This window comes from Canis aureus, chromosome 6 (genome assembly GCF_053574225.1).
Source record: "Canis aureus isolate CA01 chromosome 6, VMU_Caureus_v.1.0, whole genome shotgun sequence".
Lineage (NCBI taxonomy): Eukaryota > Metazoa > Chordata > Mammalia > Carnivora > Canidae > Canis > Canis aureus.
Window position 1 is genome coordinate 79,271,808 of NC_135616.1, and position 62,500 is coordinate 79,334,307.

The window sequence follows — 62,500 nt, forward strand, 5'->3', positions numbered from 1 at the left end:
GGGCCGTGCGTAACCTGAGCCCCTCAGATTCCTCTTGTGCCCAGAGAGGAGGGCTCACCCCGTGAGACAGTGAGACACGGTCGGAGGAGGAATTCTGGAGGTCAGGTGGCTTCCCAATAGCACAGGGCCTGGAATGTGCTTTGAAATTCCTCACTCCGGGCAATCGCCTCCCTAGGTATTTGCTCCGCCGGCCCAGGGGAAGCTGAACATCAAGCCGGGGCAAGGTCTGTCCCTACAGGGCCTGCTGCGGAGACAGCGGGGGCACGGGGCAGCTGGACGCGAACCCCCGCAGCTGGCCTCACACCCCATGAGAGGCTCTTATCCAGGCATCTCCCCGTCAGCCCCCCAAATGCTGCCTGGCGGCACGTTTTCCCTGGGGAGGGAAGTCCGATGAAGGTCCCCCGTCCGCCTGCAGAGGTGCCCGCGGCCCCTGCCTGCCTCTGCACAGGTGCCCTTCTCAGGGCTTCCAGGACACTTTCCAAATTGGGGGAGTGGCGGGGATGAGAGCTGCACCAGCACCATCGTGACTGATAGGAACACAGCCGGGCTGGGCTCGGAAGTCAAACAAGGACCTGCCTGGAAGGTTCAGGGGGCCCTGGGCCTGGACGTGAGGGGTGGGACCCGACAATCCGGGGGAGACCCTGTTGGTTAGAGCTTCGCCGTCTTTAGAGCACGCAGGGGCCCGGCACCCACCTCGTCCGTCCTACGGGTGAGGAAATTGAGGCCCAGGGAGGGGAAGGTTCTCACCCAAGACTTTCCAGCCACGCGGTATCTTTAGTGGCAGGTCTGGGGCTCCAACTTAAGTCTCTAATCTCCAGCACGGGCCGCTGCAGCCCTACTGTGTTCGTCTTGGGAGTCCGATCCCTGCGACGCCGCCTCTATAGGGCGGCCTCTTCTCAGGGGGAAGGCGGACGGCTCGCAATTCTGGTGTGGACTCAGGCAGGCTGTGGGCACAGGCCGGTCCCCACCTCACTGCTCTCCCCGTCCCGAGCCTTACCTCCAACCGGGAGCCACCGCGATCCACTGAGCCTCAGCAGGGACTGGGCGAGGGCAGGGGACCGAGAGGCTTTAAGCAGGCCTGTGGGCTGGGCCCGGTGAGCCAACCCGCGGTGGGAGGAATGTGCGGCGGGACGAGTGGGGGCGCGGGGGGTGTTGGCTGCTATTTTGGCAGGTGCCGGGGACAGGGCTCAAGGAACATGCACCCCACGCCATATAAGCCCATGTGGTTGTCCAGCTGCTCAGATAAGCTATTTAAAACTGGAGCAGATAGGCAGGAACGGAGTGGGGAGCAGGCATGTAACAGAAGCCAGCTGTCCCTCTCGAGAATCCCGATAAAGCAGATGCCAGAGGCGCAGTCCTGGGAAGGCAGGCTGGGAGCGGGCCGGGGCACCGGGCAACCCCGAGGCGCCTCACGAGTCCCCGGGCCAGGCTGTGGGGCACACGGAAGGGCGACCTGCACCTCCACTTACGATGACGCTGCGGGGAGGGCGTCTTCCAGGCTCCTGGCTGCTTCCCTGGGCCGAGCGGCCTTGCCCAGCGGGCAGGCTCCGCAGGCCTCAGTGGGGACACGCGCCACGTGGGTCTTCTGCACGCCCCCCAGAGCCAGGGGACAAGCCCTCTCCTCCCTGGGAAGGGGCTAGGGCTGCCACAGAAGGTGAGATACAAGTAGAACTTCTGGGCAGTTTGAGGGGCCATGAGGACTGGTGAAGTTGGCTCCCCCTTGCAGCTGTCCGTAGGCCTGAAGACGAGCCCTATGGGACCATGATGTGCTGTAGGATCCGCAGGCCAGGCCCCGGGGGCTTGTGGTTTGCTCGCACGTTTATGTCCACAGCCCCTGGCACGGTGGCCCGGATGTCGTGGGGCGCGATACGTGATGGAAACGGAGGGGGAAAGTGGGTCGGAGCTGAGCCTCCCCCTCAATGTGTCCAAGTCTTCGAAGCCTCTGTCCCACCTCCGAAGAAGGAACGCCCCTCCTCCGGGCCCGCCACGCCGCCCCGCGCCCCCAGCTCGAAGCCCCGGCCCCCCACATCTTGCCCATCAGGGACACACACCCCTGTTTCTCCATGGGTGAAGAGGGCCAGCCTCCCCATTCCTCCTCCTCTCCCCTCCTGACCCCGTACCCACGCCCCCCCGGTCCTGGACGGCCCTCAGGTGCCCGCCGCCACCATTCTGGACAGAAGGCAGGACTTCCACCTTCTGCTGCCACGCTGCCCCGTGGGCTCAGCTGAAACCGTCCCCCCCACCACGCTCCCAGTGGCCGCCTCCGGGCTCATCCCCCATGTGGTCCTCCACGTTGTGGCACATGCAACAGGGCAGGCTGAGGCCCCATGTCTACCCTCCCGTGGCCTGGGGGAGGACCACCCTGCAGCCTCCGTGGGGGAGGACCACCCTGCAGCCTTCCTGGGGGAGGACCACCCTGCAGTCTTCCTGGGGGAGGACTGCAGACAAGCAGAGAGGAGGCGGAGAGGGGCAGGTGAAGGGAGCAGATTGACAGAGGAGCAGAGGCAACTAGGCGGTCCCGAGAGAGATGGAGGAAAAGCATTCTGGTCCCGCTCTCCCGTCTAGCCCACCGGGGTGCAGCCTTGCTTGGTGTCCTGGCCTGGAATCTCCCGCAATTTAGCAACGGCCTGTCTTAGACCTTCCCTTAACTTGAGCCACTTCCACTGGATTATGGTTCTTTGTAAGCCCAACAATCCTTCAAACGGGCCGTCGTTTGCACAGCTGCCTGGGAGGTCCCCGGGCACCTAAATCACCACAGAGCCCGAGAAAAATCCCGTAGGTTCTTGACGCTCTTGGACCATGTGAGGCTTTTACCAACTGTTCCAAAGCAGGGATTTAATGCAGATTAGAGTCCAGCCACTTCCCACAGTCACACCTGGACAGGGCAGGGTTGCTCCCATCCTGTCACGGGTGCTGGGTCCTTGCAAATAGCTCGAGTTACCTCCTAGTGCTAACGGTAGAAGGGAAGAGAAAACGGAGATGGTGCTCGCCCCGGGTCTTACTGGAAGCAGTACACACTGGAAGACTGCCTACACGTTTAAGGACCCACAGAGAGCAGGGCACATGTGGGTCCCAAGGACATCAGGACAGCAGGGTAGATGGGGCAAGCAGTGGTCGGTATCAGGGTAGGGGGACCTGCTCTGTCTCCAGAGGGTGCTCAGCATCACCTCCTCCCAGAGCCCACCCCTGCCCACGAAGCCACCCAGTCGCCACCCTGCTGCACTTGGTCCTCACACTGGTCCCCCGTGGAGATCATTGTGTGCACGGAATTGTCTCCTTGTTGCGTGAGGAATGAGGTCAAGGCCTATATGGGGGATGCATGAATGCAAAGGGCAGGGAGTCACGGGGTCCCGTCCCCAACACCACCCTGCAGCCTGTCCTTGGTCACCCCCGGGGCGGGGGGGGGTGACGCAGGCATGAACCTGTGGAAGCAGCTGCCAGGACACCCCAGACACCCAGGACCGAGCCAGCCATGCTCTGGAGGAGGGTTTCTGGGAGCCTCTCCCCAGAAAGGTCTATGTGAGGACATTGCCTGCAGAACAAGTTCACCTGCCAGGGGACTTTCCAAAGTTTAGAACACGAGCACCCAAAAGTCCTAGTCCTTGTTTGAACCCTGAGTTCCCAGCAGGCCCTTTTAAGTCTCTGGGCAGTGCTCATCACACTCCTCCCCCTGCCCCTGGTTTTGTCCTCAAATTCTAGGAGTGGAGCACTGGCAAAAGCTCCAGGCCTTGGGGGAGTCCGTGGGGTGCAGGGTGGGGCCTCCAGGTCCCACCGTCTGTTGCTCAGCACAGGCAAGGGACCAGAGACAGGAGACCCACCAGCCGAAGATGGGCCAGCCTGGGGTCACTGTGGGGCCTGCACCAGTGGGGTCCTAAGGGCCTTCTGTCCCCTGGACCCAAGGACCAAGACAGGAGCCTCGCTGTCCATCACAGGGGCTGGGATGAGGCTGGTCGTCGCCCAGAAGTTGGGGAACTGAGACCTGGTGATGCCCTTCAGGGCTATGTTCTGAGAAACTCTGGGGTTTTCCAGGTAAACCTGGGGACGGGGGACAAAGGGGAAGTGGGCAGGGCTCTGATTCTCCCCTACGTCCCCAGCTGGCTCTGGGTAAAACCAGAGCAGTCAGTTAGGAAGGAAAGTTCTCAGGACGCCTGGGTCTGCTTCCCGAGATGCAGATATTGAGCGTCTGCCTTCAGCCCAGGGCGTGACCCCGGGGTCCCGGGATCGAGTCCTGCATCGGGCTCCCCACAGGAGCCTGCTTCTCCCTCTGCCTGGGTCTCTGCCTCTCTCTGTGTCTCTCATGAATAAGTAAATAAAATCTTTAAAACAAAAAAAAAACAAAAAAAGGAAGAAATGTTCTCATCAAATTCAAATGGGAAAAAAATGCATATGTGTGTGTAATAGAGCATATACGTGTGCAGGGGTATAGACTGTATCTGTGCGTGATGGACATACAGGACGCATACACATGTACACATACACACGCACACACACACAATTTACTTTTTGTTCTTTTGATTACAGCACTAAGGGGTGGCACCAGACTGACTGACTTGGGTTTGTCCTAGATTCTCATAAAGCTCAGCATCCTCCACGCTCACATGGGCCATGACCTCGGGGGGTACAGGAGGGCCGTGGGGAGAAGGCACTGGGGGAGCGCGGCAGGCGCGTGGCCCTGTGCAGTCACCCTGCCGGGATGGAGGGCAGCTCACCTCCACGTGATCGAAAGAGGGGGCTGACCCTCCCCCCCCCGCCGTCCAGTCACAACCATCGTCCTCACACGCCCCCGATGACCCTGCTGGAAAGCAAATCCCCAGGCAGGATGCAGTGAATGAGTTTATCAGCTCTTTCCTGAGAACAGCTTTTGCAGCAGGAGGGTGAAGGGGTGCACAGAAAGGGCCCCACGCTCCGGGCCTGAGCCGCAGCCCAAGACGGGAGAGGAAATCAAAGCAGGGCTCCGGGGCGCAGGGCAGGTGCAGGGGCTCCCGTCCGCCGGGCGGCCCGGGGCCCAGGTGTGCACGCCCAGGCCTCGGTGAGGCAGCGACGTCACAGGCACGGGGAGGCACCTGCTGGGAGGCCGCAGAGGGGACCCTGAGCTCAGGGAGACAGCAGTGCACGGCCCTGGATGAGCAGGTCCCGGCAGCCACCTCGGCCTGGTGCGGAGGCCACCCTGGGTGCTGGGCCCTGCGCCAGCCTGGGTCCCGGATGTGCCGGTGCAGAGGGGCGAGGGGGCGCTCGGCCAGGAAGGAGGCGTTGGCCACCCCCGACACTCCTGGCCCTGGGCCAGAGGCAGAGAGGGAGCAAGGCGGCGGGGGGCAGGCTCGCGGGGTCTGTCCTGGCAGCGCCCATCACACCTGCGGGGCAGACGTCTGTCAGGAAAGACAAGGGGGTCTCTGGGCAGGACGGCCTCCCTGGGCCCCGGCCCACAGCCGCGCTGGCCAGAAACCCCAAAACCCCTTGTTGAAGGGGCTTGGGGCTTTGCAGAGTTGTGGGGAAAGAGGGGCCGGCCCGGGGGTTCAGCCAGTGTCCCCGAGGTTGGGTCCAACCAGCTGGAGAGCAGAAGCAGGGCATTCTGGGTCCCGGCATGACGCGCCCGGGCGGGGGGGTCTCCCCAGGGCAGCCCCCCTCTGCCCCTCACCTCGGCGTCCAGGGACGAGTCTGCTTTCCGTCCCCACTGGGTCCTCTTTGTTACCACCGACTCTTTCCCCACCTCCTGGTTGGGGACATCAGTGTGGGTGGGAGGGCGGCAGCCTGAGGCAGCGTGCAGGGGGCCTTGGGGTCCCCAGCCCCACTCCTCCTGGCAACAGCCCCAGCCCCCCAACTCTCCATGGGCTCCCTGCCTGGGAACCCCCGCCCACCCCCCCAGACCCAGGTTATGATGCCGAGCAGGGCCCGTGCATGAGGCTCAGGGAGGGACAGGGTACCTGGGGGTCCTGCTCTCCAGACTCCTGGGTCCTGCTGATCCACAGGTTGAGCCTCGATGTTACCACCCCCGAGAGCTTCAGGTTCTCCTGAAGAGAAAGGCTCATGTCTCAGGGCTCGGGGCTCACGTCTCAGGGCTCGGGTCTCAGGGTTGGGGCTCACGTCTTGGGGCTCGGGGCTCAGGGCTTGGGGCTGCCGGCTACAGCAGGGCGCTCGGGAGGCCCGGGTGCAGGGACGTGATTCTCCGTCACTCCCAGGCCCACTCAGCACGGGCCACGAGTGTCCGGGAACCCCCCCGACCAGCGCTGCGCCCGCAGCTACGGAGACGAACCCCCCAGGGTCCGGCTCTGCGTCGGGAGGCCCGAGGGCGCACCTTCCGGCCGGAGGCCACCTCCGCGCGGCCCTGGCCCAGCAGCTCCTTCTCAAAGAGGTGGCGCTTGCTGGCTACGCCCACGGGTGCCACAAAGAACTCCGCGCGGGACGAGCCCGGAGACTTGACGGATTCGGATCTCTGGGAAGAGAGGACACAGACGGCTGACCGGGCAGGAGAGGCGCTCGGGCCTCGGCGCCCAGGCTGCTCGGGCCCCCCGGCGCCCCCACAGAGCCCTGCCCACCTGGACAGCCGTGTGGTATCTCTCCAGCTTTTCCCCCAGCTTGGCCGTGCCAGCCGGGAGCCTCATGCTGGCGCTGCGGGACGGAGGACAGAGGACAGGGCAGCTGAGACCCCGGCCTCAGCCCGCCCCGAGCCCTACCCACCCGGCCTGCGGCCACGCAGAACACGGCCCCCGTCACCGAACTGGACTACGGTGACTCGGACCGGAACGCCCGGAGACCTTTCCTCCCCTCCCCAGAGACGCCTGCCATCCCCCCCCTGGTCCGGGCACTTCAACCTTCTGTCTCCCGGACCCCGCCCTCCCCAGCACCGCCTGCCACCCCAGGCTCTCCCCACACTGCCACCAGGCCACTCAGGCCCCAGACAAGCCCATCCTGTCCTTCCAGCTCAAGGCTCTCGGCCCCAGGGCAGGGACCAAACTCCCAGGCAGGGCACAGGCTCCCGCGGCCTGGTTCCCGCCTCCCTTCCCGACACCAGCGTCCCCACCGCCGCGGCCTGGTTCCCGCCTCCCCTCTCGACACCAGCGTCCCCACCGCCGCGGCCTGGTTCCCGCCTCCCCTCTCGACACCAGCGTCCCCACCGCCGCGACCCCTTTCTCCACGTGCTCACGGCCAGTTAGCCAGACACCTCACGCTTTTCACACCTGTGCCTTTACTTGTGCTCTTCCCCCTATTTCAAGTCCCAACTGGAAGTCAATCGCTTCGGCTCCCGCAGGCTGGGCTTTTTGCAGCCACTTCGGGGCCACATTCCTGTCCCTGTACCTCCCTGCTGGGTTGGGGCGGGGGTGAGGGATGGGGGGGCTCCTGCATGATTAACCATCTGATGTGAGGTGCTGGAAAGTGGCAGCCACGTCTCCTTCGTCTGCGTACCCCCTGGCCGCCCCCATCACCCCAGCCCTCGCCCGGGACAGTCCGCCTCCACAAACATTTAAGGGCAGATGGGACACAGCACGAGTGCATGAAACTCCTAATACACGAGCACAACTGCTTTTCAGGCCCTATTTCCTTTTTTCTTCTTCTTCTTTTTTTTTTTTTCCAAAACACAGTCCTCAAACTACTTGCATCAAAATTATGGGGCACAGGGGTGCTCCTGGAACATGCAGATTCCCAGGCCTGCTAAAGCAGAGGCTTCCCCCTCCCCCTCCTGCAGGGCTCTGCACCCCGACTCCCTCCGCCTGCAGAGCCCCCCACCCAAGCCCTGCCTCCTTCCAAAAGGCTCTCCTCTCCCTCCCTGTTCATCTCACTGGGCCTCCATCCCCGCGTCAATCCCATCGCCCTGCAGACCCGGAGCCCTGGCCAAGGACGGCGCCTTCCCCTCAGGTGCCCTGTGGCACCGCCCGGAAGGGCACGTAGCAGGCGCTCAGCAAACACAGGCTGAACGTGACCAGACCAGGCCAGAGCCTCCCGGTCACTGACCTGCGGGTCAACGTTGTTTCTGGGTTGTCTCTCCTGGGGCTCATCTGAAACAAGAAGGAAAGGCTGTGATGAGTGAGACTCCCGAGGAAGCCAGGGCCCTGCACCAGGGAAGGGCTCAGCTCTCTGAATACGCCTCCTCCACCTCCTCGTCCTCCTCCTACCCCCCAACCAAACCTCCTCCTCTTGTCCGGGGAGACACAGGCCCCCACCCAGCAGGCTGGGTCAGAAGCCCTCCGTGGCCCCACCACCAGCTCCACGGCACCCAGCTGTCTCCCCGCCTGCCTCCCCGCTGCAGGGACCAGCCCTGGTCAACGGCAGGCCCCCCACTTCCTCCCCAGGGCCTGGCGCACGACAGCAACACAAGGCACAGTCAGCCGCAAACCAGACACTGAGCATGAACCCCAGAGGGTGAGCGGAGAGGCCCGGCCCGCACAACGGGGACCCCTGGGGCAGAGGCAGAGCAGGGAGGTGCAGGCGGGCCCCGCCGCTCCAGCGCCCACCCTTCGCCTGCGCCAGCCTTCCGGATGGGATGGGGACCCGGTGAGGGCAGGCCTGGCCGCCCCTGAGCCCCGCTGAACCTGCCGGCCCCCCTCCTGCAGCTCGGGCCCTGCCCACTAGGTGGGGCTGCTCGGCCCTCTGAGCGCCGAGTCCTGGACTCTGGGCCTCCCAAGGCCAAAGCCCCTCTCCATCCCAAGGACCCACCTGCCACCTAACCTAGGGCCCTGATGCTGCAACAAACGCTGGTTCCCCGGCCTGCCCTCCAGCGCCCCGGGCGCTCACCCGGAAGGAGATGGTCCTGGGGCTGGAGCGTCTGAGGGAGCTGCTGTAGGTAGCCTGGGTGGGCGAGAGAGTGTCCACCTCTCCCTCCTTGCTGGGGATTTTCACCTGGGCGGGGGGAGGGAGTGTCACACGGGAGGTCCCGGTAGCCCAAAGCCCAAGCTGCCAGGGGAACCCCATGAGGCTCGGCTCGCCCCAGGAACCGCAGGAGGGAAGGGGGGAGACAACGGTCCTATGCCTTCCCCTGCTGCCTCCTGGCCCTCCGCCTCTGCGGTGGGGGTGACGGACACGCATCTGTGGGGCCGGGCCACCACACAGAGCTTTCCAGCAGAACTTCTGCAAGGACCTGAGGCTTCCCAAAAGGCTGCTGGAGCCCTGAAGTCCAGGCCCTGGATGATGGCTGGGTGCGGGGTGCAGGGGTGCGGGGTGCAGGGTGCAGGGGTGCAGGGTGCAGGGGCTCTATCACACAGCTGAGGCTCTTCCCAGCTGCCTGCAGCCTGGCCCCGCCTCAGGGTCCCCTATTCTGACAGTGACCAGAGGCAGGGAGGGAGAGGAAACTGCCCGAGCTGGCGTCCTGGAGAGAGGACAGGAAACAAGGGCGCCAGGGCGCCAGGGCCCGCCTGCAGCGGAACGCGAGGGGCAGGGGCATCGCCAACCTGCAGTGTGATGGGCGGGAGGCGCGAAGAAGCCGCGGTCGGAGGCTCGGGCGCCCGCTGCTCCCCCTGCTCGGCCGAGGACGGGGGGCTCTCGTCGGGGAGGGCCCTTCCCCGCTGCCCCGCAGGCTGGCACCCCCCCGAGGCCGGCTGCCCCCCTGCCCTCCTCGGCGCCAGCTTGCTCCCGGCGGCCGGGGTCTTCTCCGACGCCAGAGACTTCTCAAAGAGCGACGCTTTCTCAGAAACCAGTCTCCTTTCCGGGTCTGAGGTCTTCCCTGGGGCTGGCGGCTTCTCTGGGACACCTGTTCTTTCTAGAAGGGGCTTCTTCTCCGGGGTGGCTCTCTTCTCGGGCGCAGACGTCTTCTGGGGGCCCAGGGCCTCCTGTGAGCGGCTCGCTTCCGCCGAGACCAGTCTCTCTGCAGGTGCTAACGTCTTCTCTGGCAGAGCCGGCTTCCCCGAGACCTCCTCCTTCCCGCCTGCTGAGCCCCGGCCCCCCGGGCTCTCGTCCTCCCCGGCCCGGGGGCCCCGCTGCTCCCCGCTCGGGCCGAGGGGCTGCTGCTTGGCCTGCCCCGGGCCAGAGGGCTCCCTTCCCGCTCCTGCCTCCGGCTGGCCAGGGGCCTGGGCCGCCTCCACCGCCTGCCGCCTCTGCCTCCGCTCCCGCCGTGTCCGGAGGATGGCCTGGACGTCCTCGTCCTCATCCTCGTCCTCGTCCTTGGAGACGGAAGTTCGTGGCTTGGGCACCTCTGCTTCCTCTACGCTCGGCAGCCTAGGCCGGAAGGTGGGAGACGGGGGCGAGGTAAGGCTCAGAGGCCACCAGAGGCGGGAGAGACGCTGCCAGGGCGGCCGGGCCCGGGGGCTCCCCGGCCAACCACCACTTGACTACACGTTGGGCTCCCGGGAAACCCCCCGGACAAAGCACGCCGCGCTTTGAACGAGTTTATAAACCCCCACAAGGCCCAGCCCATCCACGCTCAGACCCCAGCAACCAACACTGACCCATTGGCTGCCTCCCAGGCGTCAGGCCCCACGCTGGGCGCTGGAGGTCGGAAGGAATAAACGCCCCCGCCCTTGGCCCTTAGAGCTCAGCTCAAGACCAGACACTTCGGGGATGTGCCAAAGGTCACACAGATAGCGAACTGGGAGGAGAACCCAAAGCCCTGACATAGCACCCTGCACTGCGGTCATGTGGCTGCTGGCCCCAGAGGCCAGCCCAGCCACCCACCTGCTCCCCCTTCTCTCGGGGACCCATGGGAGCAGGCGCAACATGGGGAGACCGTCCAGAAGCCGCAGCACTCGGCCTCCAGGACATTCTTTTCCTCCCTCACCACCCTGCCCTCCATGCGATTTGCTGTCTGGGCCTCAACTTCCACATCTGCAAGCTGGGTGAAATGAGACTCCTTCTCCGTGAGTGCCCAGCCCAGTCCCCTGCACACAGGGGACTTCTTTTCCCTCGTAACCCTTGAAATCTAGGTGGCAAGAGTAGCCCCGTGTCCCTGCCTCAGCAGGGTTGACGGGGGTCGGGGTCGCAGGGAGGCAGCCTGTGCAGAGCGCTGAGCCACAGGGCAGACAGATGGGGACAAGGCCGGGCCCTGCCTCCGAGCTCCGTGCCACCTCTCGGAGCTGTACCTCCCCCTGCAAGGTCGCTTCAGGCCTCTCCCCGAGTCAGGGGTCCTGCGAGGACCGGCTCATGGCTGCGCCACCGTCCGGCCTGTTCCGCTCCCCGGAGGGTGGCGGTGGCTGCGTGGCGGCGGCTCGGGGGGTGAGGAGCTCCCTGCCGGCCAAACCCCTTGTCCTTGGTCTGTCTGGGCAGCTGGGTGCGTCCTGGCACCCAGGGTGGGGAAGTGGCGCCTCGTCCCGCCCCGCCCCGAGCACCTCTCGGCCGCCGGCGAGTCTCCGTTCTGGGTGAGCCTGGGGGCCTCGTCGTCCGTGGCGGAGCTCAGGGTACGGTGCCGCCGCCGGCGCTCGCGCTCCTGCTCCTCCTCATCTTCTAGAGTCCACTGCCTGGCCAGGCTGCGGGGTGGGGGACAGCGTCAGGGCAGCCCACGCAAGACCTCGGGGCCCCCCTTCCCAAGCGGCCCCTGCGGAGCCAGGAGGAGAGAGCCAAGGTTCCTGGGCCGGGGCCGCGGCTGGGCTGAGCCGGGTGTGCTCCAACACACGCATGTCCCCAACACCCAATACCAAAGACACTGCAAAACATCTCATTAGGAATTCTGCATTTGGGGCACCTGGGAGGCTCAGTCGGTTAGGCGGGTGGTGATCCCAGGGTCCCCTGCCCCCAGGGGAGCTTGCCCTCCCCGCCCCCTCCCCGGTCCCTCCCCTGCTTGTGTTCGCTCTCTCTCTCTCAAACTCTCTCTTTGGAATCAATAATTTTTTAAAAAATTTTTTAAATAAAAATAGTAATTCTGCATGTGGATTACACATTGAAATAATATTTTGGGTATACTGGGTAAATGAGATATTATTAAAATTGATCACCTGTTCCTTTTCACTTTCTTAGTACGTCATCTACAGAAAGTTGACAATTTTTTTTAAAGATTTTACTTATTTATTCACGAGAGACCCAGAGAGAGAGGCAGAGACACGGGCAGAGGGAGAAGCAGGCTCCATGCAGGAAGCCCGATGTGGGACTCGATCCTGGGACCCCAGGGTCACCACCTGAGCCCAAGGCAGATGCTCAACCACTGAGCCACCCAGGGACCCGAAAATTGACGATTTTAAATGTGGTTCGCACCTGTGGTTCACATTACATGCCTATTAAATTTCAGCTAAAGGTACTAAAAGGATTTGGATTGGACCAGGGCTCCTCATCCTGGGCATCACTGACATTTCAGGCCGACAACTCCACATGCAGGGGCTGTGCTGAACGGCACCCCAACCTCTACCCACTGGACCCCTGAGCACCAGCCTAACCCCAGTTGTGACAACCAAAAATGTCTCCTGACTTTGCCATGTCCCTGGGCAGGGCAAAACCACTTCAGATGACAACCCCTGGGTTAGACTTAACCGTGAAATCCAAAGTGGGAATGTGGGGCCCCCTCTCTAGGGGTGCCTAGGAACACGGGAGGGTGGGCACAGTTCTGCCTTGACAAGTTCCTTTTTCTTTTTGGTCTTGGATTCTTAGGTAACATCCATCAATGGACAATCAGAGAGAAACTTTCTCCGAGTTTCCCAACAACCCATGGGATTTCTCGGCGGCTCAGAGGGGGAGAACCCACAAATAAGACCAATCACACCCGGAGAAGATTCCAATACCTGCCTCCCATCTCGGGAGCTCTTTGAGCCTCTCTAACCTTCTAGAACCAGCTTTCACTTGTGGGGGAGCGAGGGGATGCCGTACACTCTACTATGGGTTCCTCTTCCTAGTCACTCTGCATTCACAGGACCAGTTGGGGACTCCACGGCCAGGCACCCACTGGTTTCCCTCCTTCCCCACTCATCCAGCCACTTGTCCATCCAAACACTATCACTCCCCGCCATTTCCCTGCCCAACCCCACCCACCCATCTTTTTGTTTTTTGTTTTTAAAGATTTATTATTTGAGAGAGAGAGCAAGCAACCAGGGGGAGGAGCAGAGGGGGAGGAAGAGGGACAAGCAGACTCTACACTGAGCATGGAGTCCAGCGTGGGGCTCGATCCCAGGACCCTGAGATCATGACCTGAGCTGAAACCAAGAGCCGGACGCTCAACTGTGAGCCACTCAGGTGCCCCCCACCAATCATCTTTAGCCACCTGCCCTATCATCCTCCCATGCACCCGGCCACCAGCCCACCCCACCCTCCATCCACCCGCCCTTCCACCCTAACCAAAGAGCAAATACATCGTTGCCAAGCAACTGCAATGGGCCAGCAAGTCAGGAACTGGGGGTTCACAGAACAAAGTGGGGTCCCTGCCCTAAAGACCCTATGGCCTAGTGAGAAAGAGGAGCGTGTCCCCCAGTAACTCCCCCAACCAAAGCACAGAAATTGCTCTGCAGGAGGGAGAATGCTTACTGCAAGCCAAGGTTATCAAGAAAGGCTCATGGAGACGCACCCAGGGCTGGGTCTCGGTGGGCAAACGGGATTTCAACAGAGGTGATGGGGGGCGGGGAGAAACTGGCAGTCCAGGCGGAAGGGAGGGCCCAAAAGCCTGAGGCCAGAGGTGGGGGTGGGGGCAGCCAGCACCCTGGGAGAAAATTTGGGTTGGAAATAGCACCCCTCGAGAGTCAGCAGAAGAGCCCTCTCTGGAGCCCTCCTGCGACTCCCCCAGGGGTTCCTGGGGCCTACAGATAGGAAGAGTCTCTAAAAGGCCTCTTCGTCCCTCCCAGAGTTACTGTAAGGCCGTCCCTGCGCCACTGCCAGGTGTCAAACCTGCTCGCCCAGCCAGTCCTGGCCCAGCCCTAGCCCCCCGGGCCTCTTCCCCTCCTGCACAATATCGCCCTGCAACCAAGCCCCAATTTAAGGAACAGACATGTTTCTGGAGGAAAAAAAAACCACCACGTGAAAACCCAGGGATTTTACCAACAGAACTGCATATGAAATGCATCTATGGGGCCTCCAAGGAAAGGTTCCTCCAGGCAGCGTCTTGTAAAGCAGCCTACTCCCCCTGCCCTCAAGCCCATCCCGGCTTTTCCTCTTCGCCCGTTTTCCTTCCTAAAATGAGAAGGATGAACCACACAATGGCTCCGATCTGGTTTTCTAGGTCGGACGTCACGCTGATCCAATATTCACCAAACAAATATTTTTTGAGCCCTGACTACGAGCCGGACACAGTTCCTGGGACGCAGCAGAGGAAGCTGGCAGGGCCCTTCCCGTCGTCGAGAAGCACAAATCGCAGGGGGTGGGTGTGTAGTCAGTGAGCCAGGAAATGGGTGCGTGAGCAAAAGGATGTCAGGAAGTGACACAAGGGCAACAGAACCAGGTAAGGGGTAATGTGAGAGACAGTGCCTGGGAGGGGAGGCCTCCCGGAGAGCTCTGAGAAGGAGCCCGATCTGGGAGCAGGGGGTCCCAGGAGGAGGGCACAGCAAGGGTGAAGCCCTGGGTGCAACAGCTGGGTGTTCAGGGAAAGGGAAGGCCAAGAGCCACAGCATGGCCCACAGGGGGCTTGGACGGGGAGGAGGCCAGAGAAAAAGGCCTCATGACCAGGGGAAGAACCTGGGTTTTATCCAGGTGTGCTGGAGAGCCACTGGATAGTTTCACATAGAGGAGGGACCCGATAGAATGTAGGACTACTATGATTTAATCTCTCTGGCTACTGAAGGAAGAAGAATTGAGGGGGGCAGGGGGCAGGGGACACAGAGCACCTCCCATCAGGAGGCCCGGCGAGACCTCCATTGGCCTGAACTGCGGTGGTGACCGAGAGGAGGAAAGAGAGATGGATTGGGGACACATTTTGAAGACAAGAGCCGAGAAGTTGCAGATGGACTGCATGGGGATGAGGGTGGAGACAAAGAGAAGAAACAAGGAAAATTTCCAGACGTCTGGCCTGAGCAATTCCTGGAGCTGTAAGTCAGACGGGAAGGATCGGGGAGGAAGGAGCTTGGGGAGATGTCGGCAGTGGGGGTGGGTGGGGGGAGAAAAAGTTCTGCTTCTGGCTGTTCAGGGTGAAAAGACACCGGCGCAAAGGAGACCAAGGTCCTGAGTCAGAGAGACCAGAGGAACCCCGCCGGGGGGAGGAATGAGGTCGGGTCCAGGACCGTGGGTGTGGGGGGCCAGGTTGGCGTAGTGAACACAGAGGCACCTGGTCCCCCCCGGGAGCAGCTCAAGGGCTGGGCCGGAGCCAGGCCAGATGAGCGAGGGGAGCATGGGAGTCAAGACGGAGGAACCCCTGAGCACCAGCAACTCTTTGGAGAAGTTTTATCAGAAGAGAAGCAAATAAAATGCGACGGTACCTAGAGCAGAATTTGGAATCAAGGAACGGCTTTTCCGTTGAGGTATAACTTACGTACAATAGACACACACGAGGTTTTGTTTTCTTCTTCAAGGAGCGCAAATGAAGGAGAGTGGAGAGGGTGTGAGAAGCCTGCAAGCAAAGCGTGAAGATGTCGTGCTGCGGGAGAGGAGGGCCCACAGGGGAGGCCGGCTCTCATCTCCAGCATCCCCCGGCGCCTGGCACAGCCGAGCGCCAACGGTGGAAGGAGCAAGTGCGACTCTCGGATGTGCAGGGCTCCCTCCTCCCTGGGGAATCACTAACCCCAGCCTTGCCCAGGAGGAGCAGGAAGCAGGGGGAAATCGGGGCTCCCCCAGAGCAGTCCGCCCACCTGTTAGGGGCCAGGCTGATGCCTCACCACTGCTCGGCTACCGCCGGCTCACGAGAGCTCATGGATTCGTGTGCTGAACGGGCGAATGAATGAATGACCGGTCTCCATATACACGGAGCTCACGGGGGCATGTGAGGGCCTACGGGAATCACGTTTAAGGTCTGCGGTCGGGCAGCCCAGGTGGCTCAGCGGTTTAGCGTTGCCTTCAGCCTGGGCCGTGATCCTGGAGACCCGGGATTGAGTCCCGCATCGGGCTCCCTGCGTGGAGCCTTCTTCTCCCTCTGCCTGGGTCTCTGCCTCTCTCTCTCTCTCATGAATAAATAAATAAAATCTTTTAAAAAAAATAATAAAATAGTCTGCGGTCAAGATCGTGGGGCCTCAATACGAGCCCTTCTCCATCAGCCTGGGAAATGCCAGCTTCAGCGGGCTTTCATCGGAGCCATCTTTTCGGTTCTCTTTGTCCGGACTGACCCCCTCCCCCTTTGTACAGTCTGGGGCCAGCGCTTGCCCTCCAAAGTTGAGGGGTCCCTCCACTGGGTAAAGTGCCCCACAAAGCCGGAAGCTCCTCTCCCCTGACCACACCCGGCTGGGCCGGGCTGGAGCCTCCAGGATTCCTCCGTCCTGAGCAACCCCGTTCCCACACGCTCCTCTCAGCCCTGGGGGAAGCAGCTTATTTGTTTATCCTCCAGTGGGGCCATATATGGAGTATGACCTGCCAGGGCCTGGTCTCCTCGGAAATGACTCACCCCCCTCACTCCCCAGGCCAGCACCAACCCTCAGGGGTCTTCAGGGCTGGATCGGCAGGAGGCGAGGCCCAGGTGTCCTTGAACGTCCACCAGCTTTAGGCCATGACCCCACAGTTCAGCCAAGATGACTTGGTCACTCCCCTGCTGCCCAGGAATCACGGGGCTGCTTTCAACCCCCGGTAGAACTTGACTCACTTCACCTCCACCGCCTTTACCACCACCCCACCCTGGGGAAGGAAGGTTCTTGCCAAGAACTCTTGCTTATAAGATGAGGAAACGGCTAGAACTGCAGGGGCCGGAGGAGCAAGGGTCAGGCTCCAAGAGGGACCTCAGCAGGTGCAGCTGGTGAAACCCCCATAATAAATAAATAAGCACGGGCTTTAGAACGGTGCTGAACACTCAGGAGCACGCTGGGGTTTGTTGAACACGGTAGTCAATAAATTAAAGAGTCAAGACGTGAGGCCACTAACGCGTGAGAGCTTGCCGTGAGGCCGGCACTGTTTGAAGTATTTTACAAATAACAGTGACGTGAAACCTCCCAACCACCCCTGGAGGTAGGTGGCGTTAGCCCCAGTTCACAGGTGAGGAAATGGAAGGTCACAGGGGCTAATCACCATCCCAAGATAGCACAAGTAATCAAAAGAAACAAAAGAAGATTCCACCCGAGGTCAGCTTCTCAAGAGCCATCCCCTCCACAATTCCAAGCGCCAGGACGGACTCCCGGGAGGGCTGCCCCAAGCCAGGGCGAGGCCCACCTCCCCGACAGCCCAACAGCAGGGGTTCAGAGGAAGCAGAAGCGGAGCCTGGGGAGGGCCTCCAACCTTGTGGGACTCCCCACCCCAGGACAGGCCAGAGCTCGGGGCGCAGCCTGGGCGAGAAGAGGTTTGGGGAAGCCCAGTGGTCCGCTCACCGGCCGAAGCCTCGCCGCTCTCACCAGCGGATGCCACAGCCCTAGGCGGCACCTAGCCCCCCACTCCCTCCTTGCCACCAATCCTCTCCTCTACCTCCAGGCCTTCACTTGGCAACCACACCCCTCTCTTCGCCTCCATGCATGGTTGCTGTGCCCCCCAATTCTGCACTCACACAGCTGCGGGAGAGAAGTTAGATCCAAGGAAGAGCCCCCCTACGGGAGACCTCAAAACAAGCTCGAGAAACAGACCGAGACTCAGCCGCTCTGGTCAAAGTAGGTGAAGGGTGGGAAGGCTCTCCCAGAAGCATCTGTGGAACCCTGGGTCTCAGGGAGCAGGATCTGCGACTTTTTGAAACAAAGAACAGACAAGGGAGCCCAGCTCTGCCGGGCCGTATGACCTTGGGCCAGTCTCCGGCCCCTGCGGGACACGGGTCCCAGACTCCGCTTCTACACAACGAGGGGTCACGGTGAGGAGTGACGGAGTCCCTTTCAGCCCTGCCGGTCTCGGGACAGGCGTGGGGACCGGAGAGCAGCGCAGGGAGGCAGGACGGCTGCCCGAGGCCCAGGCAGGGCAATGATTAACCACAGGCTGCTCAGTCCCAGGCACCCTCAGACCCGCCCCTCACCCCCTGCAGACAGGCCCGGCCCAGCCTCACCCTCACCTGGCCGGCCCGGGAGGAAAGGGACAAGGCCGCTGACCAGGGCACCCTGCCAGCCAGCTGCCACCACCACCCCTCCCGGAGCCGGAGCGTCCGAATGTCTACTTCACGCCGAGGATCCGAATGTCTACTTCACGCCAAGGATGGGCTGCAGGCTGGCCCCCCGCTCCCCACCTGCGCCCTGCCGGGGGCCACACGGTCACACCCTCATCACCGTCCTCCCCAGCCTGGGAGACTCGGTTGACAGTGACTCACAGCCCTTTCCCTCCTGCCCGCTGAGGCTTGTCGTTCCGCCGGGAGCCGAGCGGGAGCGGTCCTCTGCTCCAGGTGCCTCATCCCGGCGCCTGTTGGCAGCAGCTGCGTCTGCCCACGGGGCTCTGCGGGGGCTGGGGCCGCCGGGGAGGGCAGGCCGGGGGCTCCCGTGGCAGGACTGGTTCCCCAGGGCGTTCCTGGCCCTCACCCTGGCCGTCCGTGGGAACCCGGCCCCACCCCAGCAGCCACATGTCCACCCGAGCCGTGGACAAGCTGTGACCAGACCCGTTCTCATTTTTAAAGTTCTCCGGCCCAGCTGCCCACCCAGCACACACACCCTGTACGTATCCAGGCTCGCTCTCAGACACAAGGTCACACGCGTCCCGCCGGCCTGTGAGCTCCTGACCACCGAGTGTGTGGTTTGCATTTTTCTCCCAATGCCCTCCACGGAGGGCTTCAATAAACACTCACAGCAAACATCCTCGGCCTCCCACGGCCCAGACTCAGCAACGTAAGAACCTGCCACCCACACAGGCCACAAACGCGCTCACCCGCACATACACCTGCGCACACACATGTAAACACACATCCACGGGCGCAGATAGGCCCACACCTACGAGCAAACACACTCCCACGTCAACCCCTCCTGCACACACCGATCCACATGCAGAGTCCAAGGTCTGGACCCCCGGCCCCACCCTCAGCGCAGACCTTCCCTGGGGTGTGTCCGGCCTCCCTGGCAGCCCAGGTTCCTTCTTCCAGGGCACCGAGTTCCTTCCATCCTTGGGGCTTACTTTATCCCCTCTAGAGCCCCTGGGCCCCCCATGGGGGAGACCAGGCAGCCGTGCCTCAGAGCAGAGTGAGGTCCTGAGGGTCTGAGGAGGTGCCCCCCCACCCCCCGGGCCCCGGGAGGATGAGACTGAGACACTGGAGGAGCTCTGAGCCCTTCTGGAGGGAGCGGGGGAGATCCTAGAGCCCCAGAGAATGCCTGAAAGCTGCCCTGATGGGGAAGGCCTGGGGAGGGTGCCACTGTGCCCGCCCGTGGGGAGCACCCTGGCCTCCAAATGCCCACCTGCGAGGGGCGAAAAGGACAATTTCTACTTGGCTTAACCCTGGGGCTCAAAGGAGCAGGAATCCGGCTCTGAGCTACTGCGCGGGCCTCAGTTTCTTGGAGGGCAAAATGGGTGTATATGGCAGGGATGGTGGGGGATGAGGAGATGAAGATGCTCCCCGGAACACGTCTGAGGGGAGGTGCGGGTAGCTCCAGGAGGAGTCCCCGGGGGCCCCCAGCCACAGTGGGGGTGCTACCACCAGGGCAGTCCCCCCACACCCCAGGCTCCTCCAACCCTGACAGAATGTCCGGCGGCAGGGATAAGATGCCCAGGGTCCCGACCCTTTGACAGACCAGCCTACAAAGACTGAAGCACGGGGGGTGGGGGGGGGGGGTCAGCAGCCGCCCTGAGGTCGCCCAGCCCAGACGCAGCACTCAGTGTGAGCCCCCTTACTGGGAGGGGGCCTGTTGCCCAACGGCCCCTATTCACTGACCCCTGTTGCGACCCCACCCCGGGGGGCCCGCACCCCTGCTCCTCCCCAGAGCGGCTGAGCCCCCCTCTCCAGCCGCCAGTGTGGCGGGCAGGGGCTGCCCTCGGGCCGGGCCCCCACCCTCCCCTCGCCCCCACCCCCCCCGCAGGCCCCTCCGGCCGCCCCCAGCGCCGCGGGGGCCTCCGTCCGAGCCCCGGGGAGGGACAGGCGGGGCGCTCACCTGGACAGCGCCGACCAGTCCTTCCTGCCGCCAGCCATGCCGCCGCCGCCCGCGCCGCACCTGCGCGCCCTCCCCGCCGCCAGGTGGGCTCGCGGCCCCGCCCCGCCCCGCCCCGCCCCGCCCCCTCCGGGAGGGGTCCCCGCCCACCAGCGGCCGGGGCGGACGGACCGACGGACGGGGCGGCGCGGGGTCGCGGGCGAGGGCGGGGCACTTCCTGCTCCAACCCGTCGGACCAGCTCGGCGCCGCCTCCTCGGGCAGGGGTGCGGGGAGCGAGCTCGGGGCCGCCCACCTGGGCCCAGAAGGTCGGAGCGCCGGGCCTGGGCACCCCCACCCTGGGCCTGGGCACCCCTGACGGCTGGGCCCCCCACCCCAGGGCTGGGCACCCTTGATGGCTGGGCACCCCCACCCTGGGCACCCCCCACCCCAAACCTGGGCACCCCCACCCTGGGCCTGGGCACCCCTGATGGCTGGGCCCCCCACTCCAGGCCTGGACACCCTTGATGGCTGGGTACCCCCATCCCGGGCCTGGACACCCCCAACAGCTAGGCACCCCGCCCCAGGCCTGGGCACCCTTGATGGCTGGGCACCTCAACCTCGGGCCTGAGCACCCCCACATCTGGGCACCCCCACCCTGAGCCTGGGCACCCCCAATGGCTGGGCACCCTGGTCAGCTAGGCACCACCAACAGCTGGGCACCCCCACCCCGGGCCTGGGCACCCCCCCACCCCGGGCACCCCCCGCCCCAAGCCTGGACACCCCAGGCCTGGGCACCCCCACCCTGGGCCTGGGCACCCCTGATGGCTGGACCGCCCCACCCCGAGGCTGGGCACACTCAATGGCTGGGTACCCCCATCCCAGGCCTGGACACCCCCAAAAGCTGGGCACCCCCGCCCTGGGCCTGGGCTCCCCAACGGGATTCCTAGATTCCACTCAGCACATATGAACCCCAGGATGTCAAAGGCGCTGTCCTCACTCTGGGTACTGGCTGGGGGCTGCCCAACGGGCAGGTGAGGGCCCAGGAGGCTCAGCTTTGGGAGAAGTACACACAGTGGGGGGGGGGGCTGCGGGGCTTAAGGCAGCTCAGGCACCCACAGCCCCACCTGGCTCCCACGGTGTCCCCAGGGCGAGCAGTGGGGCCCAGGTGCTGCCTCCCCGGGAACCAGCTTCAGGTGGGTGAGCCGCAGCCCATCCCTGAGCCTGGAGAATCTTATCTCCCCTCATGGGTCAGAACTGCAAGGTCAGCCGCAGCTCCTGCTCCGAGAGGGGTAAGACAGGTGAGAGGCAGCCCCGGGGTGAGGTGCTCCCCACCTGCCCCCCGCCCCTTGTCGCTGGTCCAGGACTGACGGGCTCCCCCCCAACCCCTGTGCCCTCCAGCTCTGAGAGCTCACAGCTGCAGAGCAGAAGCCTGGAAATCCAGGCACAGGGCTAAGGCATCTCCATCCCAAAACGCCCCCTCCTCCAGGGAGCCTTCCTTCTTGCCATAGGAGGTGAGGCGTGAGGTTTAAGGCACGAGAGCTGGACTGGGAGCCTGGAGATCTGGCTTTGAGCTTGGATTCTGCTGTTTACGAGCCATGTGACTTGGGACAAATCCCGTTCGTTTCCTCCTCTGTGTAGTGGCAAACGTGATGCTTCGGCTCCCAGGTTGTGGGGATCCAACGAGTCAATCACTGAGCGTTGGCGGCACGGGGGTGAGCAGTGTTAAGGGTGACAAAGCCCCAGAAGGTTTTGGACAGAAGCCAAGGGGGGGCCTGGAGCCATCTGCTCTTCCACGGGAGGAGCAAGAGGGCAGGATACTAATGTATGTCCCTGGATGCTTCCCGGGAGCCAGCTCTCTCCCTGGGGCCCGGGGGAATGTTCTTTCCAAGACTGGTCAGTAGTGGCACCTCACCTTAGGAAGAAAAAAACACTCCCAGCCATTTGAAGCCTTCAGGGACACCTCGTGAAGCCAGGGCACAGGCAGGTGTCTATAAATCCACAATCAGGCACCTTCTCTGTGGATATAAAAACCCAAAGGCCGGAAGGTTGGTTTGCAGATGACTCGAGAAATAGGGAAACGTAAATGAGGTATGTGCTAAAGCCCCAAGAGTTCCTTGAGGGCAGGCACTGTGGGCTTACCAGACATTTTCTATGCGCCAGGTGCTGTGCCTGGTGGCTGTTCCTGGGGCGGCTGTAACAAGGCCCCACAAATTAAGCGGCTTCAGTCGACAGAGATTCGTTTTCTGACAGTCCCGGAGGGCGGAAGCCCAAGACCAGGCCGTTGGCAGAGACAGGCCGCGTCCACGGGCTCCAGGGGAGCCTCACTCCTTGCTTCTTCCTGGCTCCGGGTGGTCGCCGGCCATCCCCGGGGTTGCTTGGTCGACAGCTGTTATTCTGATCTCCGCCTCTCTGGTCACAAGGAATTCTCCGCGTCCCCGTGTCTGTGTCCCCCTCTTGTTACAAAGGCATCAGTCATTAGGTGAGGGCGCACGGAATGCAGCTGGTGTGGAGCCCTTTCACCTTGATGACATCCACAGAGACCCTATTTGCCCATAAGGTCACACTCTTAGCTGCCAGGGGTTGAGGGTTAAACAGATCTTTTGGGGGACCCTACGAGCAGCAGGTGGCTCTGACTCTGGGGACACAAAAGCGGTCCAGCCGCAGACCGACCTCCCAGCTCTGGAAATGGAGACGCAGGCCCGAGCCTCACTGCAGAACGGGCTGCGATGAAAACCGAAATCGTGTCCTCGGGAGGGGTTGACTCTGACAGAGGGATGGGCAAGGCTGACGCAGGAACGAACGTCCGGGTCGGGCTGGGGGGGTCAAGTGTCCGGAGAGGCCGCGGAGTGGACGCAGCAGGGCGAGGCAGGGGCAGACGTGCAGGCGGTTCCGGAGCCAAGAGGACGGGCGTGCCCGGGGAGGAGCCCCTGCCAGGCGCAGGGAAGGCGGCCGGGCCTCTGCGTGGGGCTCCAGGGGCCCCTCCTACCCTACAATGTGCGGAGCTTGAGGCAAAGGCGAGGGGTGGGGGCCTCGGAACGGGGAAGGTCATGGACCTTGCGAGCCGTAGGAGCCGAGGAGGCCGTAGGCCGGGGTCAGATCGGAGGTGGGAGACCACGCGAGGGGGCTGCTTGGGACAGACCATGAGAGAAACGGAGGGAGCGGGCCAGGCCTGGAGCGGGAAGCAGAGGCGATCTGGCCACCACGGGGGACACGCGCCCTGCTGCGTCCCCCTAGCCTGCGGGGCAGGGGCCCCGGACGACACGGGGATGCGGGAGGACAGGAGGACGGGGACGCACAGGGACGTACACCGCTGGGGTTCTTCATCCTCAGCATCATGGGCCTTGTGGCCCGACAGCGCTTTGCCATGGGGCCGTCCGTGCGCGGGGAGGCGTCCGCCGCAGCCCTGGCCGCGGTCCTGGCTCTGAAGGTCCCTGAGGAAAGCCAGGGGAGCTGCCCGGCACACGCGGGCTGTGGGAGAGGGGTCCTCACAGGCAGCTTGGCCTGCGTGGACCACACAGCAGGCGGAGGCCGGGGTGGGGTAGGCCCCGAGGACCAGCCGGGGAGCGGGACGGAACCGCTCAGAGATGTCTGCGCCCCCACGCTGGCTCCCCGGGCTTCTCGTGGGCGTCTCCAGAGCCCACCTCTTAGTCGCTCAGTAGCCCCTCAACTCTATGCCAGGTGTAGTAGGTGCTCAGTAAAGGCTTGGAGAACTGCCTTAACTTGCTTTGGGAAGAGCAGGAAACCCCGAATTGGCCAAAAAGCCCGCTGAGTGCACCATTGGGAGCTGGGTCGGGGAGAAGCGGGGGGAGGGGGGAGCGCTAAGCATCCCGCGGCCTCCTGGACATGGCAAAACCGGGAGACGAGTATCGGCAATCGGCAGCATTGCTGGAGGTGGTGTCCAAGGTACGACCTAGCCAAGGTGAAGGTGAGAGTGCTTGGCGGCCCAGCACTCGCTCCCCTGGGGAGACACGCTCTCGAGCAGGAGCAGCAGAAGAGAAGCAGGACGGTTCACGGTAGCAAAATTCTGGAAACCACCTCGGTGTCCGTCAACAGGAAAATGAATGCGTAAGTGATGACGGTCCTCTTGTCACGTCACAGCAGGCGTATCGACAGCGGTGGATTTTCCCACTTCCCCTCGAAGGGGAAAAAGCAGGAAGCATGCATGTGTGTCAAGTTTAACCAAAACCACGCAGAGGCAGACAGTATCTTGCTGAGGACCTCATAAACGCGGGGCAGCGCGGTCAGGAGGACCAAGAGAACCCGGAGCCCGGAGCCCAGCATCCTGTTCGCCTTCGTGCCTTTGAAAGCCTTTGCAGCGCCCTGGTTCTTAACACGCGTGGCTGGCAGGCGGTTGTGCATCCTACGGCTCTTCAGCTGTACGTGCGTGAAAAACCACAAGCGGGTGCTGGGCACTTCCTCGGAGGAGGATCGGCCGGGATAGGGCTCATCAGGCGGCACCCACTGAGCAGCTGCCTCCCAGTCAGGCCAGTCTCGGGGGAGCCCGAAAACAAACAAATGAGGTAATCATTCTTGTACCCTAAAAAATCCAGGGCAGGGGGTTCCCTGGCTTCGGGTTTTTACAAACTAATAATATTTCTTTTTTTTTTTTAAGATTTTATTTATTTATACATGATAATACACAGAGAGGAGAGAGAGGCAGAGGGAGAAGCAGGCTCCATGCAGGGAGCCCGACGTGGGACTCGATCCCGGGTCTCCAGGATCACGCCCTGGGCTGAAGGCGGCGCTAAACCTCTGAGCCACCTGGGCTGCCGTAATAACATTTTTTAAATACGAATACCCGAATGGTGTTGCCACCATGTTATTTTGCAAAGAGCATTAAAAAAAAAAAGCCAAAAAAAAAAAAAAACCACCTACCATCCTCCCACTCTGTAAGTCAATATTTTAATACTAAAATCATAAACTTAAGGCATGCATACTTTTAGAACAAAGGAGAGCCCTCATCACCGAGTACATTTGGCTTCATGGAAACTTCCACACCGTGGCACTGACTTCCTCACCACGCAGTGGGGCAGCTGAAATTCGGGTCGCCAAGAGCTGACGAGCAGAGCCGCGTCTGGGAAGCGTCCACCCCACGCGGGGACAGGCACGCCACTACACGCCCTTCGCACACACCAGCTCCCCTTCCACCGAGCAGCCCTGAGCACTCACGCACACGCGCTCCTCCGCTGGGGGGCTCCGAGGTTGGAACCCCTGGCACCCAGGTGAGGCCATACTTCTCACCCAAACCTGCAGCAGAGGTTAACCCCCCGCCCCCCTGCCCTAGTCTGTGCTGAGCAGCGAGCGAGGCAGATGTTGGCCCTGGAGCCAGAGCCCGAGAGGTGCACCCGCCACCTGCGTGGGTCATCAGGCCACTGCTTCCCGCTGCGATACCAAAGCTGTACCCACATCTAGCTTTCTCAGGAGACTGGGGGTCCAGGGAACCTGTGTTTCCATCCCAGTTATGTCTGTGACCTTGAACAAGTCACTGTCCCTCTGCGGGCCTGCAGGCGTCACCCGCAGTTCTCTGTGCCAGCGCCACGGGCTTGTGGGGACACACGCTGCTCAGCCTCGGGGGACCCACGGGTGGCTTAGGGGTGTGTCTTGGGAGTGAGAGAATGTCCTTGATCCTCGGCTCCAGTGAAGGAGCCTCGGGCTGGCCCGTGCGGGGGATCCTGGAGGGGACAGCCCCGATGCGGGCGGGAGAGGAGGCTGCCGTCAGCGCTGGTCCCAGCAGGCTGTCCCAGTGTTCTGTAGCTTGGTCACCCACCTGGAACGAAACTGCCCCCCTGGCTGCCCAACCCAGATCCCTGCGGGGAGTCTGACTCACTTCGCGGGGGGCCTCTGGGGCTAATGTTTAACTGGGCCGCTCCCTCAGCAGGGCACTTTAGCCTGGGCCGCCCTGGGCCCCAGACGCTGGGCCTGCCCCGAGTGCCCTGCTGGCGGTGGGCTCCAGACAGACGGGGGGCCCAGCCTCGGGCCGATGTGGACAGGGACCTCGTGGGGAGGGAGAGGCAGCAGCTGTGACCCGAGGGCTCTGGGACAGGTGGGGTGGGGTAGCATTGTGCCCTGGTCGTTCCTACCAAGGACGGAGGAGCACCTGGTCCCTCTCCAGCTGCACAGGAGATGCTTCCCCGGCTTTGCCACAGGCGTCCCCCCAGAAGCCCTCCATCCTCCACCCCCAGCTCTGGCCCTAGTGTTGGGGGAAAGACAAAACCCTTGCACAGTTGGTGGCATTTGCTTCTCAGTTGACTATCTTTCCCCTCGCTGGGGTTACTGGAACTCCTCAGGTGCATATGTGGGGCTCCTGGAGCCCGGTGGTGTCCCTTCTGGAAAGCGGCTGGTTGGGCTCTCGTGGCAAATCTGGCCCCAGGAAAGGACAGTCCCAAAGGCAGGTTGGCCTAGGTCCCGACTGCTGATGTGCAGCTATCAAACCCTGTAACTCAGGGTGGATTCCTTCACCTTGCCCAGCCTCCGGGTCCTCGTGCAGCCATCCAAGATAAGGGTATCTACTTCTTGGGGCGCCTGGGTGGCTCAGGCAGCTGAGTGGCTGACTTGGTTTCAGTTTCTGGTCAGGACATGATCTCAGGGACCTGGGATTGAGCCTCCACCCCCACTCCATCCCCACCCCATTCATGTTCAGCCCAGCAGGGAGTCGGCTTGGGGACTCTTTCTATTTTTTTTTTTAAGATTTTATTTATTTATTCCTGAGAGACACAGAGAGGGAGGCAGAGACATTGGTAGAAGGAGAAGCAGGCTCCCTGCAGGAAGGCCGACGTGGGACTCGATCCCGGGTTTCCAGGATCACGCCCTGGGCTGAAGGCAGACGCCCCGGGAATCGTACCCTGTTGTGAAGGTTCAGTGTGAAGGTGTGTGTGGTCGACGTGCTGTAAGCGGGAGCTGCTCTGGGCCCCGGGGAAGCCCGGCTCCGGCCCTGCTCTCCGTGCGTCAGGTCCGGGGTCAGCTCTCGGCCGAGCATGCCTCCCCGGCCCCTCCCGAGGTCGCTCTCCCACCCCGAGCAGCTGCCCCAGGGAGCAGCTGGCACTGCACTTTGTACTCAGCTTCTGGTGCTTATGGCCAGTCATATGCTGGGAGCAGAGGGCAGGCCAGGGACTCGGGCGGGAGGATGGGGGACTCCTCAGGGGGCCCAGCCTCTCCTGGGGCCAGGGTCCAGGTGAAAGAGTCAAAGGGCCCCGGTTTTGGAGGCTCAGTTCCGGCGTCGCCAGGGGCTGCCTCCCCCACCCCCACCCCCCCAGAACTTCGGTGTCTGCCCCGCGGAGCCTCTCCCGGGGGCTGTGGGAGGGCAGGCAGGGAGGGCCCCTTCCCATATTGCACCCCAGCAGGCTCACACCCCTCCCCAGGCTCACACCCCTCCCCAGGCGTTGGGTCCAGATTATCAGTGGGATGGAGCAAGGACCTGACCTAGAGGACAGATCCCCGGCTGGCCCACCTTGAGACGAGTGGATGGAGGATGTGACCAGCAGTGTGGGGAGAAAATGGTTGGGAGGAGGGCGCGTGAATGAAGGTGGAGAGGGCAGGGGTCAGGACAGGTGAGCCCAGGGGCGGCGATGGGGAAAGGAGCCACCTGGTGGCCAGACACACAAGCACAAGGTGTCCCTGGGGCCGGGCCAGGGAAGCAGAGGACCAGGTGAGGGGCGGAAGGGACGTCTAGAACAGTCAGGAACATCCAGCAGCTGCCAGGGAGCAGTGGTCCAGGTTGTCAGAGAAAGGGGACTGTGACAGCAGGCGAGACAAGGGGCTCTGCGTAGAGAGGCCCACCTTGATGGCTGGGGTCGCTGGGAGGGCTGGGCTGTTCCAGAGGTTAGGCCTGGGGTCGTCTGAGCATTCTGGGTGGTGACGGGGTGATGTCACTGGGACTGGGCGGCAGGGGCCCGGGGGACCTTGGCAGGCAGCTGCCAGTTCCCTAGACCTCCTTCGGCCCCTGAGCTCCTGCCTGGAGCCGGCGCACCCGTCCCTCCGGATCCCCTCCCTTCTGAGCACTCACATGGTGCAGACATGACCGGCACGGAGGGACAGAGGTGACCAGGAGCCTGGTTTTTAATGGAGAAGCTGGGATGCCCGGAGTGGGGGGCACTCTGCAGGTCAGAGAAGCAGTGGAGGGATGCAGCTCGGGGCCAGAGGGAAGGCGCTCTCACACCCCTTCCCCCTCAGCCTGGCTCCACCGCAGCCGGCCGGCGTCTACACCCCGCTAGGGCGAGGTCTTCAGACACGGGGGTTTGTCCTCTCGGGTGTCTGTTCAGTCCCAGTCCCAGAGGAGGGCGCTCAGGCTGGAGGGGAGAGGCGAGGGCAGGAGGGGGTGCTCCGGAGGGGCAGGGTGGGGTGCAGAGAGGCAGGTGAGCCGGGCTGCAGGGAGGAGCGAGACGTGGAAGCCCAGAGCGCGGGGCGGCAGGACGGCCTGTGGGACAGAGGCAGACGCCGGGTTACAGCTTTACCGGTAGGACACAGAGCTGCCAGCCAGGGGGCTCCTAGGAAACCCCAGCTTCTCAGCCAGGCTCGGGCTCCCTCGGCTCCCCTTTCTGAAGCCCTGCCCCTGCTCCCCACTAATGCGCCCCCTGTGCCCTCGGCCTTGCAGCGCCCTTGCCCTGCGTCTGCTAGCGCCTGCCCATCGCTTCCTCAGAGGAAAGCTCCGGAAAGCCTGCGGTGCCAGCCCTCGGCCCTCTCCCCGTCACCCGCTCACACCTCCCCCGGAGCAACAGTGGGGCTTTTCTGCGCCCTACACTTGCTGCTTTCTCCAGCAGTTTCCTCAGAGAGGGGGTGGTCTCGTCTTCTCTGAACGGACACCCCCCCCCCCGCCCACCGGGCCCGGGGACTCCGAGTTTGGGGTCCTTTGCCAGGAGGTATTTTTAAAAGCTTCAAATTCCCTCAGGGCTCGTCCAACCCCGGCTCCCAAGGTCCTGCAGGAGGGACCCCGGGGGCAGGCCCCACCCCACAGTCCAGATCAAATCGCTCCAGGGCGAAGCCAGAGCATTTGCAGGTGGAACCGATAGGCCGGACTGGGACGCCCTTGGAGAACTCTCCCTGCTGGACCCCCAGTGCTGCGGACAGGGAGCCGGGAGCGCCCCGAAGCAGGAACCACGTGCCCAAGGTGTCGGGGTGCTGGAGCCAGGGCGGGCCGCCTCAGTGCCCCCCCGCTGGGCCCATCGTCCCGGAGCCCCCGTGAGCTGTTGGATTCTGGTGGGCCCCCCAAGAAGGGAGCTGGTCTCTAGCTACCTCTACTGCGAGGTCGGAGACTTGGCGGCGTCGAACATCTTCTTCCGGCCCTCCATCCCGGACATGGCCTCCACGTTCTTCCTCCAGTCCCCCACCTCCACGGGGCGTTCCTACGGGCGGGCCCCCCAACACACGTCAGAGACCAGAGGGCAGCTGGGCCCCCCCATCACAAGAGAAATTTGCTGATGCAAAGTCAGCCTCTTGGAAAAGAGGAAATCCCGACACGCCTGCCCACGGGTGGGGCCCAAGGACGCATCGGGTGGACTCGGGGAGGCCGAGGCTGCACGGGAAGAGGGAGCGTGTCAGCTGGGCGCCCCGGCCTCCAGACCCACGCCACCGCCTGCTCGGGCCCGAGGCCGGCTCAGGGCCACCTCTTCTGAGCAGCCTGCCTCCTCCCGACCTGGCCGGCTCTCCTTTGGCCAGCGGACTCGCAGCCTTGGGTTGTCTTCACACGCACGGCCTCAGCGCGGGCCCTCTGGAGCCCAACCCTCTCGAGCACGCGGCCGCGGCCCATCCGTTCCAGGGATTTGTTGCTGAATCAGCGACTGAACTCGGTTCTCTAATTTCTGTGCTCAGTGTCCTGTGACCCCCATGATGTGCCATCTTCCCCCCCCACCCGTGGGGACAGACGGGGGTCACCCTGGTCGCCCCGTCACTCTAACTCCGCATCCTCTTTGCACTGGCTACACTTTCTACCTTGTTGCTCACTCGGGCTTCCTCTGCTTTCCTCCTCGGATGGCGAGCAGCCCGAGGGAGGGGAGCGAGTCTTCTTTCTCCCAAAATAGAATCACAAGACTTCATCACTGGCCTCCCAGAGAGCTCCAGAATGTTCTAACAGGCTGCCAGGCCGCCTGGCCGCCTGGCCGCCAGCGGGAGCTCCTGCCCGAGGCCATGTGACGGAGTAACAGGGGAAGCTGAGGGGACAGGGGCCGAAAGGTTGCGGAGAGGAGTCCTCACCTTCTCTGTGTCCTCCTTCTTCACGGACTTCAGGTTGGCCCGCAGGTCCATAGACACCTTGTGCTTTGAGCCCAGGAGGGCCCTGAGCATGGCATCAGCCGAGACCCGGACCCGGCGCAGCGGCGGGCGCTTGAACTTCCCACGGAGGTCCAGCACCTTCAGCTTCAGGTCCTTAATCTGCAGGTGAGAGGGAGCGAGGGTCCGTGGAGAGAGAGCACCCGAGGGCCCCCTCCCTGAGGGTCTCGGACCTCTAGAGTTCAGCCAAAGCTACACCCCGACCTCGCCAGCTTCCCGGCCAGGCCCTCCGCGACACTCAGACCCGCCCTTCACTTCTGGAATACCCACGACGACGTGCTTGTTGATGAATGAGTGAGTTGGGGCGTGGGGGGTAGGGGTGGGGCTCAGACGGCCAGGCCTTGGGCTCAGGTCATGATCCCAGGGTCCTGGGATCGAGCCCGGTGTCAGGCTCCCTGCTCAGCGGGGAACCTGCTCTCCCTCTGCCCCTCCCCCTGCTTGTGCTCGCTGGCTCGCAAGCTCTCTCTCAAATGAATAAATATCTTTTTAAAAATGAACAAATGGGGCAGCCCGGGGGGCTCAGCGGTTTAGAGCCGCCTTCAGCCCAGGGCGTGATCCTGGAGTCCCGGGATCGAGTCCCACGTCAGGCTCCCTGGATGGAGCCTGCTTCTCCCTCTGCCTGTGTCTCTGCCTCTCTCTGTGTCTCTCATGAATAAATAAAATCTTTAAAAAAAAAAATGAGCGAATGAGTAAATGGACAGATGGAGCCCATCAGCCATGCCTGTCATGGTCACGTGAATAGACGGGCAGCTCCACCAACTCAGCACAAGTCTGGTTCAGAAGCCGGGGCTGGGTGTGGGCCGCTTCCTCCCGGTCCTACGGCCCCATTCCTGCCTCTAGCTAGTTCCTCCCCGTGAGCCCGCACAGCAGTTCACGGAGGGCATGGGTCTAGTAGCGTGGATGAGCCCCCAGGCACTAGGCCCTGCGGGGAGTTCCGGGGTGCTATCTCTGGACAGAATCCTGGGGAGATTGGTGACGCCCCAAATCATTGTCGGTGCTGGGAGAAAGGGGAAGGAAGGAAAAGCTCTCTCTGATCTGCCCTCCCCCTCCTGCTGCTTGAACAAGTACCAGGCACAGCCCCCTCGAGCGGCAGGGGGACAGAGCGCACACCCCACGCCCCGCAGCCCACACCCCACGCCCACACCCACACCGGGGGCCGCAGCCACCACTGGGTGACCCGGACCGACGTTCTCAGCCTTTGAACCCCAGCGCCCTCCTTTGTAAGGTGCAGATGACAGCGCTGCATCATCCATAGGCGTGGAGGGAGGATCAAAGGGGCAAGGACATGAAAGCCAGGGACAAAGGGAAGTTGTCACTAGCGCGTGAGTGTGTGGGCCAACAAGGGCGGCAGCTCCCCTGCGACTGAGGAGCCCGTGGGTCAGGCCGGGGGCAAGTGCGTGCTTCTCAGCTGTGTGATTATCCTCTTCCTGCCCCTGGGGGCTGGAGTGGGGGACCCAGAGCTTCCCAAGTGGCCACTTGCCAAACCCTGCAGAAGGACGGGGCCCTAGCCCGGGTGGCAGCGTCAGTGCCGTGATCCCCCCCACGGCCCCCTGCGCCCCCGCCCCAGCCGCCGCCAGCCCCTCCCATCCGGCGAGCTCACCTCCCTGGTGTTGTGCAGGCATTTGGCCTCAATGTCATATCTCTCCTCATCCACCACCTCCACCTTGGCGTGCAGGTCCCGGCACAGGTCCTGGGGGAAGCAGAGGTCGATCAGACAAGGACAGAAAGAGGGGAGGGTCCGCCCCATCGGGACCAGCAGCGCTTTCCTGCCTCCATGGCCAGCGCCCTTGCAAGGTCTGCATTCTGGACCCCTGGGGTGCACGGCTGCTGATAGCTCCCGGGGTAAGCCCTTTGTTTCCCTTCCCCGAAATGTCACGGTTTTCTTCACGCAGTTTTCTTGCAATAAAAATGACATAAGTGAATTGTAGCAAGTGTGAAAGCTATGCACTAAACAAAAAGAATAAAATACAGGCTATGAGTGATGCCGGCAGGGGGAGGTGACCATTGGTGACATTTCGGTGCATTTCCTTCCAGTCTCTTTTCTCCACAGTCGGCGGCACTTGAACAGTTATCGGGGGTTTACAGACATTAAAAACCGATTTGGAAGGGGAAGGACGGACAAGTCCTGAGGCTCCCTTCCTGCCCTTGTGAAATGGGATCCCCCAGCACTGCCTCCAGGGGCCCTGAGATGGGGATGAGCCACTTGTTAGCACAGGCTCCTGCTCCCCCCCACCCCACCCCCACCCCGGGGCCCTGGTGTCAGCCCCGAAGACTCACCTGCAGGGCGCTGAGGGACAGGCCGCGGGTCTGCAGCGTGGGGATGCGCTCGGCCAGGTAGCGGGCCTTCTCAGCCTCCCGCTCCTCGTGCTCCTGCTCCCAGCACTCCTTGGCCTTGGCCAGCATCAGGCTCTGGGTGGGACAGAGCCTGCTGAGCCAGGGGCCCAGGGCCCTCGGGTCCCCACCCAGCATCACGCAGGCGGCAAGGAGGACCCCAGGCTGGCACCGGCCTTGCCTCTGGCTCTACAAGCAGCGTGTTCCTGTACTGGTCATACTGGTTGGGGCCCAGGCCAGGCTGCCCAGGAGCCAGCGGATGAGACGGTCGCATGGTGAGAGGGGCGGTGGCCAGGCAGGGCCGCGGGAGAGCAAACACGGGGCGCCCACACATAGCACCGCTGGGCCCGGGGGCCTGCTCACCCTCACAGTCTTTCTCTTACCCACTCCTGGCCTGTTTGGGCCCACGGAGCCCCAAAGAGAGAAACTCTCGCCAAAATAAAGCAAGGCCCTCTGGCATTCACCAGTGGATTGGCCCCTGAAGCTGGTTGCTGCCTCCACCCGAGTACCTGGGCAGGAGCCGGGGCTCCAGCTTCAGGCTCCCGCTTACTGACCACCTGGCTCCAGGTGAGACCAGCCTCCCTCTGCCTCCCCCTCCCCTTTCCCCCTCCTTCTCCTGCTGTGGCCTCCTTCCTCTTCACCTTCCCCCAAGCCTCCGCACCCCCACAGACTGCTCCGCATCCCCCCTAAGTCTCCCCTGGATGTCCCCTCAGAGCCAGCACAAGGCCTCACCTTCAGCAGGAGTTTCCGGGAGGCCGTGATCTTGGGCTTTCTCTGTGGGTGAGAAGGGGAGAGACAGGTGGTGAGGGAGAGGCTGCACACCTGGAAATCTGGTGGAGGCCAGCACGCATGCCCGCCCAGTTCACCATCACTACCCAGAACCCTCGCCACAGGGTCCCCTCAAGGGCCCCTCGTCTTTGTGATTTACCCCCTCAACTTCGGGGGCTGCTGCTGGAGTCGGCGACCTTGACCTTGACCTAGAGGCTGAGGCCCTCACTTTTCAATCCTGGTTCTAGTGCTGGGCGGGGGGGGGGGGGGGGGGGGGGGGGGGGGTGTCCAGTGTGGGTCACATGACTTCTATGGGCGCCTCCCTTCCTCGTCCATAAACAAGGATGATGTTGCCACCCACCGTCCTCAGTTCCCAGAGTTCCTACACACAGAATGACATCATGTGACATCACAGACGCGAAAACGCTTTGGGAGGCACGGTTAGCGCCTGGCAGTCGCAGCCAGCACCTAGGTGACCCGCCTTGCACAGAAGCCCTGAATTTCATACACGAAGAAGTTTATCCTTTTAGGCTTCGCAACTTTCTTTCTTTTTTTTTTAACATCAACACCATCCATATTACTCTTTCTCAGGTTTAAAAACATTGTTTTCAAAAAAAAAAAAAAAACATTGTTTTCTCTCGAAAATGAGTGAAAATATCAGTGAGGCTGACAAAACATGAGAGGCTCCTAACTCTGGGAAACGAATAAGGGGTGGTGGAAGGGGAGGTGGGCAGGGTTCGGGGTGACTGGGTGACGGGCACTGAAGGGGCACTTGGAGGAAGGAGCACGGGGTGTTATGCGATGTGTTGGCAAATTGAACTCTCATAAAAAAATTTTTTTTAATTAAAAAAGGGGAAAAAAACATTGTTTTCTCTTCCTACTAAAAAATCCCCGGCAAAATAAATAAATAAATAAATAAATACATAAATACATAAATACATAAATAAATAAATAAAATAAAAATCCCCGACATATTCCAGCCAACTAGACAGGCGCAGCCATGTCCCCTCAGGGGAGAGGATAGGGAGGGTGCTCACCCCCTCACCCGCGAGACTGGGAGGCCTTCTGAGCACCCGTCGCTCTTTGGGACCCAAGGCTGGCACTTTGGTGGCGGCCAGCGAGCAGCCACCTTGGGGACGTGGCGTGCAGGGGCCTCACCCCGGTGGCTACTCTAGTGTGAAAGCAGAAGCCAATGGCCTTTAAGGGAGGAAAGGGGGGAATGAATGGGCTTCATGTTGTAGGCACGGAATGTGGGATTCCCAATCCGACTCTTCAGGGTGGTTGCTTCGTCCTTCCGCCTCCCAAAGTGAGGTCCGGGCTACATCAGCCCAGCGTGCTTGCTGGAGAAATGGCCTGCCTCCAGAATCACTGCCTGTCACTGGGGACGCCCCGTCGCCCACCCGTGGCAATGTCGTTTCCTCACTGCTCGGTGAGCTCAGAGGCCACCTCGTGTGACTACCCATCAGTGGCCACTCATTTTCCTACTGAGAAATTCACAGGACTATGGAAAAGTGGGGCGTTCGATTGTAACTGGGAATCCCTGTGCCGGTCCCCGTCCACCACGGCTGCTAATTCCCACCCTTGCCAGTTCAGAGTCCACAGCCCTGTCCCTGCAGCTCCTCAGCCCGGGGGGTGCAGAGGCTCCGCTCTCAGTAACCCGAATAAATCTGGGTTGTCGAAGGGTCAGAATAATCTGAGACCTGAGGGGAGTGTGAGGACACCTCTTTGCTCCTCTCTCAACGTTTGGTCACTGGGCAGCGGGTAGAAGAACCCCCTTCTTTAAACAATCCCTTGTTGCTCTGGCTTGGCACAGGATTGGCTCTGCAAGAAAAACCCCAGATGGTCCCTCAAGGCTGGACAAGTGATCGGAGCAAATGAGGAGGAACGTGCCCAGCGCTCAGCAAGGATGCAGAGTCACACCGGCCGTGCTGTAGCCCTAACCCCGGATGACCTTGTGGTGAGGCCGTGCCCACGGAAGCCCCTGCCCGGAATCTTCACTCGACATTTGTATTCTCTGGCGAATATGCTCGGCCCCTGGACACCCCCCCCCACCCGCCTCACCCCACCTTCACCAGTCTGAAGACCTAACCAGGAAAGACATACCCCAGATCTCACTTACCTCGCTTTAGGGATCCATCACAGGAAGGACAGGAGAGAGCAAAAGACAGAGCGTGAGCAATTCGTATCACATTTGCAACAGCAGAACCACGTAGACGAGCTCGGGCAGGGGCGGGGTGGTGCCAGGCACACAGCAGAAGGAAATGAGGCATCGGGCAAGGGGACCAGCTCAAGAGTGCCAGCAGGACAGAATGAAAGTCCAGGGGGCCTCGAGACTACTGGAGGTCTTGCGCGGCCCGTCAGCTGGGGGAGGGGGGCGCTCAGGGAAGCCTCACCGCGGGGTTCCAGCATGTGAAAGCTTCCAACCCTGGCCTCGTGGGCAAATTCCCAAAGCCATGTTCATCTGCTGGGCCAAAGTCACATGGAGGCCCAGCACACAGGCAAGCCACCTGAGCCGCCCAGAGACACCCAGAGGTCTTCCCCAGGCAACCTGGACGTGGGTTCTGCTCAAAGTCTAGGACACGTGGTGGCTCAGGACTGTTCCTGTTCTAGAACCTGGCTTCCTGGGGGCTGAGCTGAAGGTGCCTCCCCTCTGGGGCCAAAATCTGCGGCAAAGGGCTTGGCCGACGGGGCGGGGGCGGCGCTACTTACACTTCAGGCATGGTGGCGGTCGGGGGGGCAGCACCTGGAGGCACAAAGCAATCATCAAGGTGGGAAAGGTGGAAGGCCTGCCCCAGCCCCAGCTGGGCCCAGGAAGAAGGATTCCCGGGGAATGGATTCCAACAGGTGAGGATGGGATAAGCACTTGTCCATTGGTTCTTTGTTTTCATTCATTCACTCATTCGCTCACAAGAAAGAGCAATCTTACAAAAGCAAAGAAGCAATGGATATAAGAACCAAAAGGAGCTCTGTTGGACAGGTATGTAGGCAGGGGGGGGGTATGCAAACCACGGCCCCCAGGCCAAATCTGCCGTCCCCCACCCCCACCCAACCCTCCTGCCTCCCGCCTCTTTTTAAAAAAGCTGAAAGGGTTGTAAAATAAAGAATATGCAACAGAATATTGCGTGGCCTGCAAAACCTAAAATATCTACTATCAAGCCCTTTCCAGAAATGTTTGCCAACCCCCACGGAACAGAATGGAATCCACAGAAATCTGTCTGAAAACTGAGATCGTGGTGCCCTAAACACCATGCCCCGTTCAGAGTGTGTCCTGGGGCTGAGGGTGGTCATGGAAGTCCCCAGGGAGGAGACCGCCTGAAAGGTGGATGGTGCAGAGCCAAGATGGAGCACAGGTAAGTGCCACCTGGCACAACTCCAGGAGGTGCCGTGCACACGCTGGGCCATTCCTGGTGCCCGGGGTGCCGTGCCCAGGCCCGGCAGTGTGACCGACACCCCTGGGTAGAACGGTGAGAGGCCCCACCAAATCCTGCCTTCTATGCTCATCTTTATCCTGACCCGCTCCAGGCCAGCTCTCCTCTGCAAGAATCGGGGTTAGACAAATTGTCCATTTAAAAAAAGCTCTTCACCCCTTTGTTCAAACCAAATTCTAATTGGAAGCAAAACAAATTCCAGCAATAAGAGCAAACGGCACAGGCTGAAGGGGTACATAGGAGCCCTGTGGACCTCTGCGGGGGCCCCTGGCCATGGAGCACTATGAAGGCCCCCGATGGGGGTTGTTCTGGGGCTCCCTTTAGTCCCGACAGTTGGAGGACCCAGGCCAAGAAGGGGGTCCCTTGAGGCGGCACAAGGGGCGACTCCAAAGCCAGACCCAGCTCAGCGTCCTGCGGGGCCTGGACCAAGAGCGTTCCCGTAGAGGGCAGGGACTGTGCAAAAGATCAGGGGAAGGAGAAGGATAACTCGGGTGGGAGCAGGTGAGCGAGGCGGAACAGGAATCCCCAGCTGGGTCTCACAGTGAAGGATAGGGGAGGCCAGTGTGTACGCCTGGGGGGGGGGGGCATGGGGCGCCGCAGGTCAGGAGTTGGAATTTGCTCCAAGAACCTGGCTTGGTCCCAGCAAGGGCAGAGTCTCAAGGACGCTTGTAAAGCGGCTACTGGTGATTTCATTCCGGAGCCACCTCCCACCTCCCCCTCAATGTTCTCCTTTCTCTGTATGCCCGGGAAGCTCCCCGCAGCAGCCCGTGAGTGGGGCTTGGCCACCTGTCCTGCATCTCCCCACCCAGTCAGAAAGCCCTCTGGGCCTCCTGGGGTGGAGGAGGGGGAGGGAGTATGACCCCAGAGTCTCAGCTGTCACCCTGGGGCACAGAGGGAGAGGTAGGATCCAATCCATAAATTCCCCAGATATTTGGCTGAAATTAGATTTTATCACCAGCTGTTTATTCTGAGGGCTCCACTCCTCTGAAGACTGGCGAGGAAGTCCAAAAAGAAACACTAGCTGGTGAAGAAACACCTCCAGGTCCTTCTGTCCATCATCGCGGCCCCCCCATAATGCCAGTCCCCGGGGGGCAGCAGGTCGCAGCCCAGTGGGGATGGCCTCAGCCTTGGCGGGCATCTGGCCATGTCCACGCCTCCCTCAGAGCCCACTGTCACCAGCCTGGGGCCCAGCCGGCCCAGGCCAGTCCAGGCCTCCTGCCAAGCGCCAGGGCCTGCCCCCCAGCCTGCCCCACTGACAAACGCCAGGCCGAGGGGTCCCCAGCCTGTGCTCTGATATCCAGCAGACGGGACCCCTTGACAGGTCCCCTGGAAGACAAGCAGAAACCTGATAAGAAGTCAGGATGCAGATAGCGCAAACGTGAGGTTGGCGGGCCAGCATTCCATCTCCCCCGCGAGTAGCAAGTGAGGAGATAACTCCATAAACCCACCACTGGAGGGAGGGGGCAAAGGGTGGCCGGGGGCAGGGGGGACTGGGAGCTGGGCTTTCCCTTCCCCGAGGCCCCATGGGGTGGACCAAGAATATCAACTAGACTAGGAGACCGAGGCTGAGCGTAAGAGTGTCTGTGTGTAAGGACAAGTGTCTGAGCGATAGCATGTGTGTGTGTGTGTGTGTGTGTGTGTGTGTGTGTGTGTGTGTGTGTCTGCAGGGGCAGGAACTGACCTTGGACCCCAGTTCAAGGGCATCTCAGTCCTCTGGTCGTGAGCAAGCGTGGTGCTCCCGCAGCCCCCTCGGAGCCCCTTCCCTCCACAGGGAAGCTGAATCTCAGAGCTCCCGTGGGACCGTCACCCCGACGGGGTGGCCGTGCCGCCTCAGCCCCAGCGCCCAGCCGTGGTTCTCGTGGAGAAGGTGCCCGGGCCCAGGCGCGGTCCCACCTGCCTCCCTCCAGAGGCCCCGGGCCCCACCAACCACCTCGTACTCCTCGGAGCCAGGCCGGCGGACCGGGCAGCTCGTGGCGCGGGGTTGGCAGCCTGCCCTCACCTGCTCGCCCGGCTGTTCGGGCAGCGGCAGGGGTGCTGAGGACGGCCCCCCAGGACACAGGACAGAGGGGCAGGACGGCTTCTTCCGCCCGCAGGGGCTGTGGCTGGAGCTCTGGGCCCCGGAGTGCAACAGAGCCGGGCACCTGCTGCGGCCACAGGCGTTGGCACTTCGGCCGCCGCCCAGGTCTTCCTGGACTCGCAGCAGCCGCCGGGGCTCCGACTCCCGCTGCGACCCTGCCCCCCTGCACCCCTTCCCCCCCCCCCCCGACACCTGCTGGGCAGCCTGGCTCCACCCTGGGGCCCTCGGAGCACCCTGGTGGGAAATTCGGCTCCTGGCTCTCAGCCTCCGATGGGCAGTGGGCACCTGCCGCCAGCCTGGCGGGAGAGATGCCGTGCCCAGGACAGAAGGCCGGAGCGTTTGGGGACTGTCCCACCAGCCAACCCGTGCTCCAGGCCAGCGTATAGGTCCCACTCCGTCGCCAAGCCCCGGCCGCCTCCAGCTTCTCCCTCAGGGCCGGCCCAGACTCGAAGGCCGGGGCTGTGACACGTACCTCTGGGAGCCTCCGGGAGCTGGGCTGGCTGTGTCGCCGCAGACCGCAGACTGCGAGGGGCAGGCGGAGGGGAGGCTATGAAAACTGCGGGCCGCGGCAACTGGCCAGTAAAAATAGAACAGAGCCACTGCCCCTCCCCTGCCCTCCCCTCCCCTCCCCTCCCCTCCCCCGGAGCCCACACACGCAGCACACACAGCGGGCACCCGCTGAACACACATGCATCTGGGCTCCGAAGCACACACGTCCTGTGCACACGGAGGCCGCTCACCGAGTAAACCAGCACCTGCCCGGGGTGGGGGGGGGGGGGGGACGCGCACCAAAGCAGGGAGACGACGGGCACCAGAGCAGACGAGGCACTGAGCAGCGCGGGCCCGGGGCCGAGCGTGGGGCTCTGGTGGGGGGCACCAGGAGGCCGCGGGCACCAGGAGGAGCCGGGGAAGGGGGGCTGCTTCGCTGACCGATGTCTCTGCCAAGGAAATGTGGAAATCAGGCCCCTGAGCTCAGGCCCCAAAAGCCTAAGAGGGCTCAGGACTGGATTTGGGGACTTTCGGGTGGCTCTGCTACACGGGCCCTAGGAGGATGCCCGGGATTGGGGGTGACGTCAACCGCAAGGCAGGCTGATGCCAGGGGCTAAGCTGAGTCCACCTTGATGCTCATGGAGATCTGTGGACACTGCACCCTTCTCCACGTAGGATTCTGGGAATCTAGGCTCCCCTGGGTTCCAAAGGGCACCCCACACCCAGGCCTGGAACTCAGTGAGGCTAGCCCACCTTCTCCCCTGCCCCACCCTCTGTCTCCAGCCAGAATCCAGGGAAGCCGGAGCCATAGAGGCTGCACCTGTTTCCCGGGTATTTTTAGGACAGTTGATGAACACATAATACCCACCCCATAGTCAGAGAAAGACAATGCCTGCTATGTTAATCCTGTGGCTATTATCGTCGGTCATCTCCTGGGCCAGGATCCCGGGCTGGGACGGAACAAGCAGGATACTGACCCCCCTTGGAGGCCAGCGAGAGGCCTACGAGCAGCAGGAGGTTAGGGAGGGTGGTGGAGGAGAGAGCTGCGGGCTGGAGTGTCCTGAGGAGACCACCCACGGTGCCTCCTGAGGCGTGAGAGGCCCTGCCATTCTGGTTGTGTTCAGAGGCTGCTCTGATTCGGCTCGGGTCACGTCTGTTTGGGAAAGCCCCGATGCTGGAAGGCTGCCGGGGAGAGGGGACAGGGTCTGCGAAGTTATAGGGCTGGGAGGCATGGGACTCTGAGTGGAGGGGCTGGGATGGACATTAAAGGCAGGCATGAGCCTCGGAGCAGCAGCTGGAGGTCAGAGAAGGGGTTTGAAGGCTGGGATGAGTCTACTGGCGTTTACCACATTGGCTCATCGCGTTTATAATTTATATAAGAACTTTTCTTACAAGACGTCAAGATGCAAAAGGAAATGAATTCTCTGCATGGATTATAATGCTTTCTGGAAAGGGAAAACAAAGAAAACATTTACAAATAGAACAAATGAGAGTCAGCAGGGACCACGATGAGTCGCGGACTCTAAGGGCCCTGGGGTGTCATCCTTCCTCAGTCCCTAACGGGACAGAGCAGGGCCAGGACCCCTCGTCCCAGGCCCCATAGACACCATCCCACCTTGCCATGCGGGGCAGCTCTCCACCCTCAGATCCACCCTGACCCGTCAGCATCTCTAGGGCCTCATTCCTGCTGTCTGTTCACAAGTAGCCTTCAGAAATGGGACTGTCGTGCCCTGGTGTCCTTGCACCTGCTCTGGTCTTTCTTTGCACGTGGAGGCAGGGGCCTCTGGAGTCCACCGGCAAGGCTGGCGATGTCAGGGTGGAAGCTGCCCACATGCAGCTGAGGGGCCACCACTGGAGGTGACAGGCCCTGGGCCCCTCTCTGCCCTTTCCCAGGGCGCTTCTGCAGCCTTTCTCCTGTCCTCCTCCCTTACTGTCACCCCCTTCTCAGCACATATCCGCACAGCGGCCAGGTCACCCACCTGCCACTCCGCCTGGGGAGCAGGAGCAGCTGCCCTTGGAGCTCTGAGCCCATGTCTGGCACAGACCCTCACCTGGCCAGCGGGGACCCTCCCCAGACACAGAGCCAGAAACAGTCCTCAGGCCCCACAGGACCCTCAGTAGAGCTCCCTGCAGTAGGCCGAATGATGGCCCCCAAAGTCACCCATGCCCTAATGAGAAGGAATGCGAACATCACCTCATGTGCCAAAAAGTACTTTGCAAACCTGATGAAATTAAGGAACATGAGTCAGAGAATCATCCTGGATCATCCACATGGGCCCAATCTACTCACATGGGTCCTTGTCGGACAGAGGCATTAGGATCAGAGTCAGCAGAAGGACACCCGATGATGCAAGAAAGATCAAAAAAGAAAGAAGATGCCGTGCTGCTGGCTTGGAAGACAGAGGACGTGACTGTGAGCAAAGGAATGCAGGCAGCCTCTAAACGCTGGAAAAGTCAAGGAAAAAGACACACACACCCCCTTAGAGCCTCAAGAGGGAAGCAGGCCCACGACACTTTGTTAGACCAGTGAGACTGATTTTAGGCCTCTGCCCTCCAGGACCGTAAGATAATAAACTTTGATTATTTTGTGTTTTTGTTGTTGTTGTTTTAAAGATTTTATTTATTTATTCATGAGACACACACACACACACACAGAGGCAGAGGGAGAGAGAGAGAGAGAGATGGAGGCAGAAACACAGGCAGAGGGAGAAGCTGGCTCCCTGCAGGGAGCCCGGCGTGGGACTCGATCTCGGGTCTCCAGGATCAGGCCCTGGGCTGAGGGCAGGCGCTAAACCGCTGAGCCCCCAGGGCTGCCCCAACTTTGGTTATTTTGAATCACTGGGGTCGTGGCAATTTGTTACAGCAGCTGTAGGAAACTAATACACCCTATAACACCTTTCTGGTCCCCAGGACTCCACGCGTCAGGCTGCACTTGGGGCCAGCCAGGAGCACGGTGGGCTTGCTGGGGGGGCGGCACTCAGTGAGAAGAACCAGCCCAGGTCCAGCGTCCCCTGGGCACCACAGCCCAGGGCAGACCCTCATGCAGCCCTGGCCAGAACCCAGCTCACCGGGACGTCACCCAGCCAGGGCCTCCCCGGACGTCAGCTCGGAAGTCGCCCAGAGGCTCACAGGAGTCAGGGCGGGGAGGCTGCCCAGCGCTCTCACTGTGTCCTTGAGGAATTGGGGCCCAGAGAGAAGGGGCCTCCTAATGACCAGCCCAGCGCTCGCGTCATGTTGCACCGACAGCAGGGTCACGTCCGTCCCCTCGACTACACCCCGGTTCTCATCCTACCAGCCCAGCTTTAACTCGAATGCGCTCCTGGGCCCATCTTTAACTCTCACAGTTGCCGGAGGCCCACAGGCATCCTCGACGTGCCCGGCCTGGCCTTCTCTGAGGGTGATGGGAGCTGAATAACCTGCAGGGCTGTGCCTACCAGAACCTCCACCTGCTTGCTCTCCATTCTCTCCTGCCAGCTGGCACTTGCTGCCTTGCGATCAATTCTGCAAACCGTTTAGCGTGAAATGCTCGCGCTGACCTTGTTCATCTGCCTCGTCCAGCTTCATCTCCAGCCTCGCCCTGTCACGAGCCTGTGAATCTAGCTTCGGCGCCCCCACCCCTGCCCTAGCCTAACCCTCTGCAGGCCTTCCAGGCCCGATCTCAGCGGAGGGTCGCTGCGGCTGACCCGCCGGCAATGTCCTCTCTGAACCTGGGCTTCCTCATCTGGAAACTGGCTTTACGGTGATGGTGCCCGGCGACCTGAGGCTGAGCCTGGCCTCCGCGGGGGACCCCGCACCCTGGGGGCAGGAGGCAAAGCTGATGGCCTCCCCTTAGTGTCTTCTCAAGTTCAGGGAGATTCTGAGGCAGCCTTGGCCGGGGCCCCGGTGGTCTGTGCTCTCTCAGATCCCCCAAGACTTCACAGCTCAATGCAAAACAGACAGAACAATTGCCAGAGGAGAGACGAGAACCGAGAACCGGGACTTGGCGGATGTGGGGAGGGAGGGGCCAATCCAGGAAGAGGGAGCAGTTCGGGTAGGTGAGGTGGGAGAAAAGCCAGAGGGGTTTCCAGCCTCCCGTCCCACCGGAGGCCCCGGGGCAAGGAAGGAAGAGTCTGGACAGAGGAGCTAAGCCTTGTAAGGCTGCAGGTTGTGGAGTCAGAACCCGTCCCCTCGTCCCCTCGTCCCCTCGGTGGTGGTGGCAACACCTGTCAGCCCCACTGCCCTGGCATCGTAGGAGCCCAGGAGCCCAAATTAGCAAGTGACAGGGCTCTGCCCGCCTTCCAGGCCGCGGCACCCCAGGGGAGCCGGCCCCCCCACAGCCCATCTTAAGCCCATCGGTTGAGCCAGGGCCAGGTTCCCAGGAGCTGAGTTCTGGGAGGAGGCAGGGCTGTGGGCAGAGGAGGCAGGGGCCGGAGGAACCAGGAGCCCGAAGCCCCCACCCTTCGATTCTCTGCCACAGCCCAGCCTCACGCTCAGGGCCTGTGGCTTCAGGGACGCGGCCCAGGACGGGCCCTGCACACACGCCTCCCTGGTAAGGCTCACGCCTGTGACTTGGGCGCTTCCCCCTTCCCAGCCTCTCCTTCTCCTTCTGCAGGGGCGGCTGGGAGGCCCGAGCGAGGGACCGCGCCTGGAGGCCCCGCCGACGCCCGCACGACGCCGGAGCTCTGCCAGCCTTAGCTCCCAGTGTATTTCCGAGGCGCCAGCGCAGCATCCCGAGGTAGGTCCTCTCATTAACCCCACTTTAGCGACCAGGAACCCAGGGCGACCAGCAGATTAAGCAACGCCCCCCAGATCCCACCGCAGGGACGGGGCAGGCCTCGGGTCCTCAGCCAGCCCCATCCCTGCCGGCCCCGAGCAGGTGCTCCCTGAACAGGGGCCGAGCTTATCCGCGGGGGGCCCACCAGGGGGCTGGGCTGGACCACACTCGGGCCCCAAGGCCCCACAGACTCCCTGACAACCTCAAAGCCTGCAAGTGATGCTCTGATCACCTCGTCTCTACCTACCTACCAGTGAGGGCTGCGTAGCCATGGTCGGCATCCACCGGTATCTCGGGCCGATGCCCCACGACAGGGAGGCCCCCTCCCCCTGCCCGTCCAGGGAGGCCCAGTTGCGGCGGGTGAGGGGGGCAACCCTTGGGCTGGAAGCAGGGTCTGCAAGGTAGGGGGAGCTCCGCAGGCTCCCAAGGACGGCAGACAGGGGCTGCCCTCCATCCCTTCAACAGCAGCGTTGCTCACACTCCCTCCGTCAAAGCTCTGCGCCCTCGCTGCCACCCGTGCATGCCCCCGACAGCCTCCCACACCCATGCACACCCCCGATGGCCTTCCACGCCCCGTGCACACCCCCAACGGGCTCCCATGCCCCCAACGGCCTCCCACACGCCGTGCACACCTCCTGGGTCCTCCCTCCTCCCCCTGCCCAGCCATGCCCACCCTGAGTCCTCTTCAGCCATGTGCTCAGCTACCCCGCCAGCCCAGGGCTATAATGGAGGACAGGGACCAAAGGCCACCGTCACCCCCGTCCAGACCTCCTGTGTGCTGTTCGCCGGAGCCCTTGCACCCAAGAGCCCGGGATGGGCCCTGGCCTCGGCGGGTCCCTGGAAAACAGGCTGCTTCTCCAGAAATCCCGAGATGAGCAGGTGGGGTTGGGGGCTGACTCCGCGGAGCAGGAGGGGAGGTGGGGGGACAGAGCTTGGAGGGTGAGGGGGCAAAGCTCAAACAAATTATTTTCTGGGTGGCGTGTGGCCAGTGAGCAAGCCTGGAGCGGGGGGAGGGGGGGCAGCTGTGTCCTCCGCCTCCCCCCACCCCGCCCCAGGGTACCCGCAGGTCTGCAGGCCGGCCTGTCCACCCAGTTCCCAGCTTGCCCGCCCCTCTGCCCTAGCCCTGGGAGGTCCAGCCCCCACCCCAAGATCCCCCGGGTTTCCACCCCTGCACCTTCGCTGGCCACCTGCGAAGCAGAAACAGTTACTCTCTTCCACTGTGGCTCCGAGGGAGTCCCCACGGGAAGCCACCTCCTCCCGGAAGCCTTCCCAGACTCCACATCCCCGTGCTGCCCAGGTCTGCCTGCCTGCGTGGCTCATTCTTTCTAGCCCTTGCTCCACCTCTCCCCAGGTGTGCAGCCTTCCCTCCCCCCTGGGAAAGTTGGGTGGGGGGCAGGGGAAGGGTCCCAGTGACCAAGGAGCAGGCCTCCGCGCCTGCCTGCTGCTTGCCCTCGGGGTGCGTCAGCGTCCCAGGCGGCCGCGTGACCCGGCTCCTCAGGCAGCGCCCAGACCTGGAGATGTGCGGCCGTGACTTGTGCTCCGGGCGCCCCTCCTGCGGCTCCGGGAGGGTGCGGGAGGCTCGCTCTGGGGCGCCTGGGGGCTCGGTGGGCGGAGTCGGCCTGAGACTGGGGTCAGGATCGGGGTCCTGGGATCCAGCCCCGCATCCGGGCCCTGGTCCGCGGGAAGCCTGCTTCACCCCCTCCCTCCTCTGCTCCCCCCCAGCCCCCGCCGCTAGTGTGCACGCGCTGTCTCGCTCTCAAATAAATAAAATCTTTATAAAAGGAAAGGCCCTCACTCTGGACAGACAGACCTCTTGGTGGCTTGACCCGACCTGCGACGGCCCTGCCCTCTGTGGAGCCTGGCCCGCCGGCCTCCCACCTTTGCCTTCTTCCCCTCCGGTCCCGGACCCAGGGGACTCGGGGACTCGGGAGGTCCCCACACAGCCAGCGGGGGCCCCCTGGGTCCCAGGCCCTGCCCCAGGCCCTGTGGTTTGCACGGTGAGCCTCAGAACCGCCCCCCCCCTCCGACAATGCCCAGGGCAGCAGCCAGGCTCACGCACCTGGACTCGAGTGTCCCATGTCGCGGTCTCTCCCACCCTTTCCCCCTTCCTTCTTCCCAGGCTGCGGAAGGCATTATCCTCTTCCTGGTCAGAGGGCTGCGCTTAGTCCCAGGGCGAAGCGGGAAGGTGAGTGAGCGGCCAGCGCCCCAGCCTGCAGCCCGGCGTGGTGCCAGGGTGCGTCTCCTGCGTGGGCGCCCAGCCACCTGCCGGTGCGGCCTCACACCGCGGTCGCACCCTGAGCCCCACCTCAGCGCCTCCGTCTGTTCTTCACATCACAGAAAATGGCACAGCCACCACCCGAGCCAACCCCAAGTCCCCGGGGCATGCACCACTCCTGTCCTCCCCACTCCGCGTGACCACGCGCGTGGAGATCGGTGGCTCCCCACTCGGGGTCCCCGACCTGCCGCTGCCTTTGGGCCACTGCGTGTGGCTGGCTTGGCTGCAGCCCCTCCAGGATGCCCCTGCCGCCTGAACCACCTTCCTCAGTCCCCTCACTTCCCTGTGTCCCCCATCACCGCCCTCAGGATGAAAAGCAAAGTCCGGGATCAAGTTACATGCCTTTTGGGATCTCACTCTGGAAGCTTCCCTGGCTTCCACACCCCCTTAGCTCCGGCCACAGGGAGCTGCAGAGGCTTCTGGGAAGGCCTTTCTCTCTCACTCCACCCCAGGCCCACTGCACCTACCCTCCTCCGGGTCTCAGCAGCACACTGGCTCCTCCAGGAAGCCTGCCCTGACCACCCCAGACCACGTTAGGAGCACTCGTCCAGGCTCCACAGCCTCCGTGCGTCGCTCTTTCCCTGCATTTAACCCACAAAGTTCAAGTCACATTCTGGACAAACTTGAATGTTGACACCATATCTTATTCATTTTTGTATCCTCAACGCCCGGCACAGCAGCTGGCACATAGTAGGTGCTCAATAAGTGCTCAGTGAAGGGGAGAGATGCCTGGGGGGCCCCAAAGATGGGAGGTCAGGCATCTGCCTTGGGCTCAGGACATGACCCTGGGGTCCCAGGATCAAGTCCCACGTCGGGCTCCCCGCAGGGAGCCTGCCTCTCCCTCTGCCTGCATCTCTGCCTCTCTCTCTGGGTGTCTCATGAATAAATAAATAAAATCTTAAAACACACACACACACAGAGGAGCCTTCTGACCAAAGACAGTGCAGGAAATTGGCCCCCAGGGCTCGGAGAGTCCTTCCTTGTTCCCCGGGATTCTGAAGTGACATTGGAGTGCTCGTAGCTAAGGGAGCAGGGCAAGAGCTTCTGGGAAGCCTCCTCGTTCGAGTTCTTGGCACCCAGCGGTCTGGGCTCCCTCCCCTGGGAGAAGCAGCCGCATCCACTCACTGACCTTGACACAGGTGATGACCTGCTGTCCCCTCCAACAATGTGCTCACACAGACATAGAAACAACAGCGGGACAGCTGTGCCTTTGTTGACGGTAAACTTAGCCTCCCAGAGGTCACCCGGGACTATGACCACCTCCTCACCCCTGGTCCAGGCTGGGCCAGGACGTCAGGGGCAGAGGCGCCCACAAAGGGCCCCGCCGGGACACCTGGCGGACACCTAGGGCCCTGCCGGGTCCTCCTCCCCTCTCCGTTTGCTCCAAACCCCGGTCTGCAGACTCCAGCCCCCGTTCCTCACCCTCCCTCATACCTGCCCCCCAGGCCACAGCTGTGTCTCAGGAATCCTGGGGAGGAATTGATGTGGAGGGGGCTTTCCCATCAGAGGGTCCGTGAAGTTCCCCTAAGTGCCCGCCAGGGTTCAGTCCATTAAGTGTTCACCTCCCGCTCAGGTCTGATCTCGGGGTGGAGTCCTGCATCCCTGCACCTGGCTCCCTACTCAGCGGGCGGTCTGCTTTGCCCTCTCCCCCCACTCATGCTTGCTCTTGTGCCCTTTCTCAAATAAATAAAAACAACCTTAAAAAAAAAAAGACCCGAGTCAGGCTCCCCAAAACCCCAAGGCTGAGGGAATCTCCTTCTGAGGGCAGAGCTTCCGTGGGTGCCCCCCACCCCTTTTCACACTGGGGCACAGAGGGGTCGGGGGAGCTGTGGCGCTTCTGCCTGTGCAAGGAAGGCCATGCCCTCCTTTGTGTCCTCCCCCTTGCCGACTCCCAGCCAGAGGCCAGCTCACAACTGCACCCGTCCCCTCTCTCCTCGTCCGAGGTCTCACCTACAGGAGGCTTCATAACCCACAGCCCCGCCCTGAACTTGCTCGGTGCCGTCCAGCAGGGGAAACAGTACTGTGCACCCAAGTGGAAGGCCCTGGAGCAGAGGTTGGGACCCCCGCGGTTGGGGTGACACTCATCCTCCCAGACCAAGCGGGAGGTGGAGGTGAGGTCGGGCCTTACAAGACAGACCATCCCTCCCCCATCACTGCCACCCGGTGCTTGTCCGCGGCTGTGCTTCTCCAGGGCGGTCTGCTGACTCTTGGCTCCACGTCACTTTTCCTTTTTCATCACGTTGGCATTTGCACCAATGGTGCAAAGACAATGGTGGCGAGAGCTGCTGATGCCAAAACAGGAATCAGGCAGTGGCACCAAACTAGCGCCGCTAGTGGTCACTGTGTGCTTCCCGCCGTCCGCTCACGGGGAAAGGCCAGCTCTATTGACTTACGATGAAACAGGAGGAGGTGCTCCTTGTGTCCTACCCAATATGGTTAGTGTACATCGTGCTCATCAGCCGTACACCAAAGTGGGATGCAATGCAGCACTTCCGGCTGCTTTTGTCACGGCGTGTCACCTTTACTCGATAGAACAGCTAAGTGAAAAACTACGGTTAGTTGGACCTGCGCATTGGTGGATAATTTTCTCAAAAACCAAAGAAATGAGACTGTCGCTGCAGAGAAAACAGCTATTTGTTGTTAGTTATAAAATTCAAGCTTTCAAGGGCAAGTTCAAATCTGGCAAAATGTATATCTGCCTTTGTGGACTCGAGAGCTTCCCAAATATGCAGACTTTTCAGATGAGATCGGTGCTGATACGAAAGAATGAGACCTTTAAAAATCATTGTACCACATATAAGTGTGTCCACGTTGGGAAGATCCGCATGAGCCAGAGTTCCAATATTTTCCAAATGCCCAACGCAGAGGGCTACAAAACCACACGTGGGCAAAAGATCCGTTCAGTACACGAGGGCACCTGGGGGGCTCCGTCGGTGGGGTGTCGGACTCTTGGTTCCAGCTCAGGTCATGACCTCAGGGTCCTGGGACTGAGCGTGGATGGGGCTCTGCTGGAAGATTTTCTCCCTCTGCCCTTCCTCCCACTCGGATACACTGTCTCTCCCTCAAATAAATAAATACAAATCTTTAAAAGGTGCTACATGAAACATTGGATTTCAATGTAACAGACTATGAACACTATTAGGTGCTTTCAGATTCTATATGGTAGCTAACCTTTAAAAAAAAAACACCTCTTGGTGAGTTGTTGATTTTTTTTTTTTTAAGATTCATTCATATATTTTAGAGAGAGAGCACAGTGCAGGGGAGCAGAGGGAGAGAGAGAGAGACAAGCTGAAGCTGGTGGGGCGCTGAGCACAGAGCCTGTCTTGGGGCTCCATCCCAAGACGCAGAGGCCACAAGCCCAAGATCACGACCAGAGCTGAAACTAAGAGTCAGCCGCTCAACCGACTGCTCCGCCCTGGCGCCCCTGGTGAGTTTTTTTTTGTTTGTTTTTTAATTTTTTGTGTGTATTTTATTTATTCATGAGAGTCACCGAGAGAGAGGCAGAGACACAGGCAGAGGGAGAAGCAGGCTCCCTGCAGGGAGCCTGATGTGGGACTCGATCCTCAGACCCTGGGATCAGGCCCTGAGCCAAAGGCAGATGCTCAACCACTGAGCTACCCAGGTGTTCCCCCTGGTGAGTTTTAATATAGAAGACTATGCACAGTTCTCTGAAAAGGCCGTTGAAATACTGCTCTCTTTCCTAACCACGTGTCTTTGTAAATGTGGATGTTTTCATGTACTTCAACCAAAACATTATAACAGATGGACTGCAGAAGCAGGTATGAGAACGCCACTGTCTCCTATTAAGCCAAATGTGGAAAGGATTTATAAAAACGTAGAATAAGTCACTCTTCTTAGGTATTTTTATTTTGTAATTTTATTATAAGATGTTTTGTTTAAAACAGATAATGACCATTCATTTCATTTACATTATTTTTGTTTATAGGATTTATTGAAATATTTTATTTCTATTAACATGTGAGGTGGGATATTGTTATGATTATTAAATGGATTGATCAGTATTTTATTTTATTTTTTTTATTATTTTTTAATCAGTATTTTAAAACTTCCTGTTTTAATTTCTAGTAAGGTAAATATCTTTTTTAAAGATTTAACTTATTTGAGAGAGGGAGAGCCAAAGAGCACAAGCAGGGGGAGCAGCAGTCAGAAGAGAAGTAGACTCTCTGCTGAGCAGGGAGCCCCACTTGGGGCTCGATCCCAGGACCCGGGATCATGACCTGAGCCCAAGGCAGACACTTTACCGACTGAGCCACTCAGGCGCCCGTCTAATAAGGTAAATATTGACGGCTATGACCTACTTAAGCAAAAAGTATTTAGGGTTCTCAATAAAGAGTGTAAAGGGGTCTTAAACGCCCCAAATTTGGAGATCATCATTTCATGTTTTTAGTAGATTATTATTGCTATTTTCCTGATTCACTTATTTTATCTATAAAATACAGTTTAAAAAATGATCAAGAAAAAATGAAATACGATTTTTAATTTTGTCAAATGATAGCCAGTGACAGGAATCGGTCACAATATCCAAGTTATTAAAGGCAGGATTGGCCACAGCGGACTTTGTGGTTTTGTGGTTTAATAAAATATCCCTAAAATGACATGCGAGGGAAATTTTCATAAGAAAGTGTGCGAAACAGGGGCGCCTGGGGGGCTCGGGGGTGGAGCGTCTGCCTTCGGTCCATGGCGTGACCCCAGGGTCCCAGGATCGAGTCCCAGGTTGGGCTCCCTGCAGGGAGCCTGCTTCTCCCTCCGCCTGTGTCTCTGCCTTTCTCTCTGTGTGTCTCTCATGAATAAATAAAATATATTAAAAAAGAAAGTGCATCAAACAGGTTGTGCACCTGTGATTTTTATTTCTGTCCTCTGTGTGGTTTTGTGTGAGGAAACGGGCATCCTCCAGCATGAAATTCTGGTTCTTAGGAGCTGGAGATGAAGTTCTCCTCCTCGCCACCAGAGGGGGGGTGGGGGGGAGACAGAGAGAGAGAGAGAGAGAGAGAGAGAGCGCGCCCCGGAGCGAGCGTGTGTGCGGCCTCTCTGTGGCCCCTGCCAACTCCATATATGAGATTGTTTGTGCAAACCTCAGGTGTGAATCCCTTTCCATTTGCCTCTCCCCCTCCGCCCCCACCCCGGAGGACAATCAGAAGAGGTCCTGTCCCAGCGCGTCCCCATCACAGGCAGAACTTTCCGGGCGCATCCGTGCCCCACTTGGTAAGCTGGGCCCAGGGCAGCAGGGAGCTCGCAGGGCCACCCATGCAGCCGGGCGGCAGGGGTTCAGTGCGGTGCCTGGAAGCCCAATACGGGGCTCGGGGCTCAGGGCTCAGGGCTAGGGCAGGCCTGTCTCCCTCCGGTCTAGGAGTTCCCTGGAGTATCTCAGCCCTTACGTGGTTCTTTACTTTCTGGGAAGGGTTCGAACTTTCTTGAAGGCTTTTGAAATCCATGGGGTCCTTAAAGGACATGTGGGAAGTCGTTGGCTGCCTCGGCTCAGGCCCGTGGGGAGGGGCCTGGGCTGCAGATGCCGGGGCCTGAGCTGCCCTGGCACATCGGCCTTCCTGCTCGGGGGGCTGCTTCTCCCTGCCTCCCCCCGCCCCGGCTTGTGCTCCTGCTCGCTCTCTCAAATGCATAAATAAAATCCTAAAAAAGAAAAGTCGTAGCCTTCACACACATCAATCCAGGGAGCCGCGGCCCTCTGAAAACCTGTTCGGGGACCTCACGGGAGGGGACTGGCTGAGCCAGGCGTGTGTGCAGCTGACTGCGAGGTCTGAGGGCTTCTCCTTGGGGGCCGGGGCCGGGGGGGGGGGGGGGGGGGGGGGGGGGGGGGGAGGGGGGGTGGCACCTCTCTGGCGCCGTGGAGCCCAGCAAATGGGGCTGCAGGACAAGGCGGCCAACAGCAGAGAGCAGTGTGGACCAAGGACTGAACGGACCATTTCTTGGTTCGTCTGTAGGCAAAGAATAAAGATATAGTAGGATGAGGAACATTCCTACGACTGTTTCTGCTATTTAAGGCACTTGAGGTTCTCAGGATGCCTTGTGGGGGCCGGGGGCCAATGTATTTCGCAGCCCGTGACACAGCGGTGTTCACACTCACCAGCGCCTCTACCTCCCTGTGCCGTCAGCCTGGGGTGAGCTGCTCTCTCGCTAGACCCCCGTCATCCTCCCACTACCTCGTCCACGCGGGTCCTTCGTGATTCCGACTAAAACACATGCCGTTCGTCTCCTGCATTGGTGTCCACGTGAATACGTTCAAAAGCTCCTCAAACGTCTGCTGTACACACGACCACGTGCGTATTCTGTTAGGGTCCCGACAAGGTGTGATGAATTCCCTCAGAAGGGACGCCAGGGCGCCTGAGCGGCCCAGTGGGTGGAGGGGCTGACTCCCCGTCTCAGCTCAGGTCTCCATCTCAAGGTCATGAGTTCAAGCCCTGCATGGGCCCAGCATGGAGCCCACTTAAATTTAAAAATAATAATTAAACAAAAAGAAGGGACTCAAAGGAAGCTTCACAAGAGGGCAACCCCTGAGCTACCTTTTGGAGGAAGTCCAGGAGTTTATCAGGAATCCAGGCAGAAGGGCATCATGCCCCAAGGCATGCCGCAGCCGCCAGAGGTGTGGAGTGCGGGTAACCACGGGCAGGTTGCTCTTGCCAGGGTGCGAAAGACTCGGGCTGGGCACAGCAGGAGGAGATGAAGCTGGGAGTGGATGTGGGATGGTGACGAGTCACAAAACCTGATCTGCATGTTAGGTGCCAGGGAGCCCGGACTTCACGCCTTTAACTGAGGTCCATTAAAGGGTAATAAAGCCGCGTAGCATGATCAGGTGTGAACTGTAGAAAGTTCACAAAAGACTGCAGTATAAAAGCTAGATTAGACAATGGAAGAACTGGAGGCCCGGGGGACCCAGCTCAGAGGGAGTGATGATAGTAATAAATATAATAAAAACTGATAATATAAATAACATACAAATATAACCAAATAATAATAATAATAATAATAAGAGGCGACTGCTGCAGAGGATCTGAATGAAGGCAGCAGCAATAGCATGGAGCAGAGGAGGTCCAAAAGGCAATCGAAGAAGAATCTTCGACGCTGGCTGAGCAGATGTGTGTTGGGCGGAGGGGCAGCGGCGGTGGCGGTAGAAAAGGAGAAGAATCCCGATGGATTTTCTGGCTTAGTCAACGGGATGAGCACGGTGCCTTCAACTGAAAATGGAAATATGTCAGAGAAGGAACTAGTTTGGGAGGAAGATGATGAGCTCCATTCTGGAGGAGGACTGGAGATCCTCAGTAAACAGACAAGTGGTAACAGCCAGGAGCCTGTGGGTTGGATAATCGGGCATTGAGCTCAAGGGGAGGGGAGCCTGGGGAGCTCAGTCAGGTAGGTGTCTGCCTCTGGCTCGGGTTATGACCCCCTGTGGGGCTCCCTGCTTGGTGCGGAGCCCGCTTCTCCCTCTCCTCTGCCCCTCCTCCCCTGCTTGTGCTCTCAAATAAGTAAGTAAAATCTTAAAAAAGAAAAAAAAGAAAAAAGAAAAGAGCTCGAAGGGAGATGATAGCTGGAAAGGCGGAGTCTACCAGACTACCAGTCCCCCGCAGTAGTTCAAGCCACGGGCATGGATCAGCCGGGCAGCAGCATGGGGAGACAGCAGGGAAGAGGAAGGAGGGAAAGGCAGGAGCCCAAAGCTGAGGTTGAAGCCCCAAGAGGAATGGACATGTGATGGGGAGGCAGAGAAAGGAAGCCGGAGGAGCGGATGGAAAAGAGATGTGGGTAGAACAGGTTCAGCAGGGGAGTCCAGAGAAGACGGAGTCCGGGGAGAGGAGGGGTAATCAACTGTACCAACATCCTAGAAGCTCTCTCCACCAACGGTGTTCCGCGAGTGGGAATTCTTGGTGGGATGGTTTCAGTGCAAACACCAAAATACTAGGGTTCAGGCCTTCGTGGTAAAAGAGAGGTGTTCTCTCCAGGGACCCTGGACCAGAGCGCTCTGGGATTCGGGGACAGCAGGCACAGCTGGGGACAGGGCCTTCACACTAAAAACAAGGGGGTTAAGGGAAGGTGACACATGGAAGTGTAAGATCCACTCACCCCCTCCTACTTCTGCTCCAGAGGCGAAAGCTCCTACTAGGCCCACCCTGGCTGGAGACTTGAAGATTCTGATCCAGGGAAACTAACCCTCCCAAGAGAAGGCGTTGACGTTGGAGAGACCTGCCATGAGGCCACCACGCTGCCGCTTGATCGCCCTGGAGTCAGAGCCGTGAGAAACCAGCCCCACCCATACACAGAGCTTCCTGTCAGCTTTTGGGTGTCTTAAATGTATATATACAAATGGACATTTAAGGATAGCGGGTTTTTTATTTTATTTTATTTTTATTTTATTTTTAAAGATTTTATTTATTTATTCATGAGACACACACACACAGAGAGAGAGAGAGAGAGAGAGAGAGGCAGAGGGAGAAGCAGGCTCCATGCAGGGAGCCCGATGTGGGACTCGATCCTGGGTCTCCAGGATCAGGCCCTGGGCTGAAGGCGGCACTAAACTGCTGAGCCACCCGGGCTCCCCTGGATCACCAGGTTTTTTAAAAAAATTTATTTATTTATTTCAGAAAGAGAGCAAGAATCCTCCAGCAGACTCCCCACTGAGCATGGAGCCCGATGTGGGGCTTGATCCCAGGGACCCATGATCGCGTCCTGAGCTCAAACCAAGAGTCGGACGCTTAACCAACTGAGCCACCCAGGTGCCCCAGAATCACCAGATATTTAAGGAAAATGTCTAAGTTGAAAGAGAACTCAAAGAAGCAGATCGAAAGCTATGTGGAAAAAGCACCCAATGCAAGGAACAGAACAAAGCGTCAAGAAACTGTGGTTTGTAGAGAGAGGGAGAAGTTATTTTGTCCATGAAATAAGAACACGGTGCTGTATAAAGAGGAAAAGAGACATTCAGAAAATGTTTTAAAACTCTTGGAAGTTAGAAATACGATAGCAACGATCTAACATTCATTCACTAGAAGGGCTGGGGGAGACAGTTGAAGAAATCTTCCCAAAAGTATGGGAAATAGACCCGGAAGGATAAGAAAATGAAAGGATCACCCAGGAAGTCAAATGTTTTACTATTTGTAGCTCCAGAAAGAGAGATCAGAGAATTTAGAAGGAGATGGTTATCAGAGAAATGAAACGTACACCTCCCAGAACGGAAGGGTCGGGGCTCGCCAAGCACCCAGCGCCTTTACGACGGGGACCTAAGGCAGAGGGGACAAAAGATATTTCAGGCTCCCAGGGAGAAAAAGTGGGTCACATACAAAAGACTGAGAAGTTGAATGGCTGTGCATCTCTCAGTAGCAATACTGGAAACTAGGAGACAATAGAAAAAATGCCTTCAAAATTCTAAGGGAAAACAGTTGCTAATTAGAATGCTATAGATACCCAGCCAAACTATCAGTCTGCAGCAGGAGGTGGGGGCAGGTGCAGTGGGGCGGGCGGGGGCCGCAGGTGCACGCAAGTTATAAAGGGAGGTGCGTCTGGGTTTAGGGTCTGCCTTTAGTTCAGGTCGTGACCCCGGGGTCCCGGGATCGAGCCCCTCCTCAGGCTCCCTGCATGGAACCTACTTCTCCCTCTGCCTGTGTCTGTCCCTGTCTCTGTGTGTCTCTCCTGAATAAATCAATAAAATCTTTTTTTTAAAAAGCCACTTTATGAAAAAAAAAGCCACTTTATGAATATATACGGTTGATTCATTAGCGTTGAAGTCATGCCCAGCAGCACCGTAACTCAACCTGCACAAAGCTTTTCTAACATGTATTTTCTCTGAGACACATCGCAGCAGGGGCGCCTGGGGGCTCAGTGGGTTAAGTGTCTGCCTAAGGCTCAGGTCACGACCCTGGGGTCCTGGGATGGAGCCCCGCATCGGGCTCCCTGCTTGGCGGGGGGTCTGCTTCTCCCTCTGTGCCCGTGCACGCTCTCTCAAGTAAGAAATAAACTCTTTAAAAATACATGTGTGTGTGTGTGGTTAGAAGGGTCTAAGTTGTCATTGTTAGAGAAAAGCAAAGAAAAAAATCCAGATAATCTAAACGGACTTTGGAATGGGGCTGCATATTTACATATTGAAACGCTGTTCTCATATTCCAGACACATTGAAAGAACTGAACATTTTTTCATTTTTTTTAATTTTTTTCTTTTTTTTTAAATTTATTTATTCATGATAGTCACACGGAGAGAGAGAGAGAGGCAGAGACACAGGCAGAGGGAGAAGCAGGCTCCATGCAGGGAGCCTGATGTGGGATTCGATCCCAGGTCTCCAGGATCGTGCCCTGGGCCAAAGGCAGGCGCCAAACGGCTGCGCCACCCAGGGATCCCTGAACATTTTTTTTTTTTTTTTTTTTATGATAGTCACACACAGAGAGAGAGAGAGAGGCAGAGACACAGGCAGAGGGAGAAGCAGGCTCCATGCACCGGGAGTCCAACGTGGGATTCGATCCCGGGTCTCCAGGATCCTGCCCTGGGCCAAAGGCAGGCGCTAAACCGCTGCGCCACCCAGGGATCCCCCTGAACATTTTTTAAAAAAGAAAAAAACAGGACGTATCGCGGCCTCCTGGCGCACAGGAACCCCGGCAGCCCCGCGCCCCGCGCTTGGGCCCTTTCAAGCCGCGCAGTCACCGACCAGCAGTGCAGGGAGGCCAGGAGCACGCCCAGGGCCACCGCCACCGGGGCCGGGCCGCCCCCCACCGGGCCCGTCTGCGGGTGACCACGGGGCTGCCAGCACGCGTCCTAACAGGCCGATTTGCAGGCACGGAATCCACCGGGGGAGACAACCGACCGTATCACGGTCACCAGTTCACGGCTGGCGTGGCCACGCGTGGCAGAGGCATGGTTCAGACCCCATGGGTCGGGCGTCCACACCCAGGGCCCCCTGCACCCTGTTCTCCAGGCCAGGCCTCTCGTTCCCTAGATGAGGTCCCAAGCCCCAAAGCTGAGTCGCCTGTGGCCACCCGGGTGTCAGGGCAGCCGGGGGGCTGCAGCCTGGCCCTGAACCCGCAGACTGTCCCATTTTCTCACAACAGCACCCCTCCTTTCATGAAGTGCCTGAGCCCCGGTGTTGCGCCCTCTTGCCTCCCATCCTGTGTCTCCCCTGCTGCCCCCAGGGGCCTGGGAACTGGATGGGGAGCGGTGAGCGCGGGGGGCCACCCTGGGACGAGGAGGGGCTGCGGGCTGTGGGGGGGTGCAGACTGGGGGTGCCCTGGCCCCCGCGTGTCCCCTGCTCCCCGAGTGCGCACGGAGCCCTCTGCAGCCCCAGTGGTCCTGGAAAGGGAAAGGAAACAATGGGGTGATTGATGCAAACGCGCCATGAAAGACAAATTGTTCAGATGAAGCGCATTCCGGGCTCCTGCCAAACGCGCAGGGTGTGTGGAATTTCAAGGAGAAGCTGAGCAGATCTGGGCCGCGGCGGACCCTGGGCCTCCCTCCCTGGACGGCGGCAGGCTTGGCCCGCGCTCCCAGGGCCTGGGGGCTGGGGGGCAGGGGCCGGGGAGAGGCGGCCTGGGGGGCCGCAGGGGAGCCCCCCCTCAGGCAGCCTGGACCCCCTGGATCAACTCCGCACACCTCCCCTCCTACCCACTCCCCACGGGCAGGAACCCGGGGGCTCCCGCTTGGGTCTAACTCCCCGGGTGGCCTCGGGTAAAGCTCCCACCTCCTCAAGCTCCACCAGAAGCTGCCCTGGGGAGCCAGTCTGGAAACCCGGAGCTTGCTACCCAGCCCCACCCTGCTCCCTGAGACCTCCAGGTGACCCCGGCCCCAGCGCTGGTTCTTGGTGTCAGCTCCGGGCCTCCTCCCACCCCAGGATCTAAACTTCCGACCACCCTCCAGGGCCAGGCAGGGTGGAGCAGGATCTGGAATGGAGGCCAGCACAAGGGTTCCTTGTCCTGCTGGGCAGGCTGGCACCCGCCTGTCCTGTCCCCGAGGAGGTGGCTCTCTGGGACTATTGTCTTTCTGTTGAGAGTTGGGGGCGGGTCCAGTCAGAGCCCATCGGGGAGGGGCCAGAGTGTCCAGGCTGACACCCCAGCCTACTTCTGGAGTGCTGGGTTTTGATGCCCCCTCGCAGCCCCGGTGGTCTACACGTGTGCCGCGATCTATTCTGAGCGGGCAAGCATATGGTTAATCTCGATGCCTCTGCCCCAGGCCCCTTCCTCCTCCTGAAAAACCTCAATTCCCATCTTCTGTCCTCACAGCTTGCATCCCATCCTTGCTCCTTTGCTGCCTTATTACATGAATTATTCATAATTCATACTCTGCCAGTACCTAGCAGAGTACTGGCCCACATCTAGCATTCAACAAACTGCAATTATTGCCCAGCCACCACCCTAAGTCATCCAGGGTAGGGATCCAAGACCACCCAACCTTTATCCCAGGCATCATATTCCAGTTTGGGTTTGCTGCTTCTCCTGCTGGCCCTGCTTTCTGCTTTTCCCCTGGTGCCTACAGCTTCTCCTTGCTCCGCGCTGGCCGGTTCTCAGCCCTGCAGCTCTGGGTTCCGACCCCAGCCCCAGCATTGCACAATCACTGTGTGATCTTGAACAAATTACTGGAAGTCTCTGCATTCTCATTTTTTTTTAAACCCAGAGTGAGAAGGATCATCTCTGCTCAGAGCAGTGGGAAAGATTAAATAAGATGTATTTATGAAAGCCCCATGAAATTTTATTACCGCCACACACAGCAGAGAGATTATTACCACCTCGAACTTGCTGATGGATGGCCTCCCCACCCTCCTGCGATAAGGGTGTGTGCTTCCAGCTCCTCTGAGACTCTAATAATACTTATCCCTGAGGTGTGTGATTTCCTAACTTTACAAAACATTTCACACCCTTCGAACCCTTCGAACCATTGTAACTTTCCCAAATGAATCCAGTGCCAGGAGAGACAGAGAGAGAGGGAGAGAGAGAGAGAGAGAATAATTTTGGACAGCTGGAAACTTTCAGCATTATTCAGGCCATTTATCAGAATTTATTATCAGCTGAAGATAAACAAAGTCCCTACTCCCTAGACACATGCAGTCTGGTGAGGAGAAAGCTAAGTAAACAGATTCCAGCAGCCTCGCCCTGCGGCCAATATGGGTATTTCCAGCTGATCCTGGTTCATCCCAGAGCCCTGTGCAGTTCAGTCCTGAACAAAGGCCTTTTGGATGCTGGTGATGACCACAGAGGAGGCTCATGTGCTCCGGGCAACCCCCTTCCGTGGTCGTCACCGGCCAGCCCCGGGGGGCAGCCCAGACCCTGCCCCTTCCCGGCTCCCGGCAGGATGGGCGGCTTGAAGCCCTGCAATAAACAGGACCGGGGCCATCTGCCAGTGTGACACGCAGGAACCCAAGCTCGGGCCCAGGGAGTGGAAAGGGTTAAGTCCACAGGATGTGCCTGGGACCCAGCTGTTTCCCCATGTGGCTGGGTGGGGGATTTACAGCCTCCCCCGCAGGGGGCTACCGGGCAGGGGCTGGGGAAAGATGCTGCTCTCAGGAGAGAAAAGGAAGAGTCTCCCCTCGGAAGCCAGACTGCCCTGTCATGCAGCCAGGGCCTCCCACGCAGGCGCCAGCGGAGGGGAGGGCCAGGAAAGAGGAGCCAAGGGGTCCAGGAGAAGACAGGGCTGGACTCCCCATACCGGGATGACCAAGGCAGAGCTGGCCCTGTCCCTCCTGGGCCTCCCCTCATTTGGAGACAGGAGTTAGCGTCAGAGAAGCGGGTCCGGAAGTTCGGACTCCAGCCTTCAACTTTTAGAGGAGAATATGATGTGGGGGAGGGGAAGGGGGCCACTCTATGCCTCAGTTTCTCTCTTGGGCACAGCCTCCAGGGTCAGCTTGATAATGGCCCTCAAAAACGTGCTAATTCTAATCCCTGGAACCTGTGAGTTTTGTCTTATGCGGCAAAGATGTTGGAAATGCCGTTACAGCAAGGATCTTAAGGTGGGGAGATGATGCAGGACTACCCAGGCGGGCTGCGGGTATCATGACAAGGGTCTTCATGAGACGGAGGCACACGGAGATTGCAGACAGAGGAGCAGAGGGCAGTGTGACCACGGGAGCAGGGCGTGGAGGGACGCCGCCACAAGCCAACAACACCCGGCGCCACAGAAGCCAGAAGGGGCAGGGACCCAGCTCTCACCCGGAGCCCCCCGCCCTGGGGGGAGAATGGCCTGGTATCAGCCCAACGCTGACTTTGGACTCGTGGCCTCCAGAGCTGTAAAAGAACACATTTCTGTGGGTTCAAGCCACCCAGGAGATTATTCTAGCAGGGAGCTGCTGGTTGTGCTCCCCTGGCCTGGTGGGACGAGGGGAGCATGTGCCTGGCCTGGCTCCTTGCAGAGTAGTTCTTTTTTTATATATTACATTTGGGTAATTTCTTTTTCTAGGAGATCATCTTCCTAGAACATCTTCCTAGAACATAGCACTTTCAGTTGGCCGAGGACATCATCATTCCAGCCTAGAAACACTCTAGAATAATCCCAGGATAGGAAGGTAGATGTCCTGTGCCCAGCAGGCCAGCTGGAGATGGTGCACTGCCCCAGGAGATCCCCCACTCTTCCCTACCCCCTGCTCTCAGCTTTCTGGTGACTCATGAGGTCTCCCAAACCACTGGGCTGAGCCCTGAGCATCTTCTCTGTGCTCACCCAGCACCCTTCCACAGCCCAGAGCTCAGGAATCTTGGGGTGACCTGACCCCCCCTTTCTGAAAAAAGCAAACCATCAAATCTGGGGAAAGGCGGGGAGGTAAGGACGGAGAGAGATTCTAGAATCTCAATCACTCGGCAAACATTAATTGCAGTCTTGCTGTGTGCCAGGCGCAGGGCCTGGCCCCGGGGGGAAAAGGAACGTGGTCCCTACCCCGAGAAGGAGATAAGTAGACCAATGTCATGCCAGAAAGAGTGCGTGCCGGGCTCTGATGAACGCGAGCAGGGGAGGGGCCCCGGCCCTGACGGGGGCATGAAGAGAATCAGGGGAAGCCATCCCGAAGGAGACGAAGGAGACGTCTGTATTATTTATCCATTGCTACGCAACAAATTAGCACAAACGAAGTGGCGTAAAACAACACACGTTTATCATCTCATAGTTTCTGCGGGTCAGGAATCCAGAAATGCCTGGCTGGGCCCCTGTCAGAAGTCAGGATGTCAGCCAGGAGCGGGGTCCCAGGGGAAGGCTTGGCGGGGGAGGAACCTGCTTCTAGCCTCACACGGTTGTTGGTGGGATTCAGTGTCTTTTGGGCTTCGGGCCAGAGGCCACCCTTGGTTCCTGGCACGGGAGCCTCCCCGACATGGCAGTTTGCTTCGGCGAGTGAGCGAGGGCGAGGGTCTGAATGAGCCAGATGGAGAGCACAGCCTTATGGAGCCTAATCACAGAAGGACCCCCCATCTCATCCTAGTCACGAGGCCAATCTGCTCTCAAGGGGAGGGGTTCGTACAAATACACCAGGAGGCGGAGACCGCTGGGGCCTTTCCAGGACCCCCAAACTGGGTCTCAAAGGCACAGCAGGGACCAGGGAGGTCGAGGCAGGAACAGAGACTCAAGAGGAGTGTGGAGCTGGCTTGGAAAGACCAGAGCAGGGCTGCCAGGGGAGGGCTCGCCTCAGGGAATCAACAGACGCTACCTGCAAATAGTCCAGGCGTTCACACTGCACTGCACGCTCGCTTGTGTTGTCTTCTTGACCTCACTCGTTCCCATAGTATTCCTGGATGGAGGGAGGATCATTGTTTCCATGCCACATTTCTGCAAACTGAGAGCCAGGCGCGGTAAGAGTGCGGCCAGAGGCCAGCTGCCCATGTGGGCTCCTTCTCCAGGACTATTCTGATAAGGGGGGGATCGGGGAAAGTAAAACCCCGAGATACAGGAAATGGAGAAATAAGAGTGCCCTTGCTGCCAGACGGCACTCCCCAGGACTGCAGCACCTGAGGCTCCGTGGGTATGTGGGAGCTCGCAGCATGTGTGTGTGTGTGTGTGTGTGTGTGTAACACCATGCAGCAGGCTCTGCTCAGTAACCCCTGACTAGGATCCCGGGCCTCAAACACCAGAGGCCAGGACAGCAGCCCTGAGCTCTTGATTGGCTGTCATAGCCATTGAGCATCATTCCCTTGGCCTGGAAACCTCAGAATCACGATGGGTGGGGGGAGGGGCTTACTGGAAACGCTGATTCCCGGGCTCCAGCTCGAGAGGGTTGCAGGTAGGGCCAGGGTTCT

The 62,500-nt window shown here is 60.3% G+C and overlaps 2 protein-coding genes and 1 long non-coding RNA gene across 6 annotated transcripts; 1 reads left to right on the forward strand and 2 right to left on the reverse strand.

Moving 5' to 3' along the window:
- Positions 1-4,470: 4,470 nt before the first annotated feature.
- Positions 4,471-20,037, reverse strand: LAD1 (ladinin 1). Of its 3 annotated transcripts, none has more exons than XM_077902439.1 (10): positions 19,941-20,037; positions 11,250-11,387; positions 9,381-10,143; positions 8,728-8,832; positions 7,948-7,991; positions 6,534-6,606; positions 6,293-6,430; positions 5,922-6,008; positions 5,636-5,710; positions 4,471-5,366 (listed from the first exon to the last, which is right to left on the reverse strand). In XM_077902439.1, the coding sequence occupies exons 1-10, from the start codon at positions 19,976-19,978 to the stop codon at positions 5,346-5,348; spliced, it is 1,482 nt and encodes a 493-aa protein (XP_077758565.1). In that variant the 5' UTR covers positions 19,979-20,037; the 3' UTR covers positions 4,471-5,345. The 3 variants fall into 3 exon arrangements, with proteins under 3 accessions (XP_077758565.1, XP_077758564.1, XP_077758563.1); XM_077902438.1 differs by lacking the exon at positions 19,941-20,037 and adding an exon at positions 17,517-17,590 and having other exon boundaries at positions 4,471-5,351; XM_077902437.1 differs by lacking the exon at positions 19,941-20,037 and adding an exon at positions 17,517-17,590.
- Positions 12,401-15,963, forward strand: LOC144316492 (uncharacterized). 2 transcript variants are annotated; one of them, XR_013382471.1, is made up of 3 exons: positions 13,546-14,272; positions 14,612-14,855; positions 15,336-15,963. It is a non-coding gene; the product is annotated as an uncharacterized LOC144316492 (long non-coding RNA). The 2 variants fall into 2 exon arrangements; XR_013382470.1 differs by having other exon boundaries at positions 12,401-14,855.
- A 7,917-nt stretch (positions 20,038-27,954) lies between the features above and the next one.
- On the reverse strand, positions 27,955-42,731 carry TNNI1 (troponin I1, slow skeletal type). Its single transcript, XM_077902581.1, has 10 exons — positions 42,613-42,731; positions 40,024-40,090; positions 39,571-39,719; positions 39,250-39,337; positions 33,241-33,282; positions 32,455-32,586; positions 31,778-31,867; positions 30,103-30,279; positions 29,146-29,255; positions 27,955-28,330 (listed from the first exon to the last, which is right to left on the reverse strand). Exons 1-9 carry the CDS (start codon positions 42,729-42,731, stop codon positions 29,148-29,150), a joined length of 972 nt encoding a protein of 323 aa, XP_077758707.1. The 3' UTR covers positions 27,955-28,330; positions 29,146-29,147.
- Positions 42,732-62,500: the final 19,769 nt, after the last annotated feature.

Coding starts and splice junctions, on each gene's coding strand:
- TNNI1 (XM_077902581.1), bottom strand. CDS start 42,731: ATGGAGAGCAAGCAGGTGGAGGTTCTGGTAGGCACAGCCCTGCAGGTT. Junction 40,091..42,612: donor CCTGTGGGCCTCCGGCAACT/GTGAGAGTTAAA, acceptor CCCGGGAAACAG/GTGCAGCCTCTATGGCTCCG. Junction 39,720..40,023: donor AGGGTGGGGCAGGGGAGAAG/GTGGGCTAGCCT, acceptor TTTCCTTGGCAG/AGACATCGGTCAGCGAAGCA.
- LAD1 (XM_077902437.1), bottom strand. CDS start 17,575: ATGCTTCTGGGAGAGCCTTCCCACCCTTCACCTACTTTGACCAGAGCG. Junction 10,144..11,249: donor GACTCGCCGGCGGCCGAGAG/GTGCTCGGGGCG, acceptor CTTCCGGCCTAG/GCTGCCGAGCGTAGAGGAAG. Junction 6,009..6,292: donor AGGTGGCCTCCGGCCGGAAG/GTGCGCCCTCGG, acceptor CTTTCTCTTCAG/GAGAACCTGAAGCTCTCGGG.